The 60,948-nt window shown below is 29.2% G+C and overlaps 5 protein-coding genes and 1 pseudogene across 5 annotated transcripts; 3 read left to right on the top strand and 3 right to left on the bottom strand.

The window, feature by feature from the left end:
* Window positions 1-4,310: 4,310 nt before the first annotated feature.
* On the top strand, window positions 4,311-7,360 carry LOC107644720 (uncharacterized). The gene has a single exon (XM_016348648.3). It carries the CDS (start codon window positions 4,639-4,641, stop codon window positions 7,126-7,128), a length of 2,490 nt encoding a protein of 829 aa, XP_016204134.2. The 5' UTR covers window positions 4,311-4,638; the 3' UTR covers window positions 7,129-7,360.
* Window positions 7,361-23,539: 16,179 nt separating this feature from the next.
* Window positions 23,540-27,928, top strand: LOC107644718 (pentatricopeptide repeat-containing protein At5g66520-like). Its single transcript, XM_016348646.3, has 2 exons — window positions 23,540-24,256; window positions 24,441-27,928. The coding sequence occupies exons 1-2, from the start codon at window positions 23,576-23,578 to the stop codon at window positions 25,632-25,634; spliced, it is 1,875 nt and encodes a 624-aa protein (XP_016204132.1). The 5' UTR covers window positions 23,540-23,575; the 3' UTR covers window positions 25,635-27,928.
* Window positions 25,999-27,805, bottom strand: LOC107644719 (hypersensitive-induced response protein 4). Its single transcript, XM_016348647.3, has 4 exons — window positions 27,611-27,805; window positions 27,321-27,533; window positions 26,787-26,883; window positions 25,999-26,675 (listed from the first exon to the last, which is right to left on the bottom strand). Exons 1-4 carry the CDS (start codon window positions 27,803-27,805, stop codon window positions 26,305-26,307), a joined length of 876 nt encoding a protein of 291 aa, XP_016204133.1. The 3' UTR covers window positions 25,999-26,304.
* Window positions 27,929-38,050: 10,122 nt separating the features above from the next.
* On the bottom strand, window positions 38,051-39,178 carry LOC107641482 (putative ribose-5-phosphate isomerase 3, chloroplastic pseudogene; annotated as a pseudogene).
* Window positions 39,179-43,384: 4,206 nt separating this feature from the next.
* On the top strand, window positions 43,385-44,401 carry LOC107642200 (uncharacterized). Its single transcript, XM_016345503.3, has 2 exons — window positions 43,385-43,499; window positions 43,674-44,401. The coding sequence occupies exons 1-2, from the start codon at window positions 43,443-43,445 to the stop codon at window positions 44,298-44,300; spliced, it is 684 nt and encodes a 227-aa protein (XP_016200989.1). The 5' UTR covers window positions 43,385-43,442; the 3' UTR covers window positions 44,301-44,401.
* A 2,969-nt stretch (window positions 44,402-47,370) lies between these two features.
* LOC107644717 (Leucine-rich repeat protein kinase family protein) lies at window positions 47,371-51,393 on the bottom strand. Its single transcript, XM_016348645.3, has 4 exons — window positions 50,559-51,393; window positions 49,441-49,701; window positions 48,439-49,308; window positions 47,371-48,039 (listed from the first exon to the last, which is right to left on the bottom strand). Exons 1-4 carry the CDS (start codon window positions 51,010-51,012, stop codon window positions 47,558-47,560), a joined length of 2,067 nt encoding a protein of 688 aa, XP_016204131.1. The 5' UTR covers window positions 51,013-51,393; the 3' UTR covers window positions 47,371-47,557.
* Between the last annotated feature and the right edge of the window lie 9,555 nt (window positions 51,394-60,948).

Here is a 60,948-nt window from a genome sequence, read left to right as displayed (position 1 = left end):
AACAACATACACAGAGAAGATCTTGAAAAGATTTTATATGGATAAGTCACATCCCTTGAGTACCCCAATGATCATAAGATCTTTGGATGTGGAGAATGATCAATTCCGTCCTAAAGAAAAGAATGAAGATATCCTTGATCCTGAAGTACCATATCTTAGTGACATTGGAGCGCTAATGTATCTTGCTATTATACACGACCCGATATATCATTTGCTGTGAATTTACTAGCAAGGTATAGTTCCTCTCCAACCAGAAGACATTGGAGTGGAATCAAGCAAATCTTTCGATATCTTCATGGGACGGTTGATATGGGATTGTTTTATCCCTATGGATCCAAGTCACAATTAGTTGGCTATGCAGATGTTGGATACTTGTCTGATCCACATAAAAGGAAGATCTCAAACAGGATATCTGTTCACATATGGAGGTATAGCTATATCATGGAGGTCCACGAAATAGACGATTGCTGCAACATCCTCTAATCATGCTGAAATACTAGCGATTTATGAAGCTAGTCGCGAGTGTTTTTGGCTCAGAAGTCTGATCCAATATATTCTGTCATCATGTGGACTGATTGATCATAAGATAGCTCCAATTGTCCTATTTGAAAATAATACAACATGCATTGCTCAACTTAAAGGCGGATACATCAAAGGTGATAGAACAAAGTATATTTCTCCCAAATTCTTCTTCACTCATGATCTTCAAAATCAGGGGACAATTGATATCCAACAGATCCGCTCAAGTGATAATCTGGCAGATTTATTTACAAAGTCACTCCCAAAATCCTCATTTGAAAGATTGGTACATGAGATTGGGATGCGTCGATTTCGAGGCATTAAATGATGTCGGCAAGAGTGGGAGACTGTATTCTTTTTCTCTTAGTCAGGTTTTTTCCCATTGGGTTTTTCTTGACAAGGTTTTTAATGAGGCAGTCCCATCACTAAAGGATATTGTACTCTTTTTCCTTCACTAAGATTTTTTTCCACTGGATTTTTCTTTAGTAAGATTTTAACGAGGCAATAATTCTAAATGGTCATCCAAAGGAAGTGTTGTGATAAGAATGAGACATGGATGCCCATTTTCTATGTGTAGCTCACATTCTCAAGAGAGAATGAAATAGTTAATAACGTTGAAAAAAGTTAAACTTTCACAAATATAAATAGGAGGTTTGATCAGAGACAATTGACATAGAAATAATAAAAACAAATATTCTCTCTCTTTCTTATATTACAATATAAAGTATTTTTTTATTTTCTCTTTTCGTATACTACTAATATAATATTAATATATTATTATCTTTATAATAACATAATAATATTAATAAATATTAATAGTAGTATTTTTCTATTTATATTTTATTATCTCTTTCTTATTTATTTTACAACCGATTCGATTTGATTTGTTCGAGCTAATGTGTCAAATAAGTTGGCTCGTTTTACTCATTTTTTATTTTTTTTAAAGATCTAAACTAAGAAACAAAAACAATAATTTCAACAATTTTTTATCCGATACTTATATAAGAAAAAAATTACATCACATATTTATATATTTTCACACCAAACAAACGAAAGTATAAGTCTAGTAAAAATTTCAATATCATAGTAATAAAAGAGTTTATATATATAAACGAGTCAAATGAATCAATATATACGTCTGCTCTTTTCGAACTTGTTTAATTCACGAGTTATCAACCAAATAAAAATTATTTATTTATAAATGGGTTATATTTTTATAGACTTAATTCGTTTAATTTTTCGAATGAATCGAATTCTTTTGCGACAGAATTGATACAGTTACTGATAAGAGGTAATAACCCTATATAACATAGAGATTCAGATTTCGAAGTTGAGTGAGGTCTATATTATTATTTTTTTTAATTTAATTAGGTGCTCAAATAGTATAGTCATAGTCTCATAGACGGTATAATAATTCAATGATATATTTATTGACGGTATAGTATGGGTTAATAGTAAAATTAATCTTTATAAAATGAGACATTTTTTTAAATTTATTTTTAAAAAATTTTATTAATTAAATTTGTTCTTTAAAAATTATAATTAATTTTATTGGGAATTAAAATGCTGACCAAATATATTTATAAAAATTTATCGATTTAATCGCTATGTCATATTAAGAATAAATTGTTATAATTAAAAAAATAATTAAATTAATAAATTTTTATAAATATATTAGATCAATGTCTAATTAGACATATTAGGTATTATATATATTATTGATTAATATTTTATAACATTAATTTTTTAAAAAAAAAAATTTAATAGAGTGATTGAAGAATAAATACGACAAAATTTTAATTTTTGATAAATCAATTTAATTAAAAAATCTTTAAAATAAATTTAAAAAATATTTTATTTTTTAAAAATTAATTTAACTATTAACTCAGCATAGTAAACTATTACTGTACCTAAATGTCCACAACAAAATAATAAAAGAAGAATAAAATGGGAATAACTCATTCAAATCAAATAAGAAGACGACAAAAGCAAACAAGTAGCTTAATAATTGAAGTTAAGTCTCATATTTTAAGAGATTTCCTTGTTAATATAAAGGGGAGATAATGAGTTGAGAAAAGCTAACCACCAATCACCATGAATCTCCTTAGCTCATTACTTTTATTTCGGATCTTCTTCAAAACGAAATTAGGGCATCCTTTTACTCCACAAACCATATTTTTATTTAAATGTTTTATTTTTATTATTCGCTATTTAATATATAGAAAAGAATATACTAAAAGCAAAGCACCATGTTTTTTTATTGTTAGTAGTTGCTTTGAAAGTTTAAATGGGTTAACTAATAATCAACTTGGGTTGGTTGAGTGGTCAACTCACTCATCCGCTTAAGTAAGTGTCGGGGGTTCGAATCCCGCCTTGGACATGCAGCAGACTCTTAAATAGAGCTCAGATTCGCAACGGATTAATCCTTCACTTGTCGGGTTGGACCCAAAAAAATAGGTTAACTAATTTAAGTCTTATTTTTCCCCAAAATGAAATTTTTTAGTTTTGAATTTTTGCAACAACGTCTATAACTTAGGGTTTTCTATTATTTTTATTTTTTTAATTTGGAATTTCTTTAATGTCTTTAAAGATGAGAATGGTGATACAAATTATGGAAAAAAAAAAGAGTAAAGAATTGCACAATCTTTGAAATTGTTTAGAGCGTATTTTTATTTATGGATTTCCCATAGAAGATCACTTCAATTATTTTGTACAAACACATTCAATTTGTAATTAAAATAATGACATTTTGCAGGATAATATTATCACATCTATCTTACTTTTGTGCATAAAAAAAGATGTTGAAATGAAAAAAAGAGAAAGATTTTGAAAATCATGTGATTTTTTTGGTCATGAATTTGTTATTTGATTGTCCTATTTATTGGCTATATTTATGAGTAAACATAGATACTTTCATAGATTTGAAAACACAATTTTGTTTTTTTTGTTTTTATTTTAAAAGTGATTTTGTGATTTGGAAAATGTGTAATATTTCTTTTTCCAACAATCATTTCTTAATGTAATTTATTATGTAAGAACTTATTTATATTTTATTTAATACTTTTTGTGTGTTGTATGGTTTGAATTTTTTTTGTTTCTAACAAATACTTTATAATATATGAAAATAGTCAGATAAAATGGCTAAACAAATCATCAATAGATTGCTTATTGCTCTTTGCCTAAATTTATTTTATTCTTTTACCACTTGGAACTCATAAAAGAAGTCTTCAATTGTTCCTACAAGAATTGTTGTGCAACTTTTTTTTTTGTTGGTCTTAGGTTGTTTATTAAAAAAGATTATATATATATATATATATATATATATATATTGTGTGTAATTTGATAATAACTTCTACTTATAGGTAGAAACTTAAAAAATGATATTTATAAAAAATATTATTTAAAATGATCAATTTTTTAGATTATAACTTTATGTCTTTGTTACCAAACATATTAATTATCATGCAAAAATCAATATTTTCTTTAATCACGAAACATTCTCTGATAATTTAGATTAGATTCTACTTGATTGAAATTAAGAAAAAAAAAAAGACACTCTAATAGTCTAACCATTTAACAACAACAAACAACAAAGTTTTGAATGTTTTAGAAAAAGAAACACTAGTGCTACTTTTAATTTTTTTTTTTTTTTTGTTGGTGATGAATATAAGTTATGCCTATTTGAACATTCTTAATTCCCAAAATGGTTTATTTGTTTTACCTAATTCCCCAAAAAGAAAGAAATAAAAAATAAAATAAGTTAAAAAAAAAGCTGTCCCCTTTTTGGTTGAGAAATACAAATTTGGTTGACTCATACTTTCTCTCTCTTGTTTCTCTCTCCTACTTTTCTCTCCTTCTCTTCTCTTTCTTTCTTTCTCACCTTCCCTGTTCATGGCACCTCTCTATATTCACACACTCTCACTCACTCACACTCTCACAATCACAAACACAATCACACTCTCTTAAAACCTCTTCCATCTTCTTCTTGTTCCTCCTCTTTTTCTTCTTGTTTTTCTCTGGGACAATTCATCAAACACTTAGTCGTCTTCTTTTTATGCTTCCATTAATAACATTCCAATTCAGCATAAGTGGCAGTGGGTGATGACCCTTTATGGCTAAATGCCCCAAAACGAGACTCACTGCCACCACCCCAATGGTGACGCCACCACCCTCACCACCACCCCCAACCACCATAACAACCACCCTGTTCTGACCCTTCACCTCAAAGACCCCATTTTGGAACAAAATTCAGATACCCTTTTCACACCAACACCAACAATGGCTTCCACAAACTCCACCAACTCCACCGACCCTCTTCCTTCCCCTGACGACATCGCCGCCAAAGCCCTCACAAAACGGTTCGACGCACTCATCACGGTTCGAACCAAAGCCATAAAGGGGAAGGGTGCTTGGTACTGGACCCATCTCGAACCCATTCTTGTTCGGAACCCCGATTCCGGCGCCCCCAAATCGGTGAAACTCAAGTGTTCTCTGTGTGACTCTGTTTTCTCTGCTTCCAACCCTTCAAGAACAGCTTCCGAGCATCTCAAGAGGGGCACGTGTCCCAATTTCAGCACAGGATTGAGGCCCGGTTCGGTTCCTTCTCCGCTTCCAATCTCAGTGGTCAACACCGGTTCGAACCATAGCAACAATAGCAGGAAGAGGGCTTCACCTGTTCCTTATCAAAATCATGCCTTGGCAATGGTGGAGTCTTCAAAGTTTGGTCCTTTTGGTGGTGAAATTGGGTACACTCAGGTGCATGGTAACTCTGTGAACCAGCACCATCATCATAATCAGCATCAGCATCATCATCATCAGCAGCAGCATTTAGTGCTGTCTGGTGGGAAGGAAGATTTGTGTGCTTTGGCTATGTTTGAGGACAGTGTGAAGAAGCTCAAGAGCCCTAAGACCTCACCTGGTCCTGCTTTGAGTAAGGAGCAGGTCAACTCTGCCCTTGAGTTGCTCTCTGATTGGTTGTATGAGACTTGTGGTTCTGTGTCTCTGGCCACAATTGAGCACAGAAAGTTTCAGGCTTTTCTAAGCCAGGTTGGTTTGCCTGCAACAAATACTTTGAGGCGTGAAATCTCAGGTCCAAGGCTTGATGCTAAGTTCAGTGAGGCCAAGGCTGAGTCTGAGGCCAAGATAAGGGATGCCATGTTCTTTCAGGTGGCTAGTGATGGTTGGAAGAATAGGAATTGGTATAGTTTGTGTTGTGGTGGTGAGAATTTGGTGAAGTTTGTGGTGAATCTTCCCAATGGTACTAGTGTGTTCCAGAAGGCTTTGTTCACTGGTGGAGTTGTGTCTTCCAGTTATGCTGAGGAGGTTCTGTGGGAGACTGTGACTGGTGCCAGTGGAAGTGTTGTTCAAAGGTGTGTTGGGATTGTTGCAGACAAGTTCAAGGCCAAGGCTTTGAGGAACTTGGAGGCTCAGAACCATTGGATGGTAAATACTTCTTGTCAGCTTCAGGGGTTCATTAGTTTAATCAAGGATTTTAACAACGAGCTACCACTTTTCAGGGTTGTCATTGAGAATTGCCTTAAGGTTGCGAATTTTATAGACAATGAATCTCAGGTCAGAAATAGTTTTCTCAAGTACAGGATGCAGGAGATGGAGTATTCAGGGTTGATTCGAGTCCCTTCGCCGAAATGTGACCCTTTAAAGAACTTTGCTGCTTTGTTTCCGATGTTGGAGGACATTTGGAGCTGTGCAAGGGTGATCCAGATGGTTGTGATGGAGGATACGTTTAAGTTAAACTGCATGGAGGATCCACTGGCCAGGGAGGTGGCTGCAATGGTTCAGAATGAGGGCTTTTGGAATGAGTTAGAAGCCGTTTATTCCATTGTGAAGGTCATAAGAGGAATGATTCAGGACATTGAAGCTGAGCGACCACTGATTGGTAGATGCTTGCCTCTTTGGGAGGAGTTGAGAACCAAGGTGAAAGAATGGTGTTCCAAGTACAACATTGCGGAAGGTCCTGCAGAGAAAATAGTGGAAAAGAGATTCAGAAAGAATTATCACCCGGCATGGGCAGCAGCATTTATTCTTGATCCGCTTTACTTGATCAAAGACACAAGTGGAAAGTATCTTCCTCCATTCAAGTGCTTGACACGTGATCAGGAGAAAGATGTAGATAAGTTATTGACAAGGCTTGCTTCGAGAGAAGAAGCTCATGTTGTGTTGATGGAGCTAATGAAATGGAGGTCAGAAGGGCTCGACCCTCTTTATGCGCAGGCAGTTCAAATAAAGCAGAGGGATCCGGCGACGGGGAGGATGAAAGTCGCAAACCCATTGGGTAGTAGGCTTGTTTGGGAAACATGCTTGAGTGAGTTCAAATCCTTGGGGAAGATTGCGGTAAGGCTTATCTTTCTGCATGCGACCTCATGCGGATTTAAGAGTAATTGGTCTTTCATGAGGAAAATATCTACAAATAAACAATCAAGAGTTGCATTGGAAAGAGCCCAGAAAATGGTGTATGTTGCAGCTCATGCCAAGCTTGAAAGGAGAGACTTTAGTAGCGAGGAAGAGAAGGATGCAGAACTGTTTGCCATGAGCGGCAGCAGTGAGGAGGGTATGTTAGCTGATGTCTATGCTGATGCATCCTTAGTGTAATGTTGCATCTTTTTTCAACTTATTTAGTATTGTGTAATTGTAGGATTTATCATATTCTTTCCAGCACTTCTATTATTCTCTTATCATTTTAGTGGAAGAAATTTTTGTGACCTGGAATTGAATTGAAGTAGGAGGGTATTAGAAGAAGTAAAAAGCATGTTAGTGATCTTGTTATCATCAGTTTTGATTCTAATGAATCATCCATCTTTTTCCTTTTTCGGCCATTATTTTTGTAGAATTTGTAAATGAGGAACCTTTATCATTTATGAATTATGATCATGACAACATTTGATGAAGAGAACAAAGAATGGTTAGTCCCTTTAACCTAAGAAGAAATGTTTGAATTGTATAAAATTGGCCTTAATTGAAATTATTAGCTTCTAAGACATGTTAATCCTCTTGTACTTATTCTTGTGCTGAGCTTTGTGTAGATCAAATTCTAACAATGTTATTTATGCAGATACCTTTTTGCAATAATTTATTATCTATATATGTTGACACTAGTATGATGTTGATATGAAGCACCCATCCAAAATATTTGAAATTCAAGAATTTTCAAAACCAAAATGAGTATGGTCAATGTGATAATTTATTAAATTAAATTCTCATCAACAATAATAACTACTTTAAAGAGACATCTTATGGGGTATCATCATGATTTCTTCACATGAATGTGGAAAAGACTGCTACAGTAATAGTCCATAGAAATTATGCCCCTTAATTAGTTGATAGTTCAAATGTCTTGATATGCCATAACACAATACAACTTGGTCTAGATTCTGCTTGTCACCAAATTTTGTGTCTCTGAATAAATAAAAGAAAGATGACTGTTTTTGACCACCTGATTTCAATCACATCCAAAGACTTCAGTGCTTAATTTTAAGTTCTAAACATAAATTCATGAGTTGACAATAAAGAAACAAAAGGGTCTTGCTGCTTTCAGCAAACACCCTGATATAGAAGTTTCAATTTCTTGTACAGTTTATCCTCTTTATTTATTGTTTATTGTAAAAAAATTAAACTAAGAAGTTTAAACAGAAAAAAGAAGTTAAAAATCTGAAATATAAGTTAGGAACCTTGTGTCAAGTTTGAATGTTCATATGTAGCAACACTCTTTAACAGTAATGAAGAGTGTTCTATTCATGTTCTATTCCATAGTTTCTGTTGAACTTACTCGAGCTGTTTTTACTTGCCAAATATTTGACGATTTGATTATTATGTTCTAACAGCATTTAGTTATGTTGTTATATTTCTAACTCATGTAATTGCTGTTGCATGTGAATATACACTTGGTGGAGAGTAATTATCTAAATCAGTCTCTGAGATCTTTAAGATTAGACACTTTAGTCTCCCAACTTTTGAAATACACAAAACATTCTCAGTTTAATTTTGACAAACGAATTAGTCTCTAGCCTTGTTTTTCCGTCAATGACAAATGAAAAATACTGACATGGAGGCTTGGATTAGCACACGTGACAGTCAATTGTCTATGTTTGCGAACAAGACAAATTAAAGAGAACAATACAATACAATACAATACAATACGTATGCTAATCCAAGTCTTCATGTCAGTATTTTCCGTTTGTTAGTGACGGAAAAACTTAGGAACTAATTTGTTTGTCGAAATTAAACTTGGAGAATTTTGTGTATTTCAAAAGTTGGGAGACTAAAATGTCCAATCTTAAAATTCACCATATTGTAAGAAAAAATTGAGTGTTTTAAGATTGATATTATTATGATTTTAACCGTTAATTTTAACTATGTATATATTTTAAGATTGAAATAAATAGTTAAAATCGTTGAAATACTAGTATTCTTGAATACTTGAAACGCTTCATATTATTGTAAGTACAAAATTTTTGTTTGTGGAAAATGTAGAATTCAGGGACAGTGGAAACATGTTTTTGGTGATTTTTGGCCTCAGCTTTTAAATTTAATTCCAGGTTTTTAGCGTTTTCTGTTTCCAATAATTCACAACATTCTCTCACAAGTCTCAACAGTCTTATAGTAATGTTTATTTTATTTTATTCTTGAAAAGAAAAACATGCATGCATATAATGGAAACAATGTCACAAATTGATCCTAGTCATTGTTTGACCAATGCACCTAGATCCCACAGATCATGCAATTGACAAAAATGTTCATGAAGTTTATGAAATCTATTATGTAATGGAAACAATGTCACAAAAGGGGTAGTATTTAGTAAGAATCAATTCCCAATCAATAATCATGCTCCTAAACTTGTAGAAAATTTATCTCTAAGAAGATGAATATTTACATAAAAGATATTTTTACTATATGATAGATTCCATGATAATTTAATCAAATATATTATTTAATAACTTTTAATTATTATTTTTATATAAAGATATTTTTCTATATATTTTTCTGCAGAGTTGAATGAAGTATGGTATTGACATGTGTCAACTCAAACTAGGAAGAAAAATATATAAGAATCTTTACATCCTAAAAATGGATTAATTATGGCCCACTATTCAGAGTGGTTATCCATGTCACTGCCCTTCCATCACACAGTCAATAACTAAATATATATACAGAAAAATTTGTTTATAAACTTTTAGCAATAGTTAATATATATATATATAACTAAAATTAAAATTGTATTTTATTTGGTAAAATTTTTTAATTTGAAAAAATAAAAAATATGAATAAATTAAAACATATTGTAAATTAATTAAAAATATGACTCTAATTTTAATTTTTTTTTAAGTATTACTAGAATGTCCTAATCACCAGAATATTCATTATTTATTTTACGGTAAAGATTGTATATATCTAATACAACTTTGTTTATATTAGTCATGCATTTTTGTAAAATTTCTCTTTATATGTGAAAGAAAATGACATTTTTATAAATAAAAGCGAAAATGAGTGTGATTTTAGAATCTCCTAAAAAAAGAATGTCATTTTTTACACGAAAAAATTGATTTATTTAATATTTTTTTATGTTGGATACAGTGTAACTAAAACCTAATCGATTTGAGTTTTACATCTGATAATGAAGAACATTAAGTCAATAATTATTCGGTGAACAAACGAGTATATGTATATAACACAACCTTTGGTAACTCTTGTTTCAAACACTTAATTTATAAAAAAATATGATATTTACAAATTCATTAAAAAAATATTCATCTGCAAATGTTAAAAATATGATAGTAAGATTACGTATCATATTTACCAATGCAATAATAACCTCTACACTATGTATCATCATCATTATTATTATTATTATTATTATTATTATTATTATTATTATTATTATTATTATTAAACCGACTCCTTTTATAATTGATATGATAGTGGGGCCTAATGAACAACAATGTTGTATGTATATATCTCTCAAATCTCAAGAGTTGAAGATTGCAAGGGTTGGAGATTAATTAACCGTTTAGCATGCCCATGATTGCTTAAAAAAGTGTTGAAGAAAAGTTGAAGCAAAGATTCACAGAGGGGAAAAGAAAAATGAAAAGCAAGAAAAGCCATTTTTGTTAACTTTTTTGGTATTTAAATATGTTGTCTGCAGTTTTATTATTATTATTATTATTGTTATTATTATTATTATTATTAGAAGAAATAAAAAATAATGAAATAAAATAATGAAGAGCATATGTATGTGTTCTGCTATTATGGTGATGAATGCTGAAATTTCATATCAACATTCACTATATATACTCTTGTTTAATTTTAATTATTTGTGTCAGCATAAATAAACTTATTGAGAAAGAATTGATAGAAATTGAAAATTAAATTAAAATTCAACTACTGCACTACTCTTCTCTACTATACCTTATGTAATTACAAAATTTTAAGCGATAAAGACCTAATGACTAATGAAGCATATTGAAATTTTTTTTTAACAGTATTTTTTAATCCGAATGAGTTGATTACTCGACTAATCTAAATTAGTTGATTAAAATTACTAATTACTAGTAATTTCTCATCCCTTCTCTAAAGCTTTCTCGTTTCATTAATTATGAAGCAAATCTTACGAAAATTATTATGGAAATACTATTTCACTATAATTTTATTTAATAAAAAAATGACATATATTCATAACTGCACACAACTACATATTTGATTAATCATTATGAAACACTACTTAGGAATAACATATTTCCACTGTATAATTATGATAACATTTTTTAAATTTCATAAGCATTTAAAAAAATAACAATGATATATACTATATTATAGCACTACAACAAATTAGATATATAACTACATTTATTTAGTGACCTTTACTTTTAAGTGTTTCTATTAGATAATATTGTAATACTTTTGTGACCTTTATTTTCAAGTATTTCCATTAGTTACATGTATATTTAATATTATAATTTTTTTATAATATTCTTATTTTTCACTAAATACAAAAAAATTACCGGAATTAATAATTTAATGATAGTTTCAAATCATCATTTAATATATTATGACAGTTTAAAATAGTCATTAAATAAAAAATTATAAAAATTAAAAATTTAGTGTCAGTTTCAATCCGTTGTTAAATATACATAAAAAATAATAATTTAGTGACGGTTTTAGATTCTAAAACTATCACAAATGTTATAATATGTCATACATACACTTAGAAATTATCACTCTGGAATTTTAAGTATCTCTACACACCTGATGAATGCCAGAGAAATAATGAAAGTGTCTGACCCTCCTTAATTATATATTAATGACTGCCAAAAAGTCAAATAAGGATGTGAATGAACAAAAGTTGTAATCATAAGTATATTCAAAAAAAAAAAAAAAAAAAAAAGAGTTGTAATGTGATCCTGAAGAACTCATTAGTCTTTGCAGATAGATTATTTCAAGTTTGATTTATCTTTAATTAATTCCTACAAAAATTTGGTGTACTGGAAGTAGATGATCATGTCGGCAATTCCAACTTCCAAACAATTCTGACTGCCAACCAACTAAAACCAAAATACTATTAATTTCTTTTATTATTTATGCTTTTGATTTAATTTAATTTATTTAATTATCTATTGTTTAATTTATTTGTCTGTATGGTATAATTTCAAAATTTTCATTAATTTGAATAATTTGTACATGGAGAAAGAGGATATGATGATTGGTATAGGATAATTAATTAAGTAGAACATCTTTTTACAAAGAATCTTGACACTTTCAATGTTGCTCCATCATTAATCTCTCTTTCTAATAATAATGTCCCTCCTTTTCTCCTTCCACTAAATTCTACCTCTTTATTTCTTGTTTTGGAATTATAAGATGCACTTACCCCTTCTACTGTAGCATTTCATCTTATGGTAAATTTATTTTACTTATTTTACTTTTGAATCCTTCATTAATTAATTACCTTATTATAAGTAGTAGTTGTTTGATCATACAACCTTCTTCCAAGTTCCAACAAATTAAACCCCACCAAAAGTAGAAAAATTAAAAGAGCAATCCATATCATTTTATTTAAAAAAAGAAAATTAATTTCAGCATATTTTAGCAGAATATATATATTATCAATTAATTATATATTACTTTTGGCCTGACTTTTTATAAGATACCTATTATGCAAGGTATATATTTTTCTGAATAATGGGACAACATCAATTATAATTGCCAAGAAAAAAAAAATTATACAAACAAATATATTACCTCAAAATTGCATATTTGCATTGTTAAAATTTTTAATAATGATGGGGTAGGAAGGACCGTGTTATGCATAGTTTCAAAGAAAATAACAGTGTTATACTTTTATTATTAGGTTATTTCATTGTTTTCATTTTTAGTGATATTTATATTTTTGTATCTAAACTAAATTTCATGCGTCTATGGAAAAAAACTGTTACAAATTTCTCATTTCTTATTATATATATAGAGAGAGAATCCTCACCTCTTAAACCAATTTACTAACATCTAAAGTGACTTATACTTGGTGGAAACTCAGGTAAAATTGACTTCACGTAAAGTTGATATCTAAAAACTATTAAATAATTTCACTGATTTAACTAAATTTTCATCTAACAACTTTCAAGTATCAACTTCACATGAAATCGACTTCACCTAAATTTTCACCTTCGTATATACTTACTCAATACTAATTCTAATACTAACCAATCATCTAAACATTAATTGTTAATAGTATATATTTTAGTAGATTTGAAATTTAAGTAGTAGTAGCGTTGTGATAATGACAATAATTACGCATTAATATATATATATATATATATATATATATATATATATATATATATATATACTCCGATCAAAATGTGGAGTGTGATGGGACAATGATTACACATTATTAATCAATTCGTCTATCTCCTATATATATGTAGCTAGATATATATCAAAATCTTGGGCTTGGGTTTTAGCTAGGATCTATAGTTTTCTTTATCATCAACTATATATCCCTACCCACCCTTCATAAGGGGTCCTCTAATAATATAATATGTTAGACCTACTAAGAGGCATGCATGCATTTTATCATATGTAAGCTTGTATTATTCTCTTGTACAATGCTATTGGAAACCCTAAAATAATAGTTACGATAAGTTTATAGTTATTAATTTGAGCTATTAATAAATTTGTAGATATAGAAAATTGGATTGTTGCATTTGTACTCTCTTCCATTACAAAGTGCACTAGTTATTTTCAGTCCAAAAAAAAAAAAAAAGTGCCCTAGTTATTATTTTGTAATTGCTATATTATAAGGGACTTGTCAACAAGCATTGTCAGAAATTTAAAGGATATGACATTATTAATTAGGTTAGACTTAGACACAATGCCTAGATATATCGAATCAAAGAATTATTGGAGGGTATATAATAATCCTACTTTCTGTCTTAAGAAACAAGTTAAAATTTGTGTATAAGTTTTTCCTATTTATACTAATTTTGCCTAATGTATTTTAATTATTTAGTTGATGCACATTGTTTAATTTCTAACTACTCATTATTCCTTGGCTCTATGGTTATATATTTACAAAAGACTTTTTAAAGTATTAGTTTTAGGTTATTTTAAAAGAATTGTATTGGCTATTGATGCATAATTTAATTTTGTAATATGGAATTATAATTTGAATAAAAGTGAAAATGTACATATATGCATTGAATCCGATCATGAAAATGTAATATATGAAGAGAAATATTAGGTGATTTTTATTATTTTCATATTTTATACTTTTCATACTAATTAATTAAAAATGTTCATCTCGTAATATTATTTTCCTTAGTTACTTGTATTTTCATATAAAAATATATTCTTATCAATTGCTGTTGTATTTTTTTTTACGGTATTTTTTTAGCTTAGTAAGTTAAGGGCTAATTCGTTTAAGGCTAATTTATCGAAAATCAGAATCTTATTTAAAAATTTATCGTTCATCAATGAATTGTTATATACACAAAGTAAAATTTAAATTCTTGACATTTATTTTAATAAAAAAGTGAATTAATTATTCGATTAACCTAAATTAGTTACTCTTGTACCGATATATATGGTTTTGAAGTGGAATTCCAATAAACTCCTATCATCATGTGACGGATTTCGTTCTCTAAGTCTGTATTTGTTTTTAAGAATAGGATATAAAATAAGACGTTGAGAATAAGACATAAAAAATAGACATAAAATTTAATATTTTTATATTTTATTTAGAGATAAAGTAAAATAAATTATAAAAATTTAATTTTTTTTATTTAAAAAATTTGAGAAAAAAATATAATTATATTAAAAAATATAATTATAAAAAATTAACAAGAATAATAAAAAATAAATAAAAATTAAGTTATTTTTAGTTAATATTTTTGTATTTTTTTGTCATAACAAATATAAAATATATTAATTTAATATTTTAAAATACAATATCTTTATTTGTATCTTATTTATTAAATATAATTTTATATCTTTATATCCCTATTTTAGTATCCCGTCTTTATAAATAAACGCATGTAATAAACGAAGTAATATTAATAATCAATCCTGCTACGTTACCAACAATATTTCTGCCAACTTCTGCCAACTCTTATTTATAACTGTGTTTAATGGAAGTGTCTTTGTGGATGTGTCTAATAAAAATATTTTTTTTATAACTGTGTTTAATAGAAGTGTCTTTATAGATATATTTTCTGGATGTGTCTCTTTATATATGTGTTTAAAATATAATAATTAATTATTATTGACAATAAATTGACAGATAATATGTTGGTAACCTATACTTTTCCTAATAGCAAATATATATAGGGCTAATGAGATGGTTTGTTGGGAAAAGGAATTTATAGGGTCTATATATCATGAGTCAAGAACTGAGTGGAAAAACATTATTGCTTCAATTAATTTACATAAGAATCCAACTATATACCCCCCTAAGGCCCTAATTTCTGATTATGAATTAAAAGAGATTATTATTTGGTGGCTTGAATTTGACAAATACAATTCAATAATGCTTCATTTTGGTGTTAAGATGAATGCATTATCCAACTTTGATGTGCAAATCACAATAATAATCTAAGGTCCAAATTGAAAGAAGTATTATAGATAATTTTAACTCTATATGGCTTTTGTTATTGGCCTCATTATATGGTATCAAATTGTTCAAGTATCAATTTCAAACAATACTTTAAATTAATTTGTAACAATGACCCGTGACATATATACATATAGGTTTAGTGGGGAGGTGTCCACATTGGAGACACAGTGATTAACTCAGCTACAAACCAACCTAGTATTATTAAAGTTAACCTAATTATGATTAAATAAGTTATTAATAAGAATAAGTGTTATTTTGGTCCTAAAATTTATGTTCAAAATCAAATTCATCCCCAATTTTATTGTGGAATTAAAATCGTTCCCAACATTTCATTTGGTATTAAAATCGTCATTTTTAATAAAAATTTTTATTTTATTACTAAATTACTCTTAATAAAAAATTTATAAAATAATAAAAAAAAAAGAACGCGAGAGGGAGGGAAGAAAGAGGGGGAAGGGGAGAAGGAAGATGAGTAGAAAGCAGAAGAGGGTAAAGGGGAGATGGCGCTGGTGAAGTTTGGAGCCGCCGTCGTCGTTGGAAATCAGAACCAGAGGGAGAGAGAGCTCGCGAGAGAGAGAGAGGAGACGCGAGCCAGGGAGAGAGCACGCCGTTGTGGCCCACCATTGCCGCCACTGCTACTGACCTCGCTGCTACTTCGCGTTCTCGCCGCTGCATCTCGCTGATTCTGCTTTTGCTTTTGCTTTTGCTTCTGTTTCGGCTTCTACTTCTGCATCTTCTTCTGCTTCGGCTTCTGCTTTCGATTCGTCTTCTGCTTCTGCTCTTGCTCTTGTTTTTTATTCTGCTTCTGTTTCTGCGTCTGCTTCTACTTTTGTTTCTGATTTTGATTTGTTATTTTTTTATTTTATTATTGTTGTGTGTTGATTTTGTTGTCGAATTTGATGTTGTTGATTTGGAATTTGAATAATGTGTTATATATTGTTGGTGTTGAATATTGTGTTCTTGAATTTGATTATTGGTATTTGGTGGGAGTAAGAGAGGTGGTGGTGGCAAAGGTGGTGATGGTGAAGGGTATTTTTATCCGTAAAAAGTCAAAAAGACGATTTTAATACCAAATCCAAATGAAACGTTGGGAACGATTTTAAATTTAAAATAACGTTAGGAACGAATTTAATTTTAACTCTAAACTTTAGGAACCAAAATAGTACTTATTCCTTATTAATATTTTTAGGCATATTTTAGGTAGATCCTTGTCAATAATATCTTCATGCCATTGGTGAAAATATTTGTAAAAAAATTTAAATTAATAAAAAAATACATTAATAATTATATTTTTAATACACATTTTTCAAACAAATATTCCTTTTAAATTTACATAAATTTTATATAAATATTTTTTTATTCATCTAAACTAATAAGGATCGAATTTTAGATCAATTTTTTGGTTATAGATATTATATTATAAAATCAATTATCTTAAAAGTTAAAATTTTTTAAAAAATATATATGAATAATTATATATGTAATATAATCAAACATACAAATATACTATAACTAAGATATACAAATTTGTTTGAAAGAAAGAGATACAAATATAAATGATACATTTTTTGTTTTAAACATAAAATTATCTAACTTTGTATGCACATAAAAATAGAGAAACAAATTTTTTTTCCATCTTTATCTTAAAATAAATAAGTATTTATATCCTTTGTGATAAGATATTTATGAAACATACACATTTTATAACTTAATCTATATTATCATTTGCATGGCACAACAAGTAAATTAAGTTCCAAATTAAATGAAAGACATGTAAAACAAGAGATAGATTACTAATATATAAAATCATGTGTCTTGTGTCAAATTGGATATTTATTATATTAATTATTAATAATTGTAATTTAACAGCATATATACACTTGTGTTAGCATCTATAACACTTTTAAGTACAAGCCATAATGTGCCATTTCTATCACATGGTATGTTACATTGTTACTTTTGCAGCTCCCACTTAATGCCCTTAATGACCCTACAAGAAAATAAATAAATAAATAAAGAGTAAAGTATGTAAATTCTATTTGTGTCCCTAATGTTTAAATCGTCCTATTTGTATCTTTAACGTTTGTAAAAGTGATTCAATGTTATCCTGTCGTCAATTACACATCATGAGCGTTTTAGTTTGAGTTTTAAAAATCTCTTATTGATGTTAGAATACAAATGTCTGGGATAGAATCGATGATCTACTCCGAAAAATAGCTCATCAAATATTGAAACTAATTCCTACAACATTTACATAATTCACTTTTCTAGGGATATAATTGAATCTAAACACAAATAGTGGGTATAATATTAAAATCGACCACATTCAAATGAGATCTAATTGAGAATGAATACATCCAAGTGAGAATAATTGAAAAATATAATTTGATTTGTTAGTATAATTGATAGTAGGATAACATTAAATCACTTTTATAAACGTTAAGAATACAAATAGGACGATTTAAACGTTAGGGACACAAATAAGACTTATCCTAAACGTTAGGGACAAAAACAATACTTTACTCGTAAATAAATTTGCCAAAACAAATTAAATCCCTATCTGCATGAGATTTATTTTCTTTTTTTTTTTTTCTCATTCTTCTTTCTCTCTTGCATTGTTTTCTCCCACCAATCTATGGCATAATTGGCTCATATATGAGGTGGACCCAATTTCAATGGAATCAAGAAAAACAATACCATAAAAATAATTGTTATGGTACTATTAGTCTATTACCACCATCCGACAAGCCCTCACAATTTTTTTACATTGATTAAAAAGAGATGATAATGGGTCCTCTTAGCATTATTAGACAACAGACATTAGACACAGACTAATACATTAATTTAACATAATTATAATTGGTATAAAGGAGAGGGAAAAAAATAAATAAAAAAATATAAATATATAATAGCACCAATCAGCAAGATTTTTAGTACTCAATTGGATTGGATTACACATTCACACTACTTTGGGAAAGTGACCCAACCAATAATCATTCGCACTTGAAACCTAACCATAGTACCATACCTTCATTTTGAAAGCAATGGATGAGGTTTTTATAAGCGCTTATTATTTTTTATGTGTGAGAGAAAGGTGTATAACAAGAAGCTTTGAGGAGAAGTGTGTTTTATATTGGTATGGAATATATAAATCGGAGGCATTGATTTGTTTGTATAATTTTTTTTAAACAAATAATTACAAATTGATCGGTCTGATTTGTGATTTCGAAAATAAAATAATTTTTAATGTTAAAATCGGACCGTTTGAATTTTATTTTAAAAAATAAAAAAATAAAAAATACAAATCAAACTCTTCGATTTGTAGTTTATTTTTTTCTTCAAACAAATCGGACCCTCCGATTTATAGTTTATTTTTTTCTTCAAACAAATCGGACCATTCGATTTGAATAAAACACCATATCAAAAAAAAAAACACATAATCTTCCAATAATAATGTATTACACATATATTTAATCAATATAAAAAAAATTAGCCTCTTATAAGTTCCATTTTTTTCTTTATTTTTTATTTTTACTTAAAATTAAAGATGAATGAAGCATGAGGTGTTAAAATAGTTTGCTGTTATTTACAATGCAGGGTCTCATACCTATGAAAAATTAAAATTTTCATTTGATATAAAAGATTAATTCAATTAATTAACAATGTCCAAATTTGGTGTATTCGGTTTGTTATTTCCTTTTCCGGGTTGTCAAGTATTTAAAAACATTTTTTCTATTAAAACATTAATTTAATAAATGTCTATTTTTATTGACAAAATTAATTAATATTATAAATAATGAGGTTATAATTAAGGAAGTGATTTTTAAATAAAATATAATCCAATAATTTATTAAACTTAGATGATGAATAATATAGGAAACCAAGCTAACGTTTTTAAGTATATATACCATGAAAATATTAATCAATTTTTCATAAATTATTATCCGATTAAGTTATTTTTTAAGGGCTGTTCGAAAATTTCAAAAATTATTTTTTTAAACTTTTGACTTATGAAAAGTAGTAGTATTAATGTCTAATATAATTTTTAAAATTAAATTAAAATTTTAAAAAAATATATTAAATGTTTATAGAGAAATTAAAAAAATGATTTTTCTTATAATAAAAAGTTTTTTATTATATTTTTTTAAAATAAATACTTTTAGAATTAAAAAAATTAAATATAAAATAATTTATTTATAAACTATTTTTAATATTAATATTTATTGTTTAAACTATTTTAAAAAAAATTAATTAAATTATTTATTCAAATTGGACCTAAGGATTATTATTTATTTTCAATAATACCTTTAATTTGTCCACTTGAAAGAATTAATTCAAGTTGCTTCAATCTCAAACGAAATATAGTCTTTAGCATAAGAAATAAATAAAAGGGAAGGAAAATAAAAATGACATGATAATAATGAAAGCTTTTGTCGCTTTAGTTAAGACTTAACTCTCAGAGAACAAATTTAGTGCAGCCATCAAATCTTGGTTTTTTACCTTACCTAATAATGCTTATCTTGTGTGTGATCATTGCAAAGCTTTATTGTACTCTTTTTCTTTCTTGATTCTTGTATTCATCTATTATCTTTATAATAATTACTGTTGTACACTCGAATAATTTCTACAACTTGCCACCAAAACCCATTATTATTGTACTCAATTTCATAGCAAAAAATTGTATATACATGTAAATCTAATCCCATTGGACCACTTCAATCAACAACCCTAATAACATGCTAAGATTCTTAGGTTTGATGGCTTCATAATAGTTTCTAGCTACTCTTATTGCAATATCATGCTTGTCGTTTTATGTTAAGTGTACATTACTCTAAACCCTAATATCTTTTTTCTTTTTCTTTTTCTTTTTTTTTTAAATGTTCATGCAACACGTGCATACAGTTCCTACTCTTTGTTTCTTCAAATAAGTTATGAATTTAATTTGAATGCATTATTAATAAATAGTTTTACACGTGTATCAAATTATGTAATACAATATTAATAAAAATAACTATTTTTTACATTAATCGGGTGAATAATTATAAAAAAATGAATATAATTATACGACCGTATAAAATGTTTTACACTATTAATACATCAAAATTAAACTCATAAATTACTAGGAAATTCTTTTGCAATTGTATTGCAAATGATTAAATCTAGGGAGCCACTCAGATAAAGACGCTGAAAATATCTTTTTATAAAGATGTTTTTTAATAATTAAAATTTAATACATATAATCAATTAAATCGTGTTATTTTTGTCAAAATTAAGTTAGACAAATTGATCGAAAAATGATAATCAAATCTTGAACTGATCTAAATTAATATTATTTTTTATGAAAAATGTCTATAATACCCTATTATAAAAAATGACTAAAATACTTCTATTATATATATTAATTATGAGAATCCTAAATTTTAGTTCTTTATTTTTCTATCGTAGGGTTAGGATTTAGAATTTTTAAAATTAATATATATATATATATATATATATATATATAAAATAAGAGTATTTTAATCATTCTCTATAATAAGGGTATTGTAGTCATTTTTTATAAAAAAATAATATTAATTTAGACCAGTTCAAGATTTGATTCACTATTTTTTTTGATTAAATCAATTTGTCTAGCCTAATTTTGATAAAAATGACATAATTTAATCGATTATATATGTTAAATTTTAATTACTAAAAAACATCTTTAAAAAAAGACGTTTTAGACGTCTTTATGTGAGTGGCACCTTTCGATTTATTCCAAGTTGCCAAAAAGTGGAGGATAGATGCGATGAATGTAGAACAAGTAGTAGAGTATTTTTGTACGTATTTAAAAGTAGTATATCTATTATTTATTAACCGAAAGAAAAATTATAATTAAATTAATTAAAGGGATAAATTTCTCACTCGTTTAAGGGGTTGGACTTTGCATTAAACTCATGTTTAAATGTGTGAGAAAATTGAGTTGATTCCTTAATGTGCTGTCTAATGTAAGTTTGGGCATATAATAAATAATCAAATTAATTATACAAGACTATAGTATGCTAAGTGTCTCTCTTTTGGGGAGAAAAAGGAAAAGTAAGTAAATGTGGTTTCAAACTTTCAATCAGCTGAAGACTTACAAATGACTTGTTTAGTCAACAAAATATGGAAAATCTAATTAAAGTCATTCATAGTCAACACAATTTAATTCTAGTAATTACATTAGTTGAGAAAATCCTCTTAATTGAAGAAAAATTCTACCAATTATATTACACTTCTTTTAATCAAAGATATATAGTATGAGAAATAAGATTAAGTGGAATAAAAAGAACTCCAAAATTAAATTAAAAATACTTGATTACTAATTTATGAGTTCAATTGTAAATAATATTATACTTGTCACTCATATTTTATAGAGTAAAGTATCATTTTTGTTCCCAACGTTTGGGGTAAGATCTAAAGTTGTCCCTAACGTTTTAATCGTCCTATTTAAGTCCCTAACTTTTCAAAACGGACTCAATGTTGTTCTGTCATTAGGAATCCATTAACAGAATTGACGGCGGAACAAAATTAAGACGATTTTGAAACGTGAGGGGATAAATAGGACGAAAACGTTGGGGACAAAAATTATACATAGAAATAAATTTAAATTTTATCCTTCAATAATATCAATTTTTTACTATACATAGTATTCAATTATTTTTTAATCACATCTAAGTAAATTACACTTAATCATGTTATTTTCATTTCAAATAAATTAATTTTTTTTATAATTTAACTCTTAAAGATTTTTAGTTATCATGAAATGTTTGTAGAATGACTAGTATATAAACTTGCAGAAAAAAAAATATATATACAATAAAATATAAATTATATCTTTTGTCTCTAATATATCAAAATTATTTAAAATTATAAAATAATAAATTTATTTAAAATAAAAATAATATGATTAAGTGTAATTTATTTAGATGTAATTAAAAAATAATTGAATACTATGTACAGTAAAAAATTAATATTATTGAAAGATAAAATTAAATTAAAATTTATTTTTATGTATCGTTTTTGTCCCTAACGTTTTCTTCTTATTTAACTCCCTAATGTTTTAAAATCGTCTCAATTCTATCCTGCCGTCAATTTTGTTAACAGATCCCTAACGGCAGGACAACATTGAGTCAATTTTGAAACGTTAGGGACTTAAATAGGACGATTGAAACGTTAGGGACAACTTTAGAACTTATCCTAAACGTTAAGGACAAAAATGATACTTTACTCTATTTTATATAAATATAATGTGAAACAATACCAATATCCCCTATAAAGAGGTCTAAAAATTAAAAGATGATATGTAATATCAAATTTTCACCAACCCCAGTTACCCTCTAAAATCTTCACATATTTTGGATGCTCTATATTTATTGGGTTTAATTTATTACTTGATCATACATATACTTTACGAAGATAAAGAGTTGGAAGACTCTAACAATAAGTATAATTACGAATTAGTCGTCCTTTCATTCCTTTGGTAGATTCGAAATTTCTTTTGTTATTCTTTTACATTTTAGATATCAAAATGAAAGTTATTCTGTTAATCTTTTGTCATAAATAAAAACCTTTTTTTTTTTCAAACTTTAAATGAAACCCTTTCTTTGGCACAAAATGTGCAACTGGACTACAACAATAGCATTCAATTAAGTAGGCTCGGGACATTACAAGATTTAACATAATGGGCTGGACTAGCCCATTGAACACTGGCCCAATAATATGCCAAAAACTTTAAACAAGAAGACCAAATATCTTGACCAAAAAACAAAAAAGAAGACCAAATATGACCGAGAAAAAAACCATAAGCGTGGCATTTTTTCAAACAGTTGGAATGCATAAGAAAATGCTCCTAATTAACAATTTAAATAAAAAAAAAAAAAGCAACCGACGAGTGACTTCTTGGTGGGGAGGTTTTAGAAAATGATTCGGTTCTGTTCAACGTTGACGAGGCCTTCTTCACATTATGATCATTGTGTTAGGCTTCGCTCTTTGATTGAATCATGCAAATCAATGCAGCAAATTAAGCAGACTCATGCACAGTTACTAACCACTGGCCTAATCTCACACTTTGTTTCAGCTAATAAGTTTCTAAAGCTTCTTGCTTTTGCTTCCCTTTCATATGCCCACAAAGTGTTTGATCAAATTCCTCAACCAGACTTGTTCATCTACAACACTATGATCAAGGCCCATTCTTTGTCCTCTGATTCCTGTCGTGATTCCCTCATGGTTTTCCGGTCTTTGATTCGGGATTCGGGTCTTCTTCCTAATAGATATAGCTTTGTGTTTGCTTTTGGTGCTTGTGGGAATGGGTTGGGTGTGCAGGAGGGGGAGCAGGTTCAAGTTCATGCTGTGAAAACTGGCGTGGAGAATAATGTCTATGTTGCAAATGCTTTGATTACTATGTATGGGAAGTGGAAACTTGTGGAGGAGAGCCGAAAGGTCTTTGAATGGGCCGCGGAGTATAGAGATTTGTATTCATGGAACAACATGATTGTTGCTTATGTTGGAGCAGGTAACATGAGCAAAGCTAAGGAATTGTTTGATGGAATGCAAGAGCGTAATGTCGTGTCATGGAGTACGATAATTGCCGGCTATGTGCAGGTATTGCTCGTTTGGAACATCAACAAATTAATCGTACTAATTACTAACATTCGACATTATTGGACATCTTGTTTATTTATAGACATTGCAGAAGTTTGTATTGGAAACTATATCATTTTTTTTTTCCAATACATATCTTGATTGATGTGCTATGTCTAAGTTACTTACTTCATACTTAATATAGGTTGGCTGTTTTATGGAGGCTTTGGATTTCTTCCACATGATGCTACAAGTAGGTACAAAGCCAAATGAATATACACTTGTAAGTGCTCTTACAGCATGTTCAAATCTAGTAGCATTGGATCAAGGGAAGTGGATCCATGTTTACAGTGGCAGAAGTGAAATCAAGATGAATGAGAAGCTTCTTGCTAGCATCATTGACATGTATGCAAAGTGTGGTGACATTGAATCTGCATCAAGAGTTTTCAATGAACACAATTTGAAGCGAAAGGTTTGGCCTTGGAATGCCATGATTGGTGGGTTTGCAATGCATGGAAAACCCAACGAGGCTATAAGTGTTTTTGAACAAATGAAGATTGAAAATGTTTCTCCCAATAGAGTCACGTTCATTGCGTTACTAAATGCTTGTAGCCATGGCCACATGGTCGAGGAGGGGAAGTCCTACTTCAGATTGATGGTTAGTGACTATGGAATTAACCCGGAAATAGAGCATTATGGATGCATGGTAGATCTACTCAGTCGTGCCGGTCTCCTAAAGGAGGCCGAAGAAATGATATCAGGTATGCCTATGGCTCCAGATGTAGCAATTTGGGGAGCACTACTAAATGCTTGTAGAATCTATAAAGATATGCAGAGGGGTTATAGAATAGGGAAAATTATTAAAGAAATGGATCCTGACCATATAGGGTGTCATGTTCTATTGGGTAATATATATTCCACGTCCAGAAGATGGAATGAAGCAAGGATGCTAAGAGAGAAGAATGAAAACAGTGACAGAAAAAAGGTTCCCGGTTGCAGTTCAATTGAATTGAATGGAACATTCCATCAATTCCTTGTTGGGGATCGATCCCATCCTCAAAGTAAAGAGCTTTACTCATTTTTGGATGAGATGACAACCAAGTTAAAGATTGCTGGGTATGTTCCAGAATTTGGGGAGCTTCTGCTCGATATTGATGACGAGGAAGACAAAGAGACTGCCCTGTCAATACACAGTGAGAAATTGGCTATTGCTTTTGGGTTGATGAACACAGCACCTGGAACCCCGATTCGCATTGTGAAGAATTTGAGAGTTTGTGTGGACTGTCATAAAGCAACAAAATTCATCTCCAAGGTTTATGAGCGAGTAATTATAGTTAGAGACAGGACGAGATATCACCATTTTAAAAATGGAGTTTGCTCTTGCAAAGAATATTGGTAAAGATTAAAGAATGTGCTAAACTTGTCAAATAAGTCTCAAGATGCAAGTATCCCTCTATCACAAAGATGACAAAGTCTTTGACATGTTGAGTTGGCAAGACAAAGGTATGCATTTGATGACATGTTGGTAGCTTGGGTAGGGTGAAAGATGATGTTGTGCATATATCATTACGCACAAATGAGAATAAAAAAATCAAGCATGGAAAAGTTGAACTGTTCACTTTTCATTATATACATCATTCAGCAGTTCTGCACTGGAGCATGCAGGTGGAGAGTGATGGCATTAAAATATTGGAACATCTCAGAGACTGAAGAGAATACGGAAACTCAATTAGATCATGGAAGCTGAAAACTGAACAATCGAGTTTCTCAGACAATGTTATGATTCTTTCATTCTACTGTAACATGAAGCGGCAAGTATTGTACATTTGTGCCTTTATTCGTTTCATACTTTACCAATAAGCAAGAAATGACCAACAAATTATGTAACGCGATTCTATTTGGTTATCTAGCAAATGGGTTTAGGACTTTAGAGTACCTGAAAACTCCCTCCAACTTCAGAATAAAAATAACTAACGCGTTCAAGAGGTACCAATATTTGCCATATATTTACTCCTTAAGTTGGTCCACATGCTATACATACATACCCCGTATAAAGGTAACGAGCAAAATCAGTCGAGATTTACTTGAGCACTGGAAGCTTCCATGAGTCCATTGCGTATCTGATCACCAATATCCCTAACATGGCCAGGGCCATGGGGTATGAAAACTGTGGTGTTCTTAGAGGAGTTGCCAAGGTCTTTGATGGTGTCGAAGTACTGAGTGATCATAATAAGATCCATGACCTCCTTGGGAGAGGCACCTTCCACCTTGTGGGAGAAATTCAAGATGTTCTCTCTCAAGCCATCTGTGATAGCTTGCCTCTGCCTGGCCACACCAACACCTCCCAAGTACTTGGATTCGGCCTCTGCCTCGGCTTTCTTAACCTGAAGCACCTTCTCAGCTTCTCCTTTGTACACACTAGCTAGTTGCATCCTTTGAGCTGCAAAACAAGCAATATAAACACTCATTATACAATAAACAAGTGACAGTAGCAGCACTAACCTATTTGAATCTTAAATAAGCAGCTAACCACATAGACAGCATAGTTTACCTGCATTGATCTCATTCATGGCCTTACGAACAGAAGGATCAGGTATAATATCAACCATGAGTATGTGCTCTATGCTAAATCCATAGTCTCCCATCACCTGACAGACATGATACATGATAAGGCGCAATGCAGTGTCATAAGGTGAGTGAAACATTTTCGCTATTTATAATTATCTAACTCATAGTTACATGGATATGGAACACAATATGTTTCGACTGGGGAACCAATTCGCAGTACGCGGTACGTCATATATGAAGTATTTTGGATCAAAGATCTTCTAAAGTGAAAAGTTGATAAATTGGTAACGTGAGGAGTTAGTCACTCTTAAATTAAAATAGTAGGACACACATTTCATAAAAGTTACAAAACCAATGGTGATTAATCCTTTACTTTACCACTTTACTAACTTTCTCACTTGAGAGGTCCAAATTCAAGTATTTTATGTGGAAAATACACACTATCGTGAATTCATGTAACTATGATCTAACAACCTAAGTCCTAACTAACTGAATGAAATGAATACCAGAATATGACCTTAGCAAGCTCTTCGAGAACAGCTTTGGCAACATGATCCTTCTGCTCAAAGAGTTCATCCAAGTTCATTCGGGGAACAATAGCGCGAGTGACATCAAAGACATAAGCCTGGATCTGTTCCTGAGGGTTCTGAAGCTCGTAAAAAGCATCATCAGCGTTCTCCTTCACAACACGGTACTGAATCGAGCACAGCAGCTGCACAAACACGTTGTCCTGCAGAACCGACACAAAATTGAAACCCTAAGAATGGATATATATATATTGAAAGCGGTTAGAGAGAAAGAGTTGACCTTGGTCTTGGTCTCGACGCGGACGTCAAGGGAGCAGATCCTGGTGGAGAGGAGGCCGGCGAGGCACTCACCGGCGAGAGGGTTGAAGAAGTGGAAGCCAGGTTGGGCGAGGCGGCTGAAGCGGCCCCACTTCTCGACCACGCCGACGTTGGACTGCTGGATGCATCCGCAGAAGAAGCAGAAGGTGTTCCCCATTTTGCTATTCTTCTCTATTCTCTAATCTCTATCTCACTCCCCTCTCTCGTTGCTTTTGCGCTTTCTTCTTCTTTTTTGTTTTTAAGGTCGGTTTTGCTCTCAAATTTTAAATGGGTTTAATTATTTTGTTATTTTCTATAATTTAGCAAAATTTTTAATTAGATTTTTATATAATTTTTTTTAATTAGGTCTTTTTTGATAGTAATTGATTTAATTATATAGGAACTTAATTAAAAAAAATTAGTATAAAGACTCAAATAAAAAAAAAATTATAAAAATTCAACTAAAAAAAATATTTAGTGCAAAAATCTAATTAAAAAAAATATAAAAATCTAATTAAAAATTTCGTGAAACTAACTAACAGAATAATTAAATCTTTTAAATGCAAACTTAATTTTCTCCAAGTACTCGTTCAAACAAGGATTCAGCCTTTGCGTGTTCCGGTCGCCAGTAAAATTCTTTTCCTCCAATTGAAAAGAAAAACATAGAAAACACAAAGTAAAATATGTAAAAAGAATTGTGATGAAAAATATTTTTTATTTACATACAAACATAAAATAATTATTTAGTCAATTTTTTCTAAGCTCATCATTATATTATATTATTGTACGACCATATTGACGCGGCGCATTCTGATGAGAATTTATATATATTTTTTTAACCATTTTTATTTTATAAGAGTATTATATAATCAATTAAATACAATTTAATATTTAATAATTATTTATATTGAGAGTTATTAATAATTATAATATTTTATTTTATATTTTTTTAGTAATTCTTAGTATAATTCTTATTATCATGTAACAGTGGAATCAATGTGTGTCCTTGTTTAACATCAGAACCGCCCAATAATTAAACATTTTCGGAATTACATTACACTAATTTGAGTTTGAACCCCAACATTGAGGCCTAATATTTTCACATGGACTTACTCCACATCATTTTTGAGTCATGACCCTTGCGGCGCTTTTTTAAGAACTACACTATTTTTTGAATTGGTTAATTATGACATTACACTTTGAAAAAAATTGAATATGTAACCTTAATCGTACTTCACACATGTTTCACTCTGAATTATAGACCGAATTTTATAATATAAAATTATAGACCAAATTATTTTTGTTGTTGGTGTAATTATAGACCGAATTTAAGAATTTAGGAATAAGAAGTACTATTCAACATGATTAAGTAAAGGCCCAAGTGTCAGTCTAATTTGAATTTTTTCTATTTTGTTGGCCTTTTACCTGTATTTTTATATAATTTTGCACTTGGGCAACCCTAATTTTGGGGGTGGGCTAATGTGTTACGAAGAAACAAAGACAATGAGTCAAGCCCCATATTTCTAATAGGCCACTGGGTGTTTGGGTTTGAAAGGCTCATAGCCCACTTTCATAGTTCATTCATTAAATACTGAAATTATTGTACACATAAGGAAAAAAAAAAAAAAAAACTAAATTATCATATTTTGTTTTCAATTTTTAAGTACTTTGTAAAATTTCTTCGTTGTTTGATATCCTTAAAAGGAAAATAAAACCTTTCTTATGTTTTTTAGGTTTGCAATAGAATATCTATTTGATCAAAACTTTAATGACTAATTCTTCACATATTCACACAAAGTAAGTGACTCTTTCAATTAAGTGAGTAAGTTCTATTTTCATTCTTCTAGAAGAATCGAATTCGAGAAAAAAATTGTGAAGGAACTAAGACCTTCAATGATAGCAATACAATTTGTATCTGCGAATACCTATCCACACATATTCGATCATACGGGATAGATTTTAACTGAGACAAAGTTGGATCAAAATTTAAATGTATCTATATATATATATATATAGTTGATAGAGAAAAATATATTAGGGTACAAATTTTTTTACTGCACGCGGATGGTAGTGCAACAAATCTATATAGAATAAAATAGAGTGAGATGTGGTTAAGTAGTATGAAAATTGGCCTTTATCCATTCTATTGTCATCTTTAATTTTTGTCCAACTGTCTTAACTTGCATTATTTAAAACTTATTTATTATGATGAGTAATGTAAATTTGAAATTATTTTGATGAGTTTGCTTGCTGTAAATAGAATGATTCTAGAAATTCATATTTGGAGATGTGCCCTAGTTCTGGAGTTTAGTCATCCACTTTCTTAGAGTTTAGTGGAGAATCTTAATTTGTGTGATACATTTGTCGAGTCTGATTGGACTCCAATAGCAGCAAATGCTGCAGTTCCTGATCATGTGAACCTTAATGGAGAGGAGGAAGAGAAAATAATAGTTCAGTTTGAAGACGAGGATATACGGAAAAGAATGGAAAAGTGCACAAATAATTTAGTGAGAAGACTATTTTCAGATAGACATTTTAGCTCTGGGATGCTGAAAGCCACTCTATATGCAATATGGAGACAGCTGGAAGGATTCAAGGTTTTAGATCGAAAAAGAAACCTATTTCAATTATTTTTTGGCAATGAGATTGACCTAATTAGAATTGAGAAAGGGAGACTTTGGCTTTTCAAGAATTATATCTTGAATCTGAAATGATAGAGTAAAGATATTCAAATAGCAGATACAGAATTCACCCACATCCCAATATGGATTCAACTTTGGGGATTAGCAGAGCAATGCAAAACCAAGAGACTAGGTAGGAGAGTCGGAGAGCCAATGGAAAGAGTCTTGGAGGCTAATTTGTTTAACGTCAAAAGGAAGGAAGAAAGGCTGCTGAAAGTTAAAGTACTGTTGGACATAACAAAATTTCTGCGCAGAATTCTAAAAATTGTAGGGAGAAATTAGAAGGTTATTGAGGTTCAGCCAAAGTATGAAAGGATTGGTAATTTCTGCCATTACTGTGGCTTTTTCGGACATGAAAACAACGTATGCAACAATACTTAAAGGACTGTACGACTGGAAAGGCAATAGAGGAGAAATGGGGGCGGTGGTTACGGGCATAGTGGGTTTGGAGAAAAATCGAATAGCAAAAGGAGAATAAACATCCCAACAGATTTTCAGCAGAGGAGAAAAGGAAGACAGCAAGTAAGAATCCAACCACAGTCAACTTAATCCGGGTCTTTGCAAGTTTATTGGTGAATGAGAGCAATACACAAAAGTCGAAAGAAGAGAAGAAAATTCAAAGCAACCAGAAAAAAACTTTGGTAGAAGAGGAGGTAAAGGAGGAAGTAGCTGAAAGTGAGAGAGTCTTAGAGGTAAGGAAAAAGGAGAAAAACTTCCAGCAGATTTTGGATAATACAAATAATTCGGGAAGCCTCCCTAATTCTGGTTCTATGGAGAAGCTGAAAGAAAGATATGTGAGGAAGAAGATAAAACTGAAAAAACTAGTAAGAAAGGGAGGAGAACTTAGTCCTATCATTGGAGTTAAGAGAGGACTTGAGGAGATAGAAGAAGCAGATAGGAGAAAGAGACAGTATCAGAAAGAAACTACATCAACTGAGAGGAGTGAGGGTGCCACCCTACAATGGACACCCCAGAAGGGATGAAGATGCTAACGTAAAACTATCGGAGTTTGAAAAAATCTCTGCCAGTTCACAACATCAAAGAGATTGTTAAATTTCATTCCCCCGAAGTATTGTTTTTATACGAAACAAAAAACAATGCCTTGAAAGTAGAAGGCATTCTGAGGAAGATTGGGTTTCAATCATATGGTTTTTGGTGGACCCAATTGGAGTAGCAGGAGGTTTGACATTGGCATGAAAAGAAGGAGTTACCATCTAAGTAGTGGACTATGGAAGTTTCTTTGTACACTTTGAGGTGGAGGACCAGCAAACAAATCACTCATGGGACGCAATAGGGGTTTATCTGTCCACAGATAATACTGGGAGAACAGACAATTTATGGAGCTACTTCAAAGAGTAGAAGGTGCTAGGAAGAAGATGATATTAATTGGAGACTTTAATGCAATCCAAACTCATAATGAAAAGGAAGGTGGAAGAAACAATTCAGAATCCTCCTTGAAAGATTTCAACGACTTCATTAACATGGGAGGACTTATTGATTTGGGATTTAAAGGCGAGTTATTTACTTGGAGCAATAGACAATTTGAAAGAAATCTGATTAAAGAGAGGCTAGATAGGGTCCATGCCACTATGGAATGGAAAGATGCTTGACCGAATGCATATGTGGCTCATTTAGAAGATTGGGACTCTGACTATAAACCATTACTACTAAACCTTGAGAGAAACAACAGGAGATATAAAAGAAGGTTCCGATTCCAAAAGAGATGGTGTGACAAAGAAGAAGTGGTGTCTTTGATCAAAGAATTATGGAGTGAGGATATAGAAGGTTCACCTATGTTCAAACTTGCTGAAAAATTAAAAAAGTGTAGACATAGATTGGTGAAATGGTAAAAAAATACTTTGAAAAAACTCCCAAAATCGAATCCTAAGTATTCAAGAAAGCTTCAAGGATGAAACAGAAAAAAGAGATCGTATTGGCAGTAAATCTTATTTGGCAGAACTAAAAGGCTAAAAATAAGTTGATATTTGAGCAACGTAGGAAGACCCCATAGAAAAGCTTTGAAGAAGCTTAACTGACAATAAGAGACCAAAAAGATGTTAGATCCCTAAAATTGTGCAACTTGTACTAGAACATATTTTTATTTTTTGGTGAAATTTATTTTTATGTGTAGTCTAATTGGACCTTTTTCATTCTTAACGAATATTTAACGACTTTTGAAAAAAAATTGAATAATTCTTATTGTAAGTTGTGAGTGACACATGAATAATAATAACAATAATAATGGGATGATATTATGTGTATTATAAGTTGCTAATTCTTGTATCAAAGATGCTATTTGTCTTTTAAAATTTAATTTTTGGTCACCTTTTTTAAAAATTTATTATTATTTAATTAATTTAAATATCTATTTTTATATACTAGTTATTTAAAAAATTAAAAAAATTACTTATTTTTTATTTTTTTTCTATTCTAAAGACCGAATAAAGAATAATATTTAAAAGATGTCTAGTTACATTGAATAATGAAAAATTTTGATTGATGAAAACTCTAGTTTAATTTCTCATACTACCCCAAAATTAGTAAATGCCATAAGTTTTTTCCAATCATTTATGTCAAAATTAGATCTCAATCCTATAATTAGTGCTGTAAAAAGTTATTATCCTTAATTAGAATATTTTAATTTTTTATTCACAAAGAAAAAGTATGGGACTTAGGAATGGTAAAATTTTTCGAGATGCGAGAATATTTGTGGGGACTGTCCCGAATGGAGATCTGACTGTGAGGAATATTTTTTGTGGGGATGAGAATGGGGAATAAAATTTTCCTGAGGCAGGCGCAGAAATCCGAGTGGGGATCCCACCCCGTCCCTTCTATTCCCCGAAATTTATAAATTTACTAAATTATCATTAATAGTTTATTTCTCATATATGTTTTTTAGTCATTTATCTCACTCACACACATATGAAAATCCAAAACTCCTAATCTTTATTTACATAACCCTTCTTCAATTCAGAGATCTCTAACGCTGTCCATACTCCATCCAACCTCTCTGCAACCACCCCCTCGCCACTCTCCCTTCTCACCGCATCGTCACACCTCACCGTACCATCACCCTTACCGCGTCGTGCTTTCTATTTGCGGCGTTCCTTTTCGTAACTCTGCCGTCGTGTCTATTCTCCTCTCTGTTGCCGCGTCTCCCACCTCGTCCACTGCTTTGTCCTTTGTCTCGTCGTTGCGTCCTCCCTCCCACTGCGTCAATTCAAAAGAAGTCACCATCGTGTCATTTAGACTTTTTGTATAAAATCTTGTTGTTTTTGTATATGATGGATACTTGCACCTCTAATCATATAGAAATTAATAATTAGTTAGAACTATTAGATAGATGGAAAATGGGGTCCCCACAAGGAATGGGGCCCCGTGAAAAATAGAGATGGGGATGGAGAGCAAATTTGAGGGCGGGGATGGGGAGCAGGCCGGGAAGGCATCCCCCGCCCCTGCCCTGCCTCGTTGACATCCCTAGTATGGGGAAGACAATGATATTAGTGTACAATGTGTACAATGAATTTAAAAAGAAAGCAAAATTTAAAAATTTAGGATTAGCATTTAAATACGCGATTACTTCCAATTTCACCATAATCTCTCAACCTCCGTTCCATCCCCAAAACTTGTTGCTGTCCCCAGGTTTCGGAAACCATGCCGACACGCTCATGACCATCAACAATGATGATGATCTCAGAAAAACTTTTGAGATGTTCGTGGCTGAGATGGAGAACACGGAAGTTTCATCGTTATCGTCAGGTATCACCCCAAAGGGTTTGCGACGGATGTTGCAGCGGCTTGGTCTTGAAAGCTCATATGATGACTGCATCGCCATGATTGCTGCCTTCGACATTGATCCTAATTATTTATTTTTTCGTCTTACATCATCAGTGAATGTTCAATTCACTAGTATATAGATGGTTATTTTAATTCTTAATTAGATGGTTATTTTGTTCGATTCAGTTTAAGTATATACAATTAACAAATGTTAGATGGTCATTTCACTAGATATAGTTGGATGATTATTTTAATAACTACGTGGATGGTTGTTTGATGGTCGATGAAAAAACTTCTAACGTCGGAGAGGCAGAATGATTGATGAGGATAGAGTAGGAAAAAGAAAGTGTTTGAATAAATTCTATTGATAAATTAGGATTAGAATGATTAATTTTTAAAATAACTGTTTAAATTTTTTTTGTGTATTGAACTAAATTAAAAATTCATTATACACATTATCAAAATTCCTCATTGTCTCCCTAGCAAATTTCATTCCCAAATTAATAGAGGTTTTGTTTTATATGTCAAGCGTTAAAAGCGTGCATTATTATCTATTATATAATAATATGCAATAAAAGAAGTGTCGTACATGTATTATTCCCTTTTCCCCTTTCCTTTGTCCCACAATTATAAATCTCAGAGAGATGCATGCATGCATGCCTAGTTTAATTTTCACGTTAGTGCAGTGTTACTGTTAATATATCCAACAATCATAATTCATATTATTTCATAACCAGATCTATTCATTTAAATTTTTTTACTATTATTTTAAACAATTGAAATGCATTATAGAGTTAGAAATTAAATAATAAGGCGTACATACACATACTATATATCAACCTTTGAATAAATAAATAAAAAAGTTAAGAGACCAGCATCTTTTATTATCAATATTAGTTAATATTTAGACTAATATTTTATTTTTGTATTTTTAGAATTTAAAATTTAAAATTTAATAAAATATTTTTATTATTGATCAAGCGTTATCAATAATAATAAATTTTATTGATGATGTATAATATTAATCTATAGAAAAAAGTCTTATTATATATATCTTATTTTATATATTATTTTGTGTCATGCTAATTAACACATAATTCATCTAAATTATTTCATAATTGAACTTAAAAATTAATAAATGTATATGAAATATAAGAAATTAATTTTTAAGTAGTCAATATTAACCAATTTTTTTTTTTTGTAAAATTATTTTATCACTTTTATTTTTTGAAATTTTTTGAAATTTTAAGCTTTAAAAAGTTAGCATTTAAAATATAAAATTTGAGATTTAAGATTTAAAATTTAAAATAAAAAATTGATATTAGCTGAAAAAATTGACATATATATCCCAAATTGAACTCAATGTAAATATATAAATTTCACTTTAAGTTAAACTAATTGGTTGCATTCTATTTAATAATAGATAAAATATGAATTAATATAGTGTCATATACTATAAATATATACACATAAAACACATACATAAAAAAAAATTATCCTGAAAAACTCAATTGACATATACAACATTATTGCTTCTTTTTGATTGATAGACATTGATTTAATGTTTATATCTATCACATATATATTCCAAGACAAGAAGATAGTGGTACAGTAAAATGTGTAAGTGCCACACCTTAGGTTATAAATGAGGTATGAAGATCCATACAATAGTGTCCCCCTCCATTTATGCATCCAAAAACTCCTCAAAAAACCAGAAAAATCTAGAGAAACCTACCCCATTTATATATATATGAATTTAATTTTGATGTTCTGGTGGTGTAAAATAGTTTTATACGTACATCTAATTACGTAATGTCACATCAGTAAAAAAAATTATTATTTTTTGGGTAATGCTAGATAGACAAAAAAACAGTCAGAATTTGTCTTATTTAGCATTAATTTATTGTCGTAACAATTAATGAATGCTAAATAAGACAAATTATGGCTGTTTTTTGCTGATTTTTTTTTTGTTACTAAACATTTCTGTTTTTATATTGATTGCGTGAATAGTTATCCAAATAATTACCTTTTACATTGACAACGTGAATAATTATTCAAAAGAACAAATTAAATATAATTACACGACTGAATAAAATGCTTTATTGTCTTTACACTGTGAGTGCATCTATATATATATATAATTCATTGTACATTATGTATGATGAAATGGGTTCCAACATCATCTATCTATTAAATCATATATATAACGTACCCTCTAATCAGAACGCACGTTCTCACATTCAATTTAATTTTCCATAAGTTAGATTCTTTTGATCCAATAGGATCCATCAAGGAAAAAGGGCAAATTGATTTTTCTAACTAAATAAAAAATAATAATAATAATTCAAATAAATTTTTATATGGTCCACCAATTTTTTTGTTCCATCCTCCCTAGCAGAATCAGACAAATAAAAGTTGTTGTTTAGTTTATATAATGCAAAAAAAAGAAAAAGACCGTTTTAGACAGAACCATTTGTTATCAATGTTCTTGGTAGGGAAGCAAGGATTGATTGATCTAGATCTATGCTTGCTATTCCAAGAACATAAGGAATCAAACAGTGATTTAATTTTCCTCTTAGTGTAACATTGCCAGCTAATTTCTTTTCCTAACAATCATGCAAATATGGCAACCTTTGAATTAATAATGTTTGTGTTTGGTGTTGGCATGTCTCAAGGGTCTACCAATTAATTAATAATAATTATTATTATTATCAATGTGTATAATGCCTATAGATTTTGGCCCAAAACTTGGTTTAGAATTTGAATGTTTAACTATATATATAAAGTGTGTACTAAAAAATGTATTAATATTAATTCCACTACATATTATTAGTACAAGAAATTATATGTTTTCAATCAAATAGATATTTTAAATAAAAAAGAAAAATTGTCCAATAATCATATATGCATAAAATTTACTTTCTCTATTGTTTATCTCTTTTTAAAGAAAACAAGCAAGCAAGCAAAGTTGTTAGAATTTAATCAGGAAACTAATTATTTGTCAACTCAAATTTTTTTTGAAATCATCTTTTATCCTAAATTAATTACAAATTTTAAATATTAAATTCTAAATCTTAAATACTAAATTTTAAACTGTAAATTATAATTCTAAATTATTCTAAACTCTCCAAAAAGTGAAAGTTAAGATAATATTTTACAAATAACAAATTAACTAATATTAAAATAAGGAGATCATGATATAATATTAAGTTATTAAATATATTAAATATAAAGCTTTGCTTTTTTATTATTATTATTATTATTATTATTATTATTATTATTATTCGGGTGTCTTTGCTTAGTTAAATTATGTACCAATCGAGTCACCAAAAAATTATGTACCAATCGCTATTTCGTTACTCAATTGACACGAGCAAAGATTTGAGCCCCATCTTGCCAAATTAGGGAAAAAAAAAACAATGACACTGACATAGTCATTCATATTTCATGCCTTTTTCATAAAACTTCTAAAAAGGAACTATTTAACAAGATTCCTCTTATTAACAACTCTTCCATTAGCTTATTATTCTAGTTATTTTATTGAACAGGGGTACAGCTGAGAAAAAATTAAAAAACAATATTACTTAAACTTTTAAATAATAATTTTATTTAATAACAACGAAGGGCATATGTTTTCACTTTTCACACGTAGCTCAAAGTATATTATTATTATAAGAGTATCTGTTAGGGAATTAATTAGGGGCCAGCCAACTTCTGCCAACTTTTTAATGGATTGGATCTCGAACCCCATCTTAACAAAGGTAAGTTGATATACATAGATGTTTCTTCTTTTAAGTATTATGATATTTCTTTTTCATACTAAATAGATATTTTTTAATGTATTTTTTGAATTTTTTGTATTACAGATGTGGATATTTCTATTTTTTAAGAATTATACGATTTTTTTTTAAATCCTATAACTGGACATTTCTTTTGTTAAGCATTAAGATGTTTTTTTTTATATATTAAATAGATATTTTTTTATATATATTTTTGCAATTGTTCAAAAACAGCCCGTGTTCCATCACTCCTTCTTCTTTGAACAACTCTTGAAGCTGAACCAGATTGTACTTTCCGCAAAACTGCACCACCTCCATCGGCATCGCAAGGTCGCTCCTCCGAGTCCTGACATAAGCTTTGTTTCATTGATCACCAAAATGAACTTGTCGAAAGTGGCCTTCAGCACGGAAGAGTGCCGCCGCGGCCTTTTACAAGGTTGAGGTCGGGGTCCACCTCATCGGCGCCGTCGATGACGAGATCGAGGCGGGAATTATTGTTGAGGACAGAGAGCGGGATTCCGAGAGAACGTGCTTATTCCTTAGTGCGCTTGAAGGTTGGAACGCCGATGATGTTGGAGAGTTGACCAATGGAGAGGAGATGACCGAGCTTGGCAACAACGAAGCGGCGGTAGAGCCGGTGCCGAGGTCGAGGACCATGCCGGACTTGAGGTACTCGATGGCTTTGTCGGCGGCGAGCTTCTTGAGGTCATCTTGCGTGAAGGTAGGGGTGGAGAGGGCCTGACGGAGAGGATCTGTGTGTTATTGTTGGGGTATGCAAGTTAATATAGAAGAGATGGAGAAGATTTTTATAATTTTTAATTAAGTTTACTTAATCAATTTTTAATTATTTAAATTTTAAATTTAAAAATTTAAAATTAATTATTAATAATTATAATTAATTAAGTTGTTCAATTTTTGATTAGTTACAGAATTTGTTTCTTATACTTTTCTTTATTATTATTATTATTATTATTATTATTATTATTATTATTATTATTATTATATAGAGCTATATATTAATTTACGTTATTATCCGTACAGCAAAAACATAGTGTATATGTTTATGGCTTAAGAGTTCAATTTATGTGCGCCATGGTCGTGCCACTGTCTCATCCAACATGGTTACTGTCTAATTTGTCTTCCTATAATAATAATTATATATTACCACCAAATTAATTAATCATAGGTATAGGTTATTTATTTTCTTTGACAATTCCATTTAATTTATTAATTATTATTATACAATACACCATTATAATATTACTAGGAGATTGTGTTACAATAATGGTGCCTGTGCTTCCGTTCATTGGACATCGCAGCTAATACAGAAGAATATTTAATGTTAGGAATAGAAAATAGAAAACTAAATTACATAAGGTGTAGAATTATATACTGTAAAAATTTATATGCAATTATCTTTTTTTATTTAATAATAATTTAATTAAATCTATTAAATTATTTAATAATTTTTAATTATCACATAATAAAAATATTTGCATATAAATTTTTATCATTATATATAAATACTGCAAAAAATATTAAAAATATTATATTACATTAAATTATTAAAAATTTTATTTGTACATTCAAATCAATTAATATATATTTATATATAAATATATTATTTAATTTAATTTTAATATATATTTTATATTATATTAATAATTAATTTTAATGACTAATTTTAAATAAATTCTATTTAACTTTTTTTAAAATAATATATAACTTATTTTTTATAATGTGTTAATTTTTAATTGGATATTATTATAATCGGATAACTAACTATATATATATAACTTTGAGTTACTTTAATTTAATTAGAGTTAATATCTTAATAATAATAGAACTATTTTATAATAAAGTTATTATTTAAAATAGATAATTATATAATTTCTTAAAGTATTAATAACTAAAGCCTATTTTTTTAAAATCATTCTTCTTTAAATACAGAAAAAAATTGAAAATCTTTATTCCCTAAATTAGATACTTAACTTTAACTCTTTTTATAATGACTTTCACTCTTCTTCATTTTTTCATCATATTTGTTGCATCTCTCAAACATCACTGCTTCATCAGATGTACCGTTCTCTTTGATTGTCGTGTCGTCGTCGTCCTCCAAAGTATCACCATTGCCGTCGACATAAACAGTGTCCTGTCCTCACGATCTCCATCCCTCTCACTCTGTTTTTGTCTTTTCTCAGCCTTTAACAAAAATTTTATTTTTTGTCCATCGTTCTAATGACTATGGTCGATACTACAATTCAATTATATATAATGACTCATAAATATTTATCATTCAATTATTATAGAGCATTATTATAAATATAGGGGAGTGCTAGGTAAACAATGACTATCTTGAACAACATGAACAACCATCAATTAAATAAAAATACACTACACCCTAATTTAATGCTACTAATTAAATTTATTCTTTTAACCCTATCAATTTATATTATTTACATATTATTCAAAAATGTTGATGGTTATCTATACTTTTTCTTATAAATATTTCTAAAACCAATAAAAAATTTATTGATTCTAACGTAGAAAATTGAAACACTTCGAGATCAAAGTAACGATGATACACAATTTTAAAGAAGTAAAATTGGAACAATAGTGTCAATATTGTCTTCTAGTGTAGAAAGCTGGATTGCTTAGTATATCTATATGTGCATTGGTGATGGAATCCGAAGACACATAATAATGATGAGTGTTCTTTGATTGTCCAGTACATAAAAAAAGTTTTGATTATTAATTAACACTAATTAAATTAAAATAACAGAATTTTAATAAAAAATTAATATATCATAAAATATAAGTTATATATTATTTTTAAAAAATTGAATAAAATTTATTTTAGTTTTAATATACACCCAGCGATAAATTATATGTGGTTTTAATTAAGCTATTGTTTTGTTAGTGAATCGAAGCTCATCATCAGCTACGATAAATTTGGTTCAAGACGGCGAATTTTGGAGGCAAATTACTAATTAAATTATATTGGTGTTACCCATCTTCTAAGATTACATAAATTAAACAAATAATAAACAATTTGAAAAACACGGCGTAAGTAACTCTTGAAGATTCTTTTGGCAAAGTTCTTTTCAAAAGATGTTAGTGAAGGGGTCGCAACTAGCAAGTAATTATCAACACATCAATATTGATATCTCAACGTTTGAAAGTAGATATTAAATTTCACTGATGATATATCAGAGTTATGGTATCCTCTTTAAAGAGGATAGGTTGTTTTTCTTACCGTAAAAATTATCGTAGTTTTTGTATTTTTTTTTTATGTCATTCTTCTTTTTCTTTAGTCACTCTTTTGATGCTTTTTCACTTCACCGACTAACCTGTCTTGTATTTTTTTGAGTCGAATGATCAAACACTATTGTCATCCACTGCTTATCTATTTTCTCTTTCTTACGTTCTCTCGTGAATAAATAGTCAGATATACTAAATCATACTAATTGATCCTAATTATATTCTAACAATGAAGAAGAATTTAAACATTTGAGTGTGGTCATCACACTAAAAATTTAAGATGATAATGTAAATGTTAACATGAAATATAATATTTCGAACATTTAGAAGAAGAAATATTTTGGTAAAAAAAAAAAGTTAACACAACTTTATTAAAAAACGAACTATTCTTCTCGATATATAATCAAAACGAAATAATATAGTATTTTTTTACGATATTCGTTAATCAGGTCAATTGCTAATTCGCTACGAATCTGAATTCTATTTAAGAATTTATCGTTGGTTAATAAATTATTATATACACAATATAAAATTTGAACTTTTCGATAATTATTTAAACGAATAAATATATTAACTATTTCATCAACTCAAATTAGTAATGAAACATAATATAAGCTTGACTTAATTCCAAAAAAGATTTTTTTTAATATGTTTATTGTGCTTATTCTGAACCATAAACGAAACTACATCTTTTTTACAAATTACTAGTAGGATTAGCTGAGCTCAATTTTGTTTTGTTTAGTTTGGTTTAATTTTAATAATGTGCATAAGCCTAACCTGTGATTAAAGCTAGATGATGATTATATTATCATTAATTCATATTTTATATGCGCTATATCAACATCCAGGAAGCTCACAAAAGTTCCATCTGGTCAACATAAAGATTGATGAAATCCATTAATATATAAACTTACTTTGTCTTTTTCCGTGACATTTTTTCCGTGCAAAAAGAATCCACAATTAAACAAAAGTAAGTAGAAATTTTGTTCAATTAAACTCTTATAATAAAATCAACATCAGCAATAATCAAGGGAAACCATTTTCTATTTTTCTTTTAACTTATTTTACGAATTAAATAATGAAACATTTTTTAATACAGCTCCCCTAGGGTTGTTGTAGATACTGTATAATAATACATAGAACTTAAATAACTTAATTCTGTATTTATTTGATGAGACACAGATATTAATATATAGATACGGTGGTATATATTTATTGTTTGTTTGTTAAGATATGAAATTTTGAAAAATACGATGACACACAAACATACATAAAATAAAAATGATGAGACATTGAGACATATTGAATAAAACACAAATATATATCTTTTATTCTTAGTAATTTATTCTTATCCTTATTCTATTAGTGATAATATAGGAATAAAATTAATATTTACTTTATACGGATGTGTCTTGTTCAGTATCATCAAATACAATAAAAAATTTGTGTATATATATATATATATATTTTTTTTTTGTGTATTTGTGTCTATGTCTATATATTTAAAAGACAATAAACAAATACAGTCTAAAAGAAGTAACTTTTGTTATACACACGTATATATTAGGAATATACTTATGTAACCATTATTTTTTTTTAAGTTTAATTTTCTATATATATATATATATATATATATATATATATAATGATTCGGTTAAGTTGAGTTTACATAATAATTTTTAAATAATTTTATAATTTAATTTTGATATATTAATAATATAAAATATTTTATTAAATTATTTAATTATATTTATTTTTTTAGATGATTATTTATATAATTTATATAAAAATAATTATTTTTATTGATGTAAGATTATATAATAATTGATTGGTAGTATATTAAAATTAAATTTATGATTTTATAAAAATTTGAGCTTAATATATACTTAAGCTACATTTTAGAACTAATAAATTATAGTTCAAATTGTATAATTTTTTCATACTCACTTAAGAGGTTATGGATTCGAATCTCTCTATTTTTAGTAAAAAAAAAAAATTTTGTATTTATGTGTTATATGAAAATATATTTATTTATATACCTATAAAAAAAAATTAAAACATGTCTTGATAGACACATGATATCCAACAAGACAGTAGCATTATATACAATACAATATTTAATTAATTTTCTATGTCCTAAGCTAGTTGGAAGAGCACATGACCCACACTGGTCCAGCTAGGTCCCTTGTAATGTGATCCTATATATACACCTAATAACCAAAAACCAATTCACTCAAACATTTCCATCATCTCAAAGCATTCAAGTGAACAATTTTATTCTCTTCCATCCAAAAATACAAATACTCAAACTAAAACCATGCCTTGTTGGTCTGCAGAAAATGCCACTAAGGCCTATCTCAACACTTTGAAAATGGTTAGTATTTTTTTATTGTTTTTTAAAATATAACATCATTTGTACATATAAAAGCAAACATATTTAATAATCCCAATTCGATTATTAAATATGTTTGTTTTAATTTTAATGTACAAATAATATTATCGTAGCAGAATTCAAGCTTTGTTTTTAATAAGACTTTTTATTTTTCAGGGACAAAAAGCGAAAGAACCGGCCGTGGCGGAGTTTATATCGGCCTTGGCGGCCGGGAACAACGCGCAGCTAATGGTGGTGGCTTGCGCCGGGGCGGCCGACTCGACCACCTTACTAGCCCTAGTAGAGGCGGCAAATCAAACCGGAGGACACGTGATTTGCATTGTTCCAAATCATGAAGACTTAAATGGGACAAAGTATGTTGTTGGAAGAACAGCATCAAATGAAGTCGAATTCATGGTTGGAGAGGCTGAGATCCTTCTCCTTAACCAGTACGCCGCCGCCGACTTCGTCCTCATCGATTGCAAGCTCAAGAACCATGAAGAGATTCTGAAGGCAGTTCAAGTTGGTGGAAGGAAGCAAAATGGGACATTGGTGGTTGGTTACAATGCATTTGTGTGCAAAGGGTCTAGGTGGTCCTCATCATCATCATGTGGTTCAAGAACTCAGTTACTTCCAATTGGAGAAGGGTTATTGGTAACTAGGTTTGGATCAAGCACAGTTCATACTCCAAAACATGGAATCAACAAGATCAAGAGTCGTTGGATTGTTAAGGTTGATAAATGCACTGGAGAAGAACATGTTTTCAGGGTTAGGTTTCCACAAGGAAAAGTTATTCAAGCTTAAATTAAAATTAAAACATATATATAAATATTTAGGATTCAGAAAAAAAAAAAATTAAGGGGGTGTTAATTAAGTTTTGCTTCTCTTAAGAAGAAGCTCATAGTAGATAGCTAGTACTATTCTAAATGTATATATAAATATATATTATTAGATGAATTGGTTTTGAAATTTTTGGATGATTCCTTTTAGTTATATTACTAAAAATAATTAATTTTAAAAAATTAATTAAATATTTGAATTTAATTGAATGATCGTGTATAAAATTTTTTATCCTATAAATACATTAAAATTAAACTCGTATTAATTAATATATTATGAAACGAATTAATATCTTATCATTGATGTATATCTTTGTTCAAAATTTTAAAACAATAAGTTTATGATTTTCTTAAAATGTATATTATTGGCTAATTAAAATTTAATTTATATCAACTTTATAAATCACACTTGAAATTTAATTGTACACGAGAGATATTGACATTCTTCCTAATAGTTTCCGAAATGTAATTATATTGATTTATAGTATGTCATATATATAATTAAAATTTATCTATTCATTATTTCTAATTAAGTTGGCTTTTTAGCCTAAGTTTCTTAATTATCCACCAAAACCAAACTTTGAATAATTAACTTATGGTAAGCCTTTTGATGAGTTGATATCATGATTGAACATCTTTCCCACCTCTTATTACTTTAATTCTCCCCTGGCCTAATGATAGATTTAATTTGATACTCATTATTGATCCATTGATGAGTCCCACTTGATTATTAATTAAAGCCAAACAGAGCCTAATTAAGTCCCTAACCTCAAAGTACAGACACCAGGCTGTACATAATAATAATAATAATAATAATAATAATAATAATAATAATAATAATAATAATAATAATAATTTTGTTAGCATATGTCCTAAGAGTACTATTTAAATATACTATATAATAATTAGAAAATTTACATAGAAAATGTAAGTCAAATAAAAAGAAATTGAATTTTTATTCAATAAATTCTTGGGAAAAATCAAACTTTTCATTTTTCATTCTCTTAACCAATGTCTTTAATAGCTTTTTTTTCTTGCTAAATTGTAATAATAATGAAATTAAAAGTGTAATTAATTTAAAAACCAAGTTATGATGATGATGAAGCTTCTACCTGCTGCTCTAACATGAGGCTTGTGATTCTGTCTCTCCACATTACAGCAAAAACCTTATGGTAATGCTGGATACATGGATATAGGTGTATAGTATAATATACAGTATCATCCAAGATTGTAAACAATTATTAATATTAATATTATTATTTATTTATTTATTTAACATTGATCAGAAAACATTTTATTAATTAGCAGTCAACAACAGCTAATTGGTGCTTGCATGCTTATGGAATAATCACTACTGCTTCAGTGTCCTTATTGCAAGGGCAACAATTGAATTCCACAATAATGTATCATTGTTGTCCTTATTGGTCATTACTTATGCATGTTTAATATTTATTAATTCCAACAATAATTAATGAATGCTAAATAAAATAAATATTAACTGTTTTTGGTTAGTTTTTTTTTTTTTCTACTAAACATTTCTGTTTTTTTTATTTGAATTTAGAATTTCATTGTTTTTCTTTTTGGTTTGGGCCAGAATATAACTGGGCTGGGAACTGGAAAGTGGGGAGTGGGATCACTGTTAAGTTGTTAACTAACAATTTGGTGAATGGACCCAAATGGTTTCTAACTGTACAGCATCTTTCAACCTCACCAAAAAAAAAAAAATCTCACCCAAAAAGGTCATTATTGTCTTTGTATGTCCAACTACTTTTGCTCAACATGTGAGGACCACACTAAACCCTAAGTAAAATTCTTAAATCCTGTATGTCACATACATCTTACGCCTTTGAATCATTTTCAAATATGAAAAAGATATTAACAAACACACCAAGCATGCTTGTTAAAATCTTATTATCTAAACATTTAATCATAGCATCAATCGAGACCCACATTGTCATCACAATTCACAACGTCCATATATTATACCTTATATAATATGGTCCATAATAGTTCTTGACATAAAACCAAACAAGAAAAGAAAAGAAAGAGTGGATTTAAACAATTCAAAAATTGAATTTTTTGTAGATACCCATGTGACATAAAAATGGTAGGGCAATCTGGTGGACAGTAAGGTCCGAAAAAAAGTCGCACAAAAAAAGTGTAAGGGTTTGTTTGGGTGAGCTTCTAAGAAAAGATCTTTTTTCGAGTTATTTTTTTTTTAAAGATCTTATGGAGAAGTAAAAGTAATTTTATGTTTGGATATCTCATGTAAAAAGATCTTTTTATCTATCAATTATGTTTAGGTATAACAATATAAAAGTACTTATTTATTTATTTATTATATGAAAAACATCTTTTTTCTAAGAAAAAAAGATCTTTTAAAAAAAATATAAATTACAGCTTCTCAAAAAAGATTTTTTTTTTTTTAGCAAAATAATGGCACCCAAACAAGCACTAAGTATGACTTATGTGACATAATAAAGCATAAAAGATGACCACCAGACCAAGACCTTGCGTACACATTATCATTTAAAGTTACACTACTATACTCCTTCAATGCATTTTTTTGTGTTGTCATTGTGTGAATTTTTTGGTATATTTCTTTAACTGTATATTCAGATACATTGATCTAAAATCATAACAAAAAAAAAATACATGTATATATTAACAGTCATTTGTTACTATCAGCATATTTTTCTAGTTTTATTATATTGTTCTTATTGCCATGCCACAGAAGTAGAAAGCAAAAGAAAAGGCTCAAATAACCTGATTCAGCCACAACTTAAAAGGAGGGAACTACCAAAAAACGTGCAGATAGGTTCATTCAATTAGCATTTATTCCTATTGGAAATTTGAAAAGGGAATGTGATTCCTGAATCATCATGATGTTATGTGCACACTACCACCATGATGGAGATATATCTGATTTTTCTTTTTGTTTATATGCTTGTCTCTGTAAAAAGGACATTTCAAAATGGAGCCATTCATCATTTCACCATAAACATAAACACACAAAATAAACAAAGCAAAAACAATTGGACAAAATAGCATATGATTAGAGAAATAAAATTCAAGAAATTCTTAATAACAGGCTACAAACTACAATCTACTGTCCTAGACATTCACAGAACAAGGTAGTCCTTAGTTAAGGACACAGAATCAATGTCACTACCATGAGTAGCTATGTCTTGATGGTATGATAAAATGGCTTGGTTACTGTGATCAGAGACAGCTACTACAGTTGCTGAGTTCTTGAACAATGGCTTCCATTGTTGGCCTCTCGAAGGGAGACTCGTGGGAGCAAAGCAAAGCCATCTTTGCGAGTTTAGCAGCCTCGTATTCAAAGAATCTGCCATGCAGATTCGGGTCGATGAATTCTTCGAACTTGAAGGATTCCACGGCAAGGCGTAACGAGCAAGTTATCTTCTGCTTCCCTGTGAGGATCTGGAAAAGAAGCACCCCGAAAGCATACACATCGCTTTTCTCTGTGAATTTGCCTGTAGTTGTGTACTCAGGAGCCAAATAACCCTTGGCAGCACTGGCCTTTAATGCAGAGAAAACAATATCATTAGTGAGAAGCTTGTACAGGCCGGAATCTGAAAGCAGCGGGTTGTATCGCTGATCGACGAGTACTTTCTCCGCAGAGATGTTTTGGTGAACAAGAGCCGGTTTGTTTGCCTTGTATGCATGTAGATATGCTATACCTGAAAAAAGAAACAAGGTTCAGTATAAACAAGAAACTTGTAAAGATTAATAGTGTATCATATGGTTCATGTTTACTTAAATTCAATAAATAAAATAAAACACTTCATCAAAATGAAAAAAATTCACGTAGATGCAAATCAACTAAAGCACAAGTTAAACTTTAAACCTTCACTCCTTTTATATGTCACTTCGAAAATTCATTCCATCCTTTTTATCAAGATCCAAATCAGTGTATCGGAATACAATCTGTATCCAGACACCTCGATCCAAGGATGTGCCAAATTTTCGCAACGACAAATAAAAGAATACGGACAGATTACAACTTTAGGATGGTTAGTTGGTTACCATATTGGAATGCTGAACTACTTGAATGTAAGGGCAAAGAATAGAAGACTAACCTTTGGCAATGCCTTTCACAATAGAAACTCTAGTTGACCATTCCAGGATTTCTCCGTTACCCTCCTTCACATCTAGGTAACGCGTCAGATTTCCATTAGGCACAAAATCATAGACAAGGAAGCATTCACCTCGTCCCCTTGAACAGCAAAATCCTCTCAACCTCACTAAATTCTCATTCCTCAGTGAGGTCAAAGTGTTCAGGCCCTTCAAAAATTCAGCTTCATCTGATTTGCAGCTAGTTTTACTGATGCTCTTAACAGCAACAACAGACCCATCTCTCAAAACTCCTTTATATGTTGCACTGAAGTTGCTCTTACCTAACAAATTCATATCTGAGAAATACTGAGTCGCCGACTCTACTTCTTCCAAGTTGAACCTGAAACTCTGGAACATATCTTGGCTATCTCCATTGAAATTCCTGCTATCGGCTAAAGGGTCCCATCCATTGGCATACTCAAGGCTCACTAGAGGAGAACCATTTTTCCTATATATACCCTTGGTTTGATCGGTACTTAGGCGGCTCTCGGAGATATCAAAAGCATTTCCAAGCTTTTGCTTCCTTCGACGGTACAATGTAAAGGTCAGAAGTCCAATTGCTGATACTGCAATCATAACCAGAACTATGCCAACCGTAACAGATGTGTGCTTGGATTTCGATGAACTTTGGCACCGAGTTCCATTGCAAGGCAACTTTACATTTGCAGTTTCTGGGATATCTCTAGATAGACCATTAACTCCTGCCCCATAGGGTTCAGGTCTATTGGGGTTGACATGATCCGAATCATTGCAAGCTCTCAAGGATGAAAACCCAACTCCACATAACCCCGCATTTGATTCATACACAAATCCATATTCCAGTCTCTTAAGAGCTTCATTAAAGCAAAGAAAGAAAATAAGCATACTTTAGATTTAGATTCATAATTTCGGATAAATAAAAACAATTTAACAAGGAAATTAACAGCACCAACAAATTAAGATAACCATCAGCAAATCATTGTTACCAGGAGGTACATTCCCAGAGAGCGTATTGTTGTGAACATCCAGAACTTGCAGTGAAGTAACATCAGCTAGTCTAGAGGGAATGGAACCAAAGAGCTGATTAGAGCTCAAATCTAGTCTCATCAACATTCCCAAATCACCTAGACTAGCAGGGATTGCACCCGTTAACTGGTTCGATTGCAAAGCAAGAACACTAAGCTTTTTCAAATCACCAAGCTGTGTAGGTATGCTTCCTGTCAACTGATTGTAACAAAGCTGCAAAACTACAAAGCAGAAAAAACATATGCAAGATAAGCACACTCCCAAGTTTGAATCACCAACAGAGAGCTATTCACATCTAAAGAAAACAGCAGGAAACATCAACTTTTTTATTGCAAGAAAAAACTTGTAAGACTCAACAACAGAGTTGAAGGGGATTGTTTCCCATATCAATATCACAATATGTTTAATTTTTTGTGTACATTAGCAAAATGCAGGAAAAAAAATTTTTGGGTGTCTGAGAAAACAATGAAACACGCTAAAGAGCTAAGCTATCCCTCAGAACTACATCCTGGATATCAGTCCCAGGAGTTTTAATTGAAAAGAATCTCCATTTACACAAGGAAAAAGGTAAAACGTTTGAGGAAAAGAATTAAATAGAGTTCAGAAACAGATACATGAGATTAATAGTGTTGTTGCCCCCTTCATATCCTAGTTCATACCTATGTCTTGCAATTAAAACAGAGGAGTTCAGGTGGTTGGAAATTGTATTTATAGCTGTTTAAAATGTCTTCTACAAAGACGATTTCTCGAAAGAGAAAGAAAAAATAAAAAGTGTTGAGCTACAAAAGTACAAATTCACTTCCCTTCTCATGAATCAACTACTTTGAAACGCTGCAGTGCAAGAGAACCACCATTTGAGGGAAAAGTACCAGAAGGTCCATAACAGGACATGATAGCTAATGGTACAGGAACTAAACACAACAAAGCTCAAATCTTTCAGTGAAACCCAGAAACTAAACATCATTCAAATGCACAAAAAGATAAAAAGATAGAAGCTTTCAACAAGTAACCATTTGAAGTAAAACCCAAAAAGTTCCAACGTTTTCAAGAGGGAAAAAAATAAAACATAACATGTAACCTTGGAGGTTCTCCATCTTGCCGATCTCAGAAGGGATTTCCCCAGAAAGATGATTGACATTCAGATACAAATCACTGAGCTGAGTCAAGTTTGCAATCTCCTTAGGTATGTCGCCAGATAATGAGTTATAATGCAAGTAGAGTCCTGTAAGGTGCTTAAGTCCAGCAATGGAAGATGAAAGCTTCCCAGAGAGACCTTTCCCTTGCAGAGAAATATTTGCAACTTGACCTTGATCATTGCAAGCAACACCTTCAAAGGAACCACCACCACAAGGGTTGCCATTCATGGTCCATGATGAGAGATAGGTGTTGTCCGGATCCAAAGCAGCCTTCAAGTCCAACAGTGATTTAAGCTCATCGTCTTCGACATTTCCACAAACACATGGTGGGTTGAAAACCAAAAACATTATGAGAGAGAAGAGATGAAGAAGTAATGAAGGAACTGAACACCCCATTTTCAGTTCAAGGATGAAAATGAGGTTGAGTATTGAAGTCCTTTTCTTTTTGGTCTCTCTTTAAACTCAAATTCTTGTTGTGTTTAAACCAAAGGCTGTTTTTTACTTTACTTGTTTCTGAAACACTTGAATGGGTAGTGTCTGTTTTCTCCACAAGGCAAAGGAGAGAGGGTGGTAATGGAGGAAGTGACAAAAGTTGCAGAAGAAAATGGACAGGTCAGGAACCAAAGGGTGTGGAGAGAGAGAGAGATATGATAATAAAGGAAGTGAGTGAAAAGTGGTGTTCATGGTGTGCATGCAAGTTCTGAACTGTGATTGAATGTTGACCGTTGGATTTGGTTGGAACATAGTGAGGGTTCTTATGTTGTTTGTCTGTTACTTGCACTTTGGTTTCATGCTCCAAAACCATAGCTCCAAGTATTGGGATGCTACTTCCTTAGATATGTGTCTCTGTTACTACTTAATCTCGTTATGCCAAAATAATATTTTAAAATCTTATCGGAAAAATTTTAAGTGTACCGAAAAATACCGGTGTTCCAGTTGTTTTAACCGTTGATTTTAATTAATATATATTATATATACTTTTTATAATTCAGATCAACGGTTAAAACAACTAGAACACCAGTGTTTTCGGTATATTTGAATTTCTTCTGTTCTTCCAATCTTATAAGATTCGAGATATTTAACTACTAAACAAATGTTAAAACATCATTAGAATTTATTATTTTTAATTATTAATTAATTATTAATAGTTAAAATATATTATTATATTATTAAATTAAAAAAATTAAATTTATAACTAAAAATGACGATAAAAAATAATTGCACTCTAATATTTTTTTAAGTAATTTATTTAATATAATATGTATTTATATCTTAAATATTTTTTATATAAAAATATTTTTAAAGAACACTAACTTTATTTGAATTATGTTATGTCTACATATTATATGTAAGATGTTATATTAATTTGTCTTTTATTATTAATAAATAGTAAAATTAATGTGTCTTAATCTTTAATAAAAAAAATCTTAAGTTGAGGCTCAGAAATTGAAAGAACAAATTGTAGAAGAAAAACTCTTCATAATGAATCCAAATAAAAATACAAAAATTCAATCTAAAGAAATTTTAGAACACATATATATAATAATAAATAGAATGTAAGTGAAAGAATGAACAAATAAGTCTTCATCTTATTATACTTAGGCAAAACAGTTTTCAAAGTGGTACTTTCAGTTTCATTCTTTTGGAGTGTGCTGCAAAAGTTAGATTTTATTATGATGAGTGCTGTAAAAGTAAGATATTGTGTGTACCAAAGATTATACAGCAGTATTAGGAAACAGCTACTTAAATTGGGTTTTTTTATTTATATAAATATTAAAAATATTTTAATTTCTTAAATACCCACAATAGAAAAATATTGTCAAAATATACATAGTCAATTTAAGTGAAGCATTTGTGAAATAGATTTTACTATTATTTTGTACATAGCATTCGCGAAATGAATTCAGGCGTGAGAGAACCATTTCTGATACGTCATTCACGAAATAAGAGGGTCCTATTTCTATTTTATTATCTGCGAAATAAAAGATACTATTTCTATTTTATCACCTGTAAAATGAATGAAGCAAGAGAGTATAATAAACAGAGAGCAAGAGTATGAGAAAGAGGTAGAATTAAAAAATAAAATAAAAAAAAGAATAAAATAAATGAAATTAATTTTTTTATGACAAACATGTATAACATGAATATTAATTTGAAGAAGAAGATACATCTTGAAGAAATTAAAAAATAAAGAATAGACGACGCTAAAGGAGGCAGAAGGAGAAAGAAAAAGAAACTAGGACAACACATAATATAATGAGTTGTCATATGTTAAATTAGATTGGGTCTGATCCAATATTTTATTTTAACACTATAATAAAAATAATAATAATAAATATTTAATGAAATTTAATTTTTATAATTTAAAAGTTCAATCTTACTTATTATTCAAATACTAATTTATAAATTTATTAATATATTTTTATTATTAGTATTTTCTAATTTCTTAAATCAAATTCTTTAATTAATAAATACAGATTAAATAAAATATTTTGTTTGTAAATTTTAAATTGTTATATGATTGCATCTTTACTTTTTTTTTAGTATTTAAGTTTTTACAATATAAATTTCACTATAAATTTAACATTTTCAATTCTAACTAAATATTTAAATTAACCATAATTAAAATATAACAATTTTAAATTTTGAATAATTTTTACGCAACTAACTAAATACTTTATTTAATTGTGCTATTATTTAAAGAGTTAAAATTTACAAAATTAAAAAACACTAATAAAAAATATTTTAAATTATTATATTTAAATAATAAATCAAAATTAAAACTTTTAATTATAAATTAAAAATTAAATTTTATTAAATATTTATTATTATTCTTATTATAGTGTTAAAAAATATTGGATTAGGCCCAATTTAATTTAACATATAACAACTCATTATATTATGTGTTACCCTAGTTTCTTCTTCCTCCTCTAGTGCTGCTTATTCTTCATTTCTTCTTTAAGATGTATCTTATTTTTCTTCAAATTAAGATTCATGTGATGCATGTTTGTCATAAAAAAAAAATTAATAATCTCATTTATTCTATTTTTTTATTTATTTATTTTTTATTCTACTCCTTTTTCGTACTCTTGCTCTCTGCTTACTATGCTCTATTGCTTCACCTATTTTGCAGGTGATGAAACAGAAATGGCATCCTCTATTTCGCAAACAACAAAATAGAAATGAGACTCTCCCATTTCGTAGATGATATATTAAAAAATGGCTCTAACACGTTTGGATACATTTTACAGACACTACGTATAAATTGGTAGGCAAAATCTATTTTATAAATATTTTCCATAAATTGACTGTACGTACTTTGACAATACTTTTTTATTGTGTGTATTTAAAAAATTAAAATATTTTTAATATTTATATAAATAAAAAAATTCTTAAATTGAGATTTACTCCTTAGACATAGATGTTAGCATATATATATATAGTATTTTATTGTGTGTATTTAAAAAATTAAAATATTTTTAATATTTATATAAATAAAAAAATTCTTAAATTGAGATTTACTCCTTATATATATATATAAATATATATAAACTCAAAATTTTGCAAGATATTAAAGGAGGAGTATCTATGTTATTGTGAATTTGTGAATTTTTTTTTAAATATTGGAGTCTAATTGATGTAACCCATGAAAATAGCTAAAAAATCATATTTAATATTGTTGTGGGAGTTTTTGATAGGCGTCATAAAACGTCAGTGGTTTTTAAAAAATTTCTTTTAATACAAAATATTGATGCCGTTTTATTTTTATTTACATAAAAATTATTATTCACCCACAAAACATCATCTATATTTTATGCCTTTCAAAAAATTGAGTAAGAACTATAATAGGATAAAATATAATAATCCTAAAATATCAATGTATATTACCAAATTGTTTATAATATAAAAAAAAAGAGCCAATTTGTGATTGCTATTTTGGTGACATATATATATTGGTTTTAAATATGTAGGATAAATATTAATGTTATTATTAACTTTTTTTAATCTTATTTGTGTCTCAAATCATTTGTTTTCCTTTCCAGTAATGCAAAATAAATATTATGAGCTTTAGATATTATTTTAGTTGAAGGGTAGAATGTGGCTCAATTTTATGAAAATGGATCCTATATGTGCGCTTTTCATCGATATGGAATCAAGGAGGACTAGACATGTATGTGTGGCAGATTTTTGGCAGCTTTTGGGAGAAGAACTCGGACCGTCCGAATTCTTCGTTAGTGAATTTCTCTCCTCGAAAACGCATGGTCCGATTTGAGATGGTAGAGAAAAAAAATTTTGGTGCATATAAATCGAACCTTCCGATATGCTTGAGTTGAAAGATGAACTCGAACGGTCCGAATTGCATGTTGAGAGTGTGAGTTGATGAAGATTGAAGTCGGACCGTCCGTTTTGACTAGAGATGCCAATCTTTTTCATAAACCGAGATATAAAAATGCTGGAATTCGGAGGGTTCGAGTAGCGAGATCCCTAACACCACACCCTGGTGAATACCCTCCCTATCCCATAATGCTGTCAAATTCCACTCGAGCTCCAATAACGAAAATAAAAAGCGGTAGATAGAATGTAGGATGTGAATAACCCCTACTGATATTTATTATCAGGCAATAGTACAATCACTATCTAATATAATGGCAAATAATTATGCCAGTGTTATAATTAGACAGAGTTGTCATTATTTGTTGGGTAAAATGTTATTACCTGAACCACGGTATTATAATTTGAGCAACATTCCTATCTCATTATAATTTGGTGTCTCTTACAAGAAACAAAGTAAAAATGATAATGTCATAAGGGACCAATTGATCTAAAAATTACCTTAAAATTATATATATTTTTTATTTTTAGTCTCGGTAACTTAATTTATGGCTAACTAAAATATTACTTAATCGAATTTTAATAATAAACGAGGAAATAAATGTAGGAAATAAATATGTCGTGTTATGTGGGTCCCATTTCTGACTAGCAAGCTACGTCTGCCACGTGGGCCGTTAAGAGAATGGAGGACACGCGCCGAGAAGAGAGCGTGATAGAGCTCCATGCATGTGGGCACAGATTCCGTCGCATTTAGTCGCACTTTTCAAATTCAAACTGGGTTTCTATCCTCTGCTCCCAGCTCCACCGTAAGCACAACTATGCCTTACACCTTACCAAGATTATATAACATCTTAAATATAAATATAATCTTTAAAATAACAGGATTGTTATTATATCATGAACTTTGATTGAATGATATTCCTAAGGTTTGATTAGGTTTTATTTAGGTCTCCATAATTTTTAAATTTAGAATTAAATATTCATATTAAAATACATATATTATATTAAATATATACTTTTAAAAAACACACCAAAATGTTTATCTAAGGGACATATAAAAGAAAATTTATGACTTGTAAGTTGTAAAAAAAAATTTTCGGTTGTTCACGGTATCCTCTAATTCGATAGATTAAAGACTAATTCGCCGTAGATCTGAGTTTTATTTAAAAGTTTGCTGTTATTAATGAGTTGTTGCATACACAAAGTGAAATTTAAACCCAATAATTATTTATTCAGATAAATGAACTGACTATTCGATTAAGCCAAATTAGTTTAAGTGGTAACACTTTAATAATGGTCATGATAACCTGAAAAAGCATGTTTATGCAAAAAGGTTTTTTTATTTTTTATTTTTTGGGCCCTAAACAATAGGGTCTTCCATTCATTTGTTTTATTACAAAATATGGTAATACCACTATAAACCATAATTAGTCGTGCTTATTTCTTAATTAACTTATAATTTCGGGTTAGTCAGCACCATCATGTGCTCCAAAATATTGGATTATTTGGAAGATTCTTTGATTTAAATCATTTTTGCTGTTTCCATCCACACCTTCCAAAAGTTAGTACACTATATATAAATTAACTTATATTATATCTATAAACTCTTATTTAATTCTTTTTTCTTTGGCAAATCACATGCACGATCTCAAAATAGTTGAACAGAAACGGTATAGTAATTTTTTTAAAAATTTGAATAAGATGATACATGCAAAACCAAATAAAATAGGACAAAAACGTGAAATATTTGGTTTTTTAATTTGCATAAAGTTATTTTCAATCCGTTGAAATAATAAATTTGACGGATAGCAGATAAAAAAATAAAATTCCCACAGAATATTGGACCACCATAGCATATACATAAAATTATTACTAAACAAGTAACAATTAAAAAAATTAATACTATAATAATAATATTAAAAACATTGCCATAACCGTTTATTCTTTTCATCGGACAAGGGTTAATTAATAATTATTAATAAGAACTTTATATATTTCTAATATTGTGAAGGAATCACAATAATCCAGTTGGTAAGACAAAAGAGAAAAGAAAAGGACCATAATGTTTCTAACATTTGGTTAAGACTTAGAAGAATATTGGAAGATTTCACTAATAAAAAATAACTAATAAGAAGGCAGATAATAAAGTAGTTCCATGTCATTAACAATAAATTAGTAATAGATTGCATGGGTAATACCAAATGGTCCTGCCATTTTCTACTTTGTCTTTGTTCAGGAGGAGAATAGATTCCCCCAACCAAGATAATTTAGATAATTAGATTGGTTTATTTTTTTGGAGATTGGAGCACAATGTGAATGTGAATGTCTAGTTAGTTGAACACCATTGTCATGTATAATGGTTCCATGACTTAGGTTAACTCAAAGAATATCTTATGTGTATATATTTGTTTTGTTTTATATACTAAACCGACACATATTATTTAAATTACATAAAATGTGAATTCATTTACTTTTTAAGGGAGTTATTTTACCTTCTATTCATGAATCCAAATATTAATTCATTTCAGATAAAATATGATCTAATATTTAAAAAAAATTGTTATTAGAAATAATAAATAAAGTAATAGGAGGTTATATGATTTTTAATTTTTTGCAAGAAATTCATTTAAATTTTTCTAAAAAAAATATAATTAACCTAATTAGCATATTACTCTTTTAAATCTTATTTATTCGTATAAAATATAACAAAATAGAGACTTAATATTTGTTTAATTAATAAAAATACAGTACTGTTTATTTAATAAAAAATATTTAACAATAAGGCATCAATTTGATGTACAAATAAAAAAAAATACTACTTCCTTATTACACTTGTACATAATATGATATAATGCAATATTTGGCCATAGATAATTAATTGCACTTTTTGTTTTTGATATTAGAATGGTAAGTATTTTTTTTGAAACGTGAATTGTTAGGGTGTTATTCTTAAATATAAAATCGTTTAATTAAAGAAGTAAAAATTAAATCATTTAATTTATTGAAAGTATAGAAATCAGATCATCTGATATGTAAGAGGTATAGAAATTAGTCCGTCCAATTTGTGCTAAAAAAAAAATAAAAAAATTGAGATACAGAAATGAGACCTCCAATTATATATCTTTCATAATTTTAAAAAATATAAAAAATTATAATATTAAAATATATTACTATTTTTTACTTTCTTACCAACAAAAAAGCGCCAATTAATTGAGTCCAACTGTCCAAGAATGTTAAACACTTAATACAATAGTAATCTACCAGTCTACCCTACCCCAAAAGAAGGTTTTGAGTTTTGAGTTTTGACATATAATATTGCAAAGTGATGCTTTTAAGGCATTGGACCTTGTTATAGCTTTGGGGTCCTATATACATGCCCTATCCACACCACACCATTAATTAGTAATAATAGGAGACACAGCAGAGGGGGTGGTGTTTGTTTAATTTGCCAAAGGCAAGAATGAAAATAAAGAGAAAAAGGCATACATTTTGAAGAAACTTTTTTTTTTTTCTATATATTGAATTATAAGTAGTGAATTATTTGAAGCTGACTTAAACTATGTGTTATACGTTGTTGTGGGCTTTTATAAAATGTTAATAATATTTTGTCTTTTTATAATTTTTTTTTACAACGTCTTACTATTATAACAGTATAAAATACCAAAATAATTAAATATTTTTGTATTTTACATTGAAATTATCTATAGATAAAAATTTTAGCAAATTTAAGAAGTCTAATTTGAGAAAATATGCATGTATGCTTATATTTTGTCTAAAAATTCTTTAGGATAGATATAAAATACTCACAATATTGTTTCTATTTATTTACAAAATTCGGTTTAAAAGATTTTGTTTAAGAAAAAATAACTATAGAATCATTTGGCTGGCCGACCAAATAAACATTGACAAATAATATAAAAATTCATACAAAAAACAATATAGTATTTAAATTGAATAATCTCTTAAATCAACTTATTATAATAAATGATTTGATATATTATTTGAATACTTTAATATATAATAATTTCATACTGTAATGTGGCTGTGCTATTTCTTTTTCATGTGCTTGTGGATTTATTACATATATGCTCAGACATTTATGAGAAGCGATATATATTTTTTCACATGTGTGTATTGTTGTTCTATATGTAAATAAATGGCCTTTTCTAATTTATATTTCTTGCATACGTATTTCTTTAAATATATTTCTACAAATTAAGCTCATGATTTCCATTTTCAATTATTTGCATTTTAGGGTTTTAGAATATTTTATTATTCTCTAAGCTCCTCTTGGGCACTTCTTTAGATGCTCTGCAGAGACATGAGGCATCTCTTTATGCCAACAAAATGCTACGCTTCACTTTTATCACTCACTTTCCATGGCAAGAAAGTAGAGGTGTTAAGCCATTATTATGTCTTTTTAAGAGAAGGAAAAAGTTAGCTAGGGTTCTAACTCTTCTCTTTTCTCTTCATATAATTTAGAAAAGAGAAAAAGATAAATAGATCCATAATTTTATAATTTTAAGATGAAAAATATTATTTATATACTAAAATCAACTACTAAAATCAGTTATCAATATATTTATATATAAATACATGTGTGGTTTAATTTATTTTCATAATGTATTTATATTTCAATATGTATTTTATACTGGTGACTGACTTTGGTGACTAATTTTAGTGTATACGTAGTATAATTCTTTTAAGATACATAAATTTTTTACTAATTAAAAATATAAAAACATTATTCATTTTTAAAAATGAGATATTTAAATTTTTCCGTCCAAAATATATATAGAAGATAAATAGATTCTTTAAAAAATTTAATATCTGAAGACGTTTTTATATTTTTAATTAGTGAAAAATTTATTTGTCTTCAAAATAAAAAGTCAAGAATATTTTTATTATTTTCTCTTTAAAAAAACAGCTATTATTTTAGTAGGAGCGAAAAGACCATTCTAAATTTTTCATTAATAACATATATATGGTTTGGTAGTGAAAGAAAAAATGAATTAATATTATATTATTATTATTATAAAAATTTTATATATATAATAAAAATTAATTATTAAATCAATCAATATATATGTGTTATAAATATATATTATTTAATTTATTTTTAATATATATATTTAATACTAATAGTTAATTTTTAGTATATATATAATATAATTATTTTTTTATTTATTTCGAACGAATTTAGGTGGGTACATGATGATGGAGATTAGTCATAATAAACATAGATCTGAATTGGAGGTGATGATGTGGCATAAAATTATTAGGCATCATTTTCTGATTTCTGTTGGGTAGGATTGGAGCAACTTACCTACATAGAAGGAAAGGAATATGAACAAGTCAATGAATTACTATTTGATTGTACCATACTCCAATATTGTAATAATAATAGTAATAGTACCATATGGTGATGACAACATGCAATTTTCATTTGTATATCTTTGCATGTGATTTACCATTATATTCAAAGGAAAATCTTAGACTTATATGATTCAAATTCAAATTTCTCGTGGGTACGTTCTACTCTTTTCATGAAGCATGACAAATTGTATTACCTAGAATTTGTCTTCATTATTGGAGACAGCTTCTTGGAAGTTTTCCTTTCTGTATGAAGGGTTTTTAATTTGCATGGTTCAAAAGAAGAATTAAGTGGTGGTTCTTTTAGACAAACGATTATATGAAATAATTTAAACATATAGTTTCTTAACCATTAAAATAATTTTATTTTTTCTAACTTCTCTTATTTACTTTTTTTTTTACTATGAAAAAATTTTGATTGGATATATATAAAATACAAATCAAATTCTTCTAAAGTAAGAAGATCATTTGTTTTTTTTACCGAAGATATGGATCGGAGATTCGAACCCGCAACCTCTTAATTGAGTATGGGGAGACTATGCCATTTGAGCTATTGCTTCTTGGCAAGTAAGAAGATCATATTAGTAAAAGAATAAAATAATAATTTAATTATTTTTTAATTAAGAT

This window comes from Arachis ipaensis, chromosome B5 (genome assembly GCF_059453495.1).
Source record: "Arachis ipaensis isolate K30076 ecotype BB chromosome B5, ASM5945349v1, whole genome shotgun sequence".
Classification (NCBI taxonomy): domain Eukaryota; kingdom Viridiplantae; phylum Streptophyta; class Magnoliopsida; order Fabales; family Fabaceae; genus Arachis; species Arachis ipaensis.
This window is presented reverse-complemented; position numbering and strand designations above follow the sequence as displayed.

Coding starts and splice junctions, on each gene's coding strand:
- LOC107644719 (XM_016348647.3), bottom strand. CDS start 27,805: ATGGGGAACACCTTCTGCTTCTTCTGCGGATGCATCCAGCAGTCCAAC. Junction 27,534..27,610: donor GCGTCGAGACCAAGACCAAG/GTCAACTCTTTC, acceptor TCGGTTCTGCAG/GACAACGTGTTTGTGCAGCT. Junction 26,884..27,320: donor TTCTCGAAGAGCTTGCTAAG/GTCATATTCTGG, acceptor CATGTCTGTCAG/GTGATGGGAGACTATGGATT.
- LOC107644717 (XM_016348645.3), bottom strand. CDS start 51,012: ATGGGGTGTTCAGTTCCTTCATTACTTCTTCATCTCTTCTCTCTCATA. Junction 49,309..49,440: donor CTCTGGGAATGTACCTCCTG/GTAACAATGATT, acceptor GCTTTAATGAAG/CTCTTAAGAGACTGGAATAT. Junction 48,040..48,438: donor TGTGAAAGGCATTGCCAAAG/GTTAGTCTTCTA, acceptor TTCTTTTTTCAG/GTATAGCATATCTACATGCA.
- LOC107644720 (XM_016348648.3), top strand. CDS start 4,639: ATGCCCCAAAACGAGACTCACTGCCACCACCCCAATGGTGACGCCACC.
- LOC107644718 (XM_016348646.3), top strand. CDS start 23,576: ATGATTCGGTTCTGTTCAACGTTGACGAGGCCTTCTTCACATTATGAT. Junction 24,257..24,440: donor TAATTGCCGGCTATGTGCAG/GTATTGCTCGTT, acceptor TACTTAATATAG/GTTGGCTGTTTTATGGAGGC.
- LOC107642200 (XM_016345503.3), top strand. CDS start 43,443: ATGCCTTGTTGGTCTGCAGAAAATGCCACTAAGGCCTATCTCAACACT. Junction 43,500..43,673: donor ATCTCAACACTTTGAAAATG/GTTAGTATTTTT, acceptor TTTATTTTTCAG/GGACAAAAAGCGAAAGAACC.